At 42.3% G+C, this 71918-nt stretch overlaps 2 protein-coding genes across 7 annotated transcripts; one reads left to right on the top strand and one right to left on the bottom strand.

Moving 5' to 3' along the window:
• Positions 1 to 20890: 20890 nt before the first annotated feature.
• On the bottom strand, positions 20891 to 24227 carry ino80c (INO80 complex subunit C). 2 transcript variants are annotated; one of them, XM_084556479.1, is made up of 5 exons: positions 23899 to 24227; positions 23064 to 23192; positions 22851 to 22962; positions 22303 to 22370; positions 20891 to 21630 (listed from the first exon to the last, which is right to left on the bottom strand). In XM_084556479.1, exons 1-5 carry the CDS (start codon positions 24073 to 24075, stop codon positions 21499 to 21501), a joined length of 618 nt encoding a protein of 205 aa, XP_084412605.1. In that variant the 5' UTR covers positions 24076 to 24227; the 3' UTR covers positions 20891 to 21498. The 2 variants fall into 2 exon arrangements, with proteins under 2 accessions (XP_084412605.1, XP_084412606.1); XM_084556480.1 differs by having other exon boundaries at positions 23064 to 23180.
• Positions 24228 to 31246: 7019 nt separating this feature from the next.
• On the top strand, positions 31247 to 71282 carry galnt1 (UDP-N-acetyl-alpha-D-galactosamine:polypeptide N-acetylgalactosaminyltransferase 1). Of its 5 annotated transcripts, XM_084557949.1 has the most exons (15): positions 31248 to 32279; positions 32379 to 32579; positions 47593 to 47701; positions 56166 to 56311; positions 56398 to 56566; positions 61805 to 61971; positions 62553 to 62680; positions 62796 to 62875; positions 64205 to 64375; positions 66070 to 66187; positions 66507 to 66687; positions 68054 to 68193; positions 68324 to 68422; positions 68582 to 68716; positions 69231 to 71282. In XM_084557949.1, exons 4-15 carry the CDS (start codon positions 56167 to 56169, stop codon positions 69375 to 69377), a joined length of 1680 nt encoding a protein of 559 aa, XP_084414075.1. In that variant the 5' UTR covers positions 31248 to 32279; positions 32379 to 32579; positions 47593 to 47701; position 56166; the 3' UTR covers positions 69378 to 71282. The 5 variants fall into 5 exon arrangements, with proteins under 5 accessions (XP_084414078.1, XP_084414075.1, XP_084414074.1 ...); XM_084557952.1 differs by lacking the exon at positions 32379 to 32579 and having other exon boundaries at positions 31247 to 32279; positions 56166 to 56305; XM_084557948.1 differs by lacking the exon at positions 32379 to 32579 and having other exon boundaries at positions 69231 to 71281.
• Positions 71283 to 71918: the final 636 nt, after the last annotated feature.

Here is a 71918-nt window from a genome sequence, read left to right as displayed (position 1 = left end):
TGTAAAATGATTTCTCATAGGTTGTAAACTACTAATTCCGTTCAGGGTTAAAAGAACTTTAAATTGTGCTTTGCAGTGTGTTTCTTGATGACCCTGATAGAGGCTACGAGCCAAAACGCGTCGGTCTAATGAAGCTGTTCCGTTTACTACAAGTGCTGCCGGAGTCTTGACCTTTCTGCAATTTCTTTTCCCTCCTCCACGCACCTCGTAGCAGGTGAAGTCGTGCCAGAAATAAGAAATAAATAAATCTTAAAGGAGATCCCACCCTAGCATGCACTGAGCAACAGGCAGGATAGGCTCTGAACAGGTCACCAGAGCATACAGTAGCACTTAGATTTTAGTTCAGTCAAAACAAAAGCTTGCCCTTCCTCCTGAAATCGGTTTGGTTAAACGCTTATTTTTACTTATCTCGTCTGATCTCACTTGCCGAGCTGACCTTGCTGTATTGTGACCATTAAATTGCTGTTATACTCCTAAAACCGCCGTCCCAATATTTAGACGGATATCTCGATAGCCAGACGTTCAGGTGGGCAACATACATACTTAGTCTTGTCCTCTTTCTCTTTCTGTTTTCACGGCGTGATAAGAAGGCTGCGTACGGGAAGCTGAGAAGCGTGATAGGAGGCAATGAAGAAAGGGAGGGGAGGACAGCTGAGGGGAGGGAAAGGGGGGGCAAAGATAGACAGGGGAGAGAAGAGAAAGAGGTGAAAGAGGGGCGATAGGGATGAGAGGAGGAGCAGGAGGCAAAAAGAGGGGGTGGGGGGGCAGGAGAAAAGTGGGGAGATAATGTACTGTAGGCTGATTAATGTCAAAGGCGCTGAGTCCTGAATACTTATGAAGCAGATGTCAATGTAGCTTTACCCTGCAAGGTTATACAGAGGGGGGAGGGTTTGATGAGGAGTTGGACTCAGAGGTCCGGAGAAGGGGATGAGGAAATGAGGGCGAGAGTGAAACAGAGGAAAAAGTTGAATGAAACAGAAAATGGAAACAAACAAAGCAGGGATTGTGACAAGCAGGGAGGTGATAGAGGCCATGTTCATAATTTGAAAACGCCACTCCAAAGTTTCCCACCGCAGCACTTTTAGATTTTTAGTTTTCTTCTCTGCGAAAGTTTGGCGCCTACAATGAAACAGCCACACTCAAAGAGAGCAGGAAAACGCTTCTTCTTTTGGCCGTTTACGGGCGACTGTGCCGTACACCAGCTGAATGCAAGCAGCAGTTTTTTGCGGCATTGTTTGCTTTCTGCAAAACATGAAGAGCAGATCGTGCCTGAAGGTGATTTCGCGTGTGCAGCAGGATTCTGGGTCACATGACAATCACACGGTGGAGATCAAACAACGCTAATACGTACGTCAGTGGTTTTTTAAAGGCCCTGTGTCCCTGTCCGTGCATAAAACAGCAAGTCCAGCCTTTTCGGGATCGTTCCTCCCGACCAACATTTATGGAAAGTTTGTATTTAATAGATAGGATGCCAAGGAAACTGAATTTTTTATATAGGTCACGAGGCAGAGGAAGTGAGTGATCGAGTCGGTAAAGATGTGCAGGTATATATACAGCTTGTGTGTGAGCTGTGGAAACCTGTGGACTGAATCAGTGCAGCCGGCCCAAGAAAGCTACCAGTGAACTTCATGAGGTGAACATTTATCTCAAGCGAGCGCGTTCAACACCAAAAGGTCACAGGTAAAGTATTCCGCTTTTTAAAAAAAAATCACACACAAACCAAGTCAAGGAGAGAAGCACTCCTGGTCTCGCTGTGCTGATCGGTCCCTCGGTCTCTGCCTGTCACTACTTGTAGACAACAATAGCCCTTACACCCCGTTTGTTATTGATGACAGGGCAGTGACCTTTCACCTCTGACCTCTAGGAGCAGCCTTGACCTCAGGTTTGACCTCTTGGGACGCTTGTAATGAAACTGGGATACATCTAATGACCCCTGGGCGGTTGAGAGGTCATTGAGGAAAGGTCAAGAGCAGATGTCACACGCCTACGGTGACCTCAGGAAGGGACTGGACCTGATGATTAACTGAGTGGACAGTCAATTGAGGGAAGGGGAACTGTGCAAAGAGGGGGTCTTGTCAAAGATTAGAAACTAGAGCTTTTCAGAGAACAGCTTTGGTAGGATCTTATCCATGGTGTCATGAATGTATTTTTTGTCATTTTTACCATTATTTGGAAGCAGAAGAAGAGAGTGAAGGGAAGGGCTGGATGGACTGATATCTATGATAGTCTAAAAAGGACCAAATTAAAATAGAAAAGTATGACCGTTCATTAAGTACCTGGTGTTGAGATAATAGCATTGACACAGACAACAAACAAATGAATTCATCCTATGTCACACTGCATGATCAAACTTGCAAATGTGTTTTATACATCGATCAGCCACAACATTAAAACCACTGACAGGAAAAGTAAATAACATTGAGCATCTTGTGACAATCCAATGTTCTGCTGGGAAACTTTTGGACCTGGCATTCGTGTGGATGTTACTTAGACATGTAGCACCCACCTAGACCAGACCAGGCACCCCCACCCCATAGCAACAATACTCCTTGAATGCAGTAGCCATCCCCAACAGGATACAGCCTGACACAGGCACACACACAAAAATGTTTAGGAAGAACTCAAAAAAACACGAAGAACAGCACAAGGTTTTGACCTAGATCACTAGATCCCAAACTGATCAAGTATCTGTGGGATGCACTTGAGCAAGCCTGATCCACAGAGGCCCCTCCCCTCAACCCAAGGACAACAACACCCTCAGAAGGCCCATGTCCATCGTCTGATGACGCAGAAATGTTTTGGAGGCACAAGCGAGACCTACACAATATTTGGCATGTGGTCATAATGTTATGACTGATCGGTGTATGTTTTAGGTAGATCCTTCCCACGTAAGCTGTGATCCACCTCCATGCTTTCTGCCTTTAGGCTACCTTACAAGTGCAGCCACAAAAATATCTATAAACAGGTTTACCGTTCATGCTTCTAAAAACTCCAGCATGTTTAACTGTGCTGCTACAGGTGTGACACGGAATGACCTCCTAACATTTTTGGTCATATTCAGAGGTAAAGTGAGCCTCTGCTGACATTACTATTCCTCTCTCATTTCCTCCTTCCTCCTCTCGTTCATATCTCTCCTCTACTGTCCTCTCCTCCACTCCTCTAATCTCTCTCTCCATTAGTAGTCTATTTACAGCATATTCAGTCTGGAGTCTGCCAACACTTACTGCTCTCCAGAGCTTTATCAAGCCACTGATAAACTCCACGCGCGCACATTTACATACAGGCACATGCATGCACTCGATTTTATGGAGCGATTTTACGTGTAAGGGTGCGTTGCGTGTGCCGGCACGCATCTTACAGACATGTAAATGTAAGTAAATTTGTGCAGGTGCAGTATATAAAGTATGAGTTCCCATGTGTTGCCGGTGCAGATACGTGTGCACGCGTGTGTTTGTATGCGTCCTTTTTGAGTGTGCCCGTGCTCATGTGTTTATGTTATCAGCAGTGTCCCAGTGTGCTCGCCGAGGGCCAGTCTATTTAGTGTTCATAACAAAGCCTTTTACTGAGGCTCCAATCAGGATTAAACCCTTATCAGCGCACACAGACCACAGGACACAGCCAGGGAGTGTGTGTGTGTGTGCGTGTGTGTGTATGTGTGAGAGAGAGAGACAGAAAGAGAGAGAGACACAGGGGTAGGGGGGTGGGGGGTTAAGGGGATTATTTGCACGTGTGTGTGTGTGTGTGTGTCTGTATGTACCTCTGTACATGGATGTGCATATGTATTGACCAAACACGCTTACGGTGGAACGTGCTGATTGTGAATGTGTGTGCATGCGTGGCACTGCATGTGTTGATGCGACTCAAGTGTCGCAGTAAATATGAAAATCTGACACCACATTAAATTCAGATTCAAAGTTGACAACCCCCCTGTGGGTTAGATAATTATCATCGGTGTATGTGTGTGTGTGTGAGAGAGAGAGAGACAGTGAACCTATCTCACCCATAAGTGATTATGAGGTGGAGAGACACAAAGAGAAGCAGATGAGGACAAAAAGAAAGAAAGAAAGAAAGAAAGAAAGAGTTGTTGAAAGTACTGCAGACAGGAGGCAAGACTTTAAATTGCGCTGCTCTTTCCCCCATAAAACAACAGTGACACTGTCGTACGCTCACACTGATGTTGGAGGAGCTTGGCTCAAAGATGACTTTTCGTCCCGCGCCCTGAAACAACAAAGTTCTGTGGCCTCGTTGCCCTCGGCTGCGCATCCAAACGGGGGATCTTGGTAACGCAGTCACCTTTGTTCTTTTCTAGGTCAAAGATCTGATCTGAGGTCTAGGATCCTTTTAGAGATACAACACACTGTTGGCCTTTATTATTATGATAACACCGCATCTCATTATGCAGATTTGGCTCATTAATATTCATGAGCCACGCCGCCGCCAGGGAGGAGCCTGCTACAGACACAACAATGAACCGGCAAAATAAACTGAATCCATGAATAAAAAATCCGAGGCCGCAGAGGATTATTTACACCCATCTGTCTGCTGACTGTGCCTACTGTACGAGGAAGATATACGTGACCCACAGTTAAAAGAAATACTGAAAGGTGTTAAATCTCTGTTGCTCTCGGCAAACTGTGTGTTGCGTCTTTTTCGTTTAGTGGAATTTATAAATTAATAAAAGTTCATCTAAATCATTTCATCCTGTTTTAATATATCATTTTATACGTTTAAAGGCACAGCTTAAAAGCTTAAAAAGAATTAATTATATTTGTAAAAAAAACTTTCCACAGAGGATCATTTAATACTGTCTGTCTTCTCTGCTGTGTACCAACAGTGTTAACCTCTAATTAATTTTTGCAAAAGCGCCTGAAGAAGAAATCACTCAATATAAAAGTTTTCCCCAAGGTTTTCTCGTCAAATAAGTTTTACAGTGAACACGGCTGATTAAATGAGCAAGTGCATATTTCTTCTTTCTTGCAGCGTCTAGCGGGTGTTTTAAAAACCCCACTACAGATATCATTAATAACTATTCCATGATCTACGAGCCTGCTCCCGGAAAACATATTATTAGTAAATTGTAAACAGTGAAAGCAAAATGAATATATTTAAATTTGCAGATAATTTAAAAACATTTAATATATCCAAGAGATGAATGATTGACTAATCTATCAGTATCACTCTAAAAGAAATGTTATTTATGTTTCTCTGCACAGTAAAAGCTAGAGCTCTCCACTGTTCAACGATGATGAAGATTAATAATGGCACTCTCTGTCTGCGTCCTGTGCCTCAGATACGGTAAAGATACATCAATGCAGACTGAAAATCGGATGGGCCATCACAGTGCATTTGTATATAGGAAGAAAATTAGGCTGAAGCGAATCCATGAATAAATATCGAAGTCCTCAGAGGATCATTAACACCTGTCTGCCTGCTCATAACCACTACTCTATGCTAATGTGTTGCACTTTTATGGCCTGCTCGTAGCGTTTAAAAGCAGAATAATGAAACTCAGGTGGATCGTGAAGCTGCGTCAACAGGATCAAAAGTCTGAAGATTATTTGTTGTTGAATTCAGCCATGAAACGGTGGCCAAAAAAATCTCTATGCCACGCATTAAACATTGATGAAACGCATCTATGAATAAATATGTCGGCCTCCGTGGAGAATAACGAGGAGAGGAGAACAGGACGGAAGAGAGGAGGCAAGTATATATCTCAGGAGTAAATTTAAATCACAATTAAATCACAGTCAAAGCCAACAGCTCCAGCAGGAGACGTGTCGGTGGTGAATTGTGTGAATCGCGAGTATGAAAGGCAGAATTAACGAAGCGGCAAACAAACAACATGTGTCAGATTATAATCATTCTTCTGGGAGAAATAATTGTGAGTGGAGAGTGTCAAAGACTTGGTTGTGCCGTCAGGTCTCTGTCTGATTTTTATTGCCTGTAAATTCACATTAATGAGTGGAACATTGAGAGGAGAACCCAAATGCATCAAATCCGTTTAAAAAAAAAAAAAACAGCATACTCATTTATTATTTATTGTTATTTTTTAGGGTTTTTCTTAGGTATTTTAGGAAGTATGAATCAGAGATTCTGTGTTTTCAGGTGGCATGATCTGTTTCTAGAGGTCTAAAGCAGAGGGAAGACTGAACTGTTCAAGTGTGAAGAAACTATCAAGTTATCGCTGTGTGTGTGTGTGTGTGTGTGTGTGTGGGTGTGTGTGTGTGTGTGAGAGAGAGAGAGTGAGGCAGCGAGTGTGTGCATGTGAGCTTGTTTGTTCTAATGAGCAATCTGTCAGTACAGACCTGATAACCACGGTGACACCCGGGGTGATTTTCTGCCCATGTTCACAGCTGCTCTGAGGCTTGACAGCGAGGTCAACATCTGGGCTAAAAGAACAACCCTCACACCCTGCAACACTTTTATCACTGCTGTCATTAAAATGTAGCATCAGATGTGCAGTGATTCTACACTAAATAAATAACAGTTTTTAAAAAATCATGGGTTTCCTTTTTAGAAAATAAAGTAGAGCTCCCGTCTGCTTTTGTAGATTAAGCACACCAGAGTTTGTAACTGCTTAATACTTGCAAGTAAAATAAATTTTAACATTTCTCCGGTCATTCTTGAAATGTGATCTCTACTCGGTTTTATAATGTCTGTTTTTAATTGAAACCAACTTAAAGGATAATGCTGCATTCCAGAAAGCTGGGTTGTCGGATTTATCCCACTTGGAGTGTAGCTACTAGATGCGACTTCAAAGCGTTCCAGGAGAACAAAGTTGAACATAAACAACAAACATGGCCGACTGCGATAAGATAATTTGTTTTGTTTCCGAAGTTACTGACAATGATCGAAGTTGAGGTCTCCCAATTTTTTTTTCACCAGCAGTAGGTCATATACTTTCTCTCTGTGCTGAAAGCTAACGGTAGACGCTCAACAAACCTCCTCTTTTTTGTCAGACTCGTTGACAACACGTTGTTGTTGTGTTACGTTACGTTAGGCTACACTTCATCTTCAACTTTATGCAGATTGATTATAGCGACATATCTTCACGCAAAAGTCATGTTGTGTAATAGGACGATATCTAGTATGACCAAAAAAAACAGATAAATGCATTTTGTAGTCTAGTAAATTATGTTTTAACATCCACGGTGTGCATGTCCGTGGGCGCCGCCATTGTTCTGTGACGTCAGGCTGCTTCATCTCATGAAGTCGGGGTAGATTTATTTTCTCCGACTTCACTAGTAGGACCTCCGACTTCAAGTGGCATTCCAGAGCACTTTTCCTCGTAGGAGGTCGGAAATTTCCGACCTCCCAGTTTTCTGGAACGCAGCATAACTTTAAGTTAACTCTAAGATGTTAACTTGTGCCTTAAGCACGGTTTATACCTCTGCTGGACATAGACGACGTAACCTATGCACGTAGCCTACGCCGGAGCGAGCCATTTATACTTGTTTGCTCTTTAGTCTGGCTCGCTCTGTAAAAATGCCACCCAGACACTAGTCGGCGCTGTGTCTTTTCTGCCAGTCAGGTTAATTTTTGTTTCTACTTCCTGCTTCACTTTCAACAATGGCGACTGAAACTTTTGCCGAAAGCGATACTAATGTTTGTACCTCCGAACCTCCTCAGTTAACCCTTCCTCAACGTGTTCCATCTTTATTGATCCAAAACAATCAATTTGAAAATTGTGGAGATGTAGAACCAGCTGGAAATACTACCTACGCTACTGCCAAGTGGTCTGCGACGCCATGATGCCGAGACGATGCTTATATTTCTGGGGAGGTGCAGGTCAGTTCTCACTCAGCAGAGAATGGACATGGACACTTGATCAGTTTGGGATCTAGTGAATTTGGAGGCCAGGTCAACAACTTGTGCTGTTTCTAATTTTTTTGAGTTGTTCCTATGTCGTTTTAGTGTGTGTGCCTGTGTCAGGCTGCATCCTGCTGGGGATGGCTGCTGCCATCAAGGAGTGTCATCGCTATGGGGTGGGGGTGTCTGGTCTGGTCTAGGTGGGTGGTACATGTCACTGGGTCTCCAATACACTTAAAAGGTTAGTTGTGAGAAGCCACTAATTCCTATACTCTGGTCCTTTAAGTTAAGTTCCACTACTGCAGATGCTTCAACCTGATAAAGGAATGTTGTGCAGTGAGTGATGCACATCAGTAGATTAAGCGACGTTGATCTGTATCTTCAGCAGTTGCAGCCTGGTCTGAAAAAGTGAAGCATGTGTGGGTCAAATCGGTTTGAGTTTGTGGATTTGCTGTTGAAAGGTGGTTGTCTTTGTTTGGACACCTGTGTGACCAGCATCAGCTAAAGCCCCTGGAGATGGAAATGGAGGCTATACGTTACGCACCTGCACCCTTCCTCTATGTATGTGTGTCACAGGGGAAGTGTGCGGCGTAGGTCATGTGTGTAAACGTGGTAGTTTGTGTTTCTGTTGGTCCATTAAAGTGAACAACACAGGATGTCTGTCAGTATGAAACATCGCAGGGGACAGTGTGTGTTATCCTGAGGCCCCAAAGGTATGGGTGTGCACGTGTGTGTGTGTGCGTGCATGAGCGTGTGTGGATGTTTGTGTGTGCGCACTTTTTGTGTGTGGTGTACAGAAGCGTGACTGAGCCAGAGGCAAACGAAGGTCACCTCACGTGCACAGCTCAGTGGAACAGCGCCTGGCGACTGTGCGCGAGAAGCCGAGCACCAGCAGTCTCTCAAGGACAACAAAGTGCTTATCCAGGAGAAAAAAAAGAGGAAGGCTTTAGAGCTCTCTGATCTCTCTCTCACACACACACACACACAAGCCTCAGTACCCAGTATATAGGCGCACATGCACAGACATAAACAGAAAACGAGCCTCTTAACTCGTGCGCACACCTTGTTTAAATGTCTCTCTGCCTTTATATCCTTCTTTTTTCTATCGCTCACACACCTTTGCAGTGATGTCTTTATCTCGCTATCTGTACGTCTCTGCTGCAACACCAGCACCACAATTACTTTGTGTCTTTAATAGAGTTAAAGGATGTTTTTTGACATGTAGCAGAATGGGGTTACAGGTGCAAACAGTTTAACCTGAGGTCCATTTAGCTCTTGAACAAAACTGTTGTTAATGTTCTTAGCAACAGTCACTGCAACCATCGCTATGAAGCAATGATTTTAGCGATTGTTGCTAGTTAACGTTCCAGGCTCTGGTTGTCTAGGTCAGTGGTTTTCAAAGTAGGGGCCGTTGCCCCCTGGGGGGCCGCCAGGGGGCGCTAGGGGGGCCTCAGACAATTGGAGGAAAGATAAGAAAAAAAATTAGAAAAATGAAAAAAATATAATCGAATTATTTTATTAATCATTATTATAAAATAGGGTGGCACAGTGGCAAGGTGGTTAGCACTGACGCCTCACAGCGAGAAGGTCCCGGGTTCGAATCCATGCCATGGGCTGACTGGGCCTTTCTGTGTGGAGTTTTCCCTGTGTCTGCGTGGGTTCTCTCCGGGTACTCCGGCTTCCTCCCACCATCCAAAGACATGATGGTTAGGTTCATTGGTGATTCTAAATTGGCTGTAGGTGTGAGTGTGAATGGTTGTCTGTCTCTCTGTGTTAGCCCTGTGATGGACTGGTGACCTGTCCAGGGTGTACCCCGCCTCTCGCCTGATGACAGCTGGGATAGGCTCCAGCAGACCCCCGCGACCCTTAACAGGAATAAGCGGGTACAGGAGATGAATGAATGAATTATTATAAAATATAATCGAATTATTTTATTAATCATTATTATAAAATATAATCGAATTATTTTTTAAATCATTATCATAAAACATAATTATTAATAAAATATATCATATCGAAATGTTATTTGCCATGCTCATCTTTCTGATTCCCTGCCGGTCAAAACATCGTTCATGACCTCATAATCTGTGTAGACCTGGCAGTTTATCAAGCTGCTTTGCTCCTCAAGCTAGCATTAGGACAGGTTTTTGACAAGAAAGAGACTGAAGGAACAGACCAACAGCCCTGTCGTGGAGGATACTGCTGCAAAAAAACCTAAGAACTCCTGGCCAACTAAAATCAGAAAATATGAGGCCGCACTTATGCTAAACAAATGTAATAGTTATTGAATAGTGAATAAAAATAAGAAAAAACATTATAAAAGATGATGTTTCATTACATATTTTATAACATTGTCTGTAGGTTTGCAAATGGGGTCCCCAGCCAGAAGCTAATGCTGTTTGGGGGGCCTTGGCATGGAAAAGTTTGGGAACCCCTGGTCTAGGTAACCCTGTCTGAGTGAAACAAGCAGAACATAAAATATTTCTAGAAGCTGACGGAGCTGGCCCTTCTTGCCGTCGCCGCTCTTTATTGATGGATATGTTTGGGGACCTCTGTGTCTGTACCAGTCACTCGCATGGGTTGTCGCCTCAGTTGCGTTGCCACAGCATTGAGTTAGCTCATATGTGCTTTCAACGCCTTCAGAAGGTGTTTTGCAGAATTTACTTATGCAAAATCTGTTTACCTAAATTGTGAATTGCACCTCAAAGCCTCCAAATAGAAACTTCAGTGGAGAAATAGCGTACTGAATGTTTTTTTTTGTGGACTTCACATCATGCAAAAAATTAAATTAAAAATTAAAAAGATGAACTGGTAACTGATTTCTACTGCCTCAAAATATGAGTGCATCGTGTTTGCCTTCACAGATGACGCCATAGTTTGTTCAAACAATGTATTTGGAATTTCTCGATTTCTGTACTTGTCATATAAAAGGTTGCATGTTTAGTCGGGGATGCATTAAGCCTCTCCACTTATCATACTTACATTTCTGTAAGTATATGTATCATATACCAACTTTCTATTTCTGTGCAGATGCTTGTTTTGTACAGTAAGTGGAGCCATCCATTGCCTGCAACCCTCTTCACTCTCCTCTCTGCCATCGGTGGTTCAGCTGTTGTTTCTCATTATAAAAACCACCTTATTGTGTTTCTTATTATCCCAAGCTGCTCCGAGCAACCAGTATACTCTGTTCATACGTGTGTGTGTGTGTGTGTGTGCAGTAGTTGCCAAATGGAGTCGTTATTTGCCTCCAACCTTCTCTGTCTCTCGTTCTCTACTCAGGTGTTTGTCTCTTCTGTCCCCTCATTATGAAAACCACCTCACCCCCTATCTCACCTCCTCTCTTCTTTCCATGTATTTCTCTCTTTGTTTCTCTCCCCCTCCCTCTCCTTCCCCGTCTCTCAGCCTGCCTTTCCTCTCCCTCCTCCTTTCTCTTTACCTTTCTCTCACTCATTATCCAACAGCTTGAAGCAACCAGTCAGCCATATGTGAGTGAAAACTGCCACCTCTCACTGTTAGTTTGTATTGTATCGAGCCTGCTCCTCGCCTTAAACTTTGCCCTAAACCTTTGGCTATTTCTGTTCTTTTTTAGCGGTAAAACTAATTAACCGAGCAGCTCGCAGCCAGCATCCAGTCGTGTGAATCCATATCACAATTCTAGCTGGTTTTGAACCTGTGTTTGCCTCAAAATCCTTTCTATTATGCTTTTTTTCCCTCTGTATAACCAATTAGCGGGAGCGCTAACCAGCAGCCATGTGTGAAGCTTGTTTGCTAGTCTTGTTTATTGAAACTGTGCTGGAGAAAAGCTACATTATACCTCCACTGTCTCGTTTTAAGCTATGCATTCGAACCATGACGCATTTTCTTGTCCTTAAAAAGCTGCCATTTATTAAAACTTTGTATATCAACAGTGGATGTCAGCCGTAGTGGCACTGCCATGGATCATCAGCTCTTAGCAGTATTTCTTCTCTACCCGCCCAGCACCAAATACAAGTGAACACATGGAGCGTTTAGTGTTTCAAACACCAACTGCTTATTTCAGGATACGTTTGTCCTTCAAGTGAAAGATGACCAACACTACAACATATTCCCTGGGACGCCTGTGTGCAAGTTCGTGACTTCAGCTTGAGTGAAATCCACACTTGCTGGTTCACCATTTCCCCATCGGCACAGGGCTTCGGCACTTATGCAGTCTTGGTGTAAATTGGTTGAAAGTGAAGAGTGCTTGCACCCACTCATCCAGAGACATCAAATTCCAGTGGCAGGCAGTCATTGCCAGAACTGAACAAGAAAACCGCACACTGGACTCCACTCTGTGTTGATAGATGGCGACAAGCTCACAAAGAGCTCATCCAACTTTAGACAGATCTTTTTTTTGTTCTTTGGAGGTGCCTGGCCAGGTGTAGGTGCCAGTTTAGTCACCGGCAACCTGACCCACAGTTTGTACTCGATTACGTGACCCTGTATTCTGGATAAAAGGAAGCACAAGGACCAAGTTGTCAACTGATCATGAATTAATGAATGTTCGAATGAATTCCATGTTGCTTCATATCTGATCATAGTATAGGAAGGTTGTGTTTACAGCTTGATGAGCTCCCCTCAGCTGGCCAGCTAGTCAGTCCATGCTAGTAGCAGTGCTTAGACTACAGTAGCACTTTGTAGCAGTGGGAGGTAATAGATTGTTCTGAAAATCTACCAAGTGTCGTAATTCACTCAAAAAGTCTAAATCTTAGGAATCACAACATTTTAACAAGTGTTCATCTCTGGTCAAGGACATACAGAAGAAAACGCTGATCATCGATGGTATTGGGGTTGATTGTTCTTGTTCAGATTTGGCAGTATAACCTCTGACAGTCACTCAAGTAAAACTGTCATTCAGTTCACTGCTGCTCAGGTTAACAAGATGATTCTATTCCTTAAACAAGCAAGTCAGCAGTCTTTTTAAAAGTCCTCTCCACCACGCTATAATTCACTTCCTGTGTCCCAGGAGGTCGAGCGTGACTCGATCCAATCAGAAATCATGCCAATTAGACGCCTCAACTGGCACTTAATTACCACTCTGAAGAGGCTGATGGGCCATCAATTAGCAGGACATTAACAGGACTGATTGTTCATTAACGGCAGAGCATATTAGAGGAGATAAGGCCCGATTGTAATGTACTCTGGTGGAGGAGGGAAAGGCTGAAGCTGTCTCCAATAGAATTAAGTGACCTGCTGTGACAGTCAACTCTGAGAAAATAATGTTAGCGGCGGCCATTAAAGGGGTATACCACTTACTTTTAATGTTGGGACTATATCGCTTATATAGCTGGGGTCTGTATTAGTGCATGTTATAACCTACATAGACAGCAGAACAACTCAAACATTTGCAATTCATTGAAGGTGTTAAGCCAGCAAAGTTGTATGATACACACAAGAGACAGGGAAAAACATGAATGAGGAAACAATGGAGGGTTAAATGTCCTATCGGAAGGTATTGACCAGGATGTATCTCCATGTTGGCTGTTGTTTGATCAAGACTAGTGTTGGAACGTTTATATTCACTAACTGACATGCACTGCTACTGTATTAACGGTATGTAATACAGTAGGAGGGAAATAATCTGACCCAGAATAATTTGTTTATTCGGTCTCTTTTCAATTTCTTTGCAGACCTCTGTATCACACCCCGCATCCTGTGTGTTTCAGTAATTCAGTAATAGGTTGTGTTCAGCGATTGTTTGCTCAGGAAGTGATCCAATCAGTGTTATGAATAACATTACGAATGGAGACAGGTTCCTATGCCTCAGCCAGGAAAAATTGCTATCACAATGGCAACAAATTTGGATCAGTTACACTGGGTGTTGTAATTCAACCTGCATAAATAAGAACTTGAAAATCTACACGTTTCTTTGATTTGATTTGCTTTGAAAAATGGAAGCTGCGGCTTCTGTGCTGAAACTGAGGGAGGCAGGGGAAAAAACAGATTTTGGAAAAACAGCCGTCCTTCTGTATCTCTCCCTTCGCTGTCCTTGGTCTGGAGTCACCTGTAAAAATCTGAGGGGCCAGTCAAATCATTTAGGTGGGCTTTATATCGAAATGGACAGAAGAGTAACAGCGGCTTACAACGTCATACTGAGCACTGTGGAGGCGAATTTCTTTTCAGCAAAACAGCTGTGATGGTTGTTGGCCTTTTTTTACTCTTGAAACACACCCCATAATGAAATCCAAATGACTTGTCACCACACCCGTATTCTGATAGGAATTGAGTGGCTACACCAGGCTGGCTAGAACTAGCATTTGGCTAAGGATAGCAGAAGGCTTCGCATTGTCTTTTTAATGTTAAATCAACCAATGCAACGTAGACGACCACTACAACATAATAACAATACAGTCGGTATTACTGGAAAATGAAGCCGGGAGATTTACAGAAAGATTGATATCAACACATGTTTTATTGCGTTTATCATGTTTCCAGTTGTTCCCAATTATAGAATAGGACCTGTTCCTGCAGGATTCTTCTCACCTATGAGTCACCGCCATCTGGAGGGTCGTGTTCACAAGTCGCAAAGTGTATTTTGATGCTAGCAAACATGCACATGGCATCAGACTGAATGAAGTGGACTGCAATGAGAATTTGTTATATTTATCAAATGATGTTGCAGTCGTACAAGTAACAAGAAGCCATTAAGACATCGTCCGCCCAGTTGTGCTTAACTGCAGAACCAGAGGAATCAGACATGGTTACGTTACGGAAACATCCTGCTCCACCCACCAGGGGGCGTACTGATGCAGTGACATTAAAGGTTTGATTTTAGCCGTCCTGATCTATCTTGGCCCGGCCTGTGTCAGTCCGCTGTAGAGGTTCCCTGGGGAAGGAATGTTCTAACATCTCTGACTCTTCATTTCACGCTTCATTTACCATCACACTCTCCCAAAACATTAACTGCGCATCGTTGTGTGTGCGTGGGTGTGCGTGTATGGGTGTGTGTATATATATATGTGCGTGTATGGGTGTGTTTGTGGGTGTATGTGTGCATGTATGCGTGTGCGTTCCTTCTCTCCATTTACGTACTCTTTGTTTCACTTTACATATGAACACACAGATCCATATACAGGCAAATATATCCTCTATCTGCTGAAGTCATTATGCACTGAGCTGTTCTCCAAGGGCGAGCAGAGCATAAGACAGAATGAACCAGAACACTTTTGCACAGTGATACGGACGGATGAGAGGTTTAAACGCACAATGCACACAAACTGCAACTGTTGTTTTACTTCTGAAGTCAATGCAATTATCTCTTTCCCCTCCGTGCAGTGTATCCAATGTATGAATATGGTTAGGAGACATGCAGTGAATGTGTGTGTGTGAGAGAGAGAGAGAGAATGGGGAGTAGTTATTGGAGACACTGTATCTCATAAAGCCTCTGCAGTATCAATATAAACTTCTCTGTACAGCTGGGACGTTATAGCCAGGCAGTGCTTTTTATTTCCATTTAGCAAAAGTACTTTTGTTTTTGCAAAGATACAACAAAAAAAAAGCAGTTTAGTGAGGCACTTCATTTGTGTAGAGATCTGTGTGGATGATTTGTGTGTCACCAAGTGGTAACAGAATATTTCCAAGTTCATTCACGAGGCTCACAAGATTATCCATCCTTTGGGCGACTGGAAACCAAACAACAGCCATCAGACAGTAAATTGGCTTTCGGCGGCCGAGCTGGTGATAAAATATCAGGTCTGAGACGCAGGTTTGGAGTTACACACTCGGACACGCACACACAACTGAAAGCTCACAAATCCAGTCCTGACATGTAATAGCTTTTAAGCACAGCGAGGCATTGAGTTGCATCTCAGTGTGAATGAATGGGCGCTATCATTACACACACACACACACACAGGGACACACCATGGTAGGTAGGTAGGTATGAATAGATGGTCTGTCTGGGGTTGGTGAGATTGGTTCCATCTGTCGTGGAGGAGGTTGCAGGGTCACATCCCTCCTATTACCTCTCTCTCTCTGTCCAGTGACACTTTATTCGGCTGAAGTCTGGTAGGGGGCGATGGATGGAGCTAATCTGAGCAACAGGGAGAGAGGGAGGTCCAAGGATAGATAGATAGATAGATAGATAGATAGATAGATAGATAGATAGATAGATAGATAGAGAGCAAAACTGACAGAGGGCCTATCAATCAGAGACCAGCGCATAGAACAAGCCAATGGAGCAAGAAGAAGAGCCGGTTGAGGAAAAAAAAGACAGGAAATGAGCAGAGGCAAGATAGGAGCAGAGAAGGACAGAGAGGAGAGAGGGAATGTGGCCCACTGAAGGACAATCATTGTCTATCAACATGAAGAATTACCTTTCTCTACGTCCCTCATGCCGTCATGTGAGCGCGCGCACACACAAAGAGGAACAAGTTGACCTGTGAGGGAACGCTGATTGAATCTTCAGCGGGATTAACAGGGATTTAGCCCGGTGTAATGATATCTGAATGAGTTGATTAGCTATCTGATGACACTTTGCTGTCTGACCTCTACAGCCCAATAACAACTGGTAGCTGGTTGCGTTTCGCTCGCGCCGCATTCAAAGGGGACGAGAATAACCACCGCGAGCCTCCCCAAGGCAGCGGTCGCCGTTTTATTTTTCGTCGCTAAATGAACCTTGAAACTGGGTCGCCGTGTGGGCAGTCGCGTGGCGTGATCAGTGATGGTTGCAGATCAGTTTCCGTACGGTTTGCACCGGTTAAGACGATGACAAATCACAAAAGCAGTCGTAAAGTACAGAAACGAAGGTGATGCGGGGCAAGGGCTTCCCAACGAGGCAAAGGACAAGAAAATATAGCAAGGGGGCGATTAAGACTACCACATACTGTACATGTAAATAAAGTGTGACACAAACCACACTTCACCGGGAGTGTGATCAGAAGATTGATATCACTTATCTGTATGCTAAATTTGAAACTGAAACTACCATCCAGTTAGCATAGCTTAGCATAAAGACTTAAACTGCTTTAAGACCATAAGAAAAATGTGAAAATGTGCACATACTGCATGTAATACATTTTTGGTAGATTCTCAATTTCAAGTCTGAGGGTTTACAGTTAGTCCTGCAGCTTGGAAAATGTAAATCAACACAAAACAGTGAAATACACATATTAAATGATGTGATAACTATGTTAAAACCTGCCACGGTGAGACGATGTATGGAAAATGACAGCATGATATAAAACCTGAGTATGTCAGGTCAGCACCTTGTAACTCAATCATTAGTTGTAATATGGAAGACTAATTATCAGCTGGCACGTGCACATTTAACAGCTTGAATACATGAGAGATTCAGTCTCCCACACACTGAGTCAGGAGGCGTCTTTGTTGCGTGAAACAAAGATCAAGGCTTTGTGTAATCTCAACAAGTTCAGTAATAAATTGAATCCATAAACGGGAATCAAATATCACATCCACGGGTGTGTCACACTGTCCTCATTTCCCGGTGCGTGTTGAACACCAGCTGAAAGACATGCAGTCTGGGGAGAGTCTGCCCGTCATGTCGAGGCACATCTGTCCCAGCTGTTGTTCAGAGCTCTTGGATTTCAGCAGAGGTTCGCGCGAGGACTGAAACTCGACTCCGGCACCTTTCTTTTTTTCTCGTCTACCTGCACGTCGCCGCCGCTGCGGACAAGTGAATGTGACTGTTGTGACAGCTGGTTTCTGGAAGTCACACAAACGTGAGAGGAGCTTATTTGGGGCTTCTAGTTGTCTGAGGAGCACTTCAGTGGAAGTCTTCTGCTTTAGCTCTACTGGGTGCGGTTGTCCTGAGAGCAACGGCTGTGTTTGTAGACATCATCAAACAGAGTTATAAAACCGATCATAATGCATATTGTCAAAGCACCTCATGTTTTAGCTTAACTGATGCAACTGTGCCTCAACTACTATAGCAAAATAATTGAGATGGAGAAGTGGCGTCAAACTGATTCAGACTGTTGTGTCTTTTCCTGAGAGGACATTCACTGAGCTACTTTTGCTGTTACAATAGGTCAAAACATAAATATGAAAGTTCCCCTGCTGGCTCAGCAGGCAGTGGAGTTGGTCTATTGATCAGCGTACCAGAGCTGGTAGTCCATTTCTCTGACCTGACATTTGAGGGTAGCTCTCATGAATTTATCTCACATACTTTAAGAAGCGAGACACGCCAGATGATTAATGCAGTATGGCTTCTATCAACAGCTTTTCCCCCTATCTGTTGTGAAAAGCTTGTCAATTCACGCGACGTTGCTGAGGTTTCTCCAATGATGATGCCTTTATTCTTGTATGTACTGCACGCTGTCAATAGTTAAAGTTCTGCCTCAGGAAGTGAATATAATTACAGCCTTGCAAGCAATTGTGCAACCCAGCTAAAGTGCCCACAATCACTAATACGTTGCAGGGACAAGAAACGTGAAGGGAAGACTGGACGTGAAAGGCGACATCAGCTCATCGAGTGTGTCTCCACGGTGTAGCAGAGACCTGCAGGAGGAGCAAGCACCGGAGAGCAAAATCGACGGAGGAGTCGCTCATTGATTTCAAGTTGGCGTGTGTGTGCTCTGTGAAAAACACGCATCTTGTGCAGTGCAGTGCAGCAGGTGCCAAATCCTCCCATCAAAGCGAGATGAGCCTTTTCTATGCACGTCACAATCAATTCCTTAATGATGGTGATTATATGACTGAGCTGTAGCCTAAATTGCTTACATCAATTTCCGCGCACATACTAAAATTAGTAATGAATGTCATCAGCCTGTTTAAATCAGCTTGTTCCTGTTTATTGAGGCCTCTGTGTGCATTGCTGTCAGTATAAACTTTTATGAGTGCTTGTCAGCTAAAGTATAACAATGGTATTTATAATTTTATGATATCTAGCCTTGACTTATGACAGCTTCTCACTGGAAAATTTTATCAACCAGCGCAGATGAATGGAAGTCAGACCTGTGACTGAATGAACTCTAGTTTTCCGGCAGCGGATCAAGTTAATATATATCCTGGGCTTTGCTCAGAAATAGACACACGGCTGTGATCTTACTTACTCAGTGTGGGACCCAGACACCAAACGCGCTCATCTTCGGCAGAATGAGCAGGGCTCTGGCGCACCCAGGTGGAGAGAAGGTGCAAATTCAAAGCCAGCTGTATCTGCAGGATTTCTTAGCTGCCTGCATAAGAAGCATTGAGCACAAAAATGGCCAGTTTACTGCACGATACCCTACATTTTCAAATTGTTTGGACACGATAGAAATATAGCAGGAATGTTAAAACGTAGATATTCACATAAGGTATGCATAAGTAACGTCATATCACATGCACGTAATAACAATAATTCCATAAATCACAACCATCACTCTAACCTCACAATTTCCGGGATGGAAACACAGCAAAGATACCCCCCCCCCGAAATGTAGAATCGCACACACACGCACTTACACAGGCACACAGACACACTCCGCTGGGTTGTGTGCTTGGGTAGTAGAAAGCCCTGACGCTGTTCATTAATCACTATGTTGAGGTTTTGATGCCACAGCAGGAATGGAAATGCTGGTCTGACTCTCATAGATATACTATACTGCCTTCATCAGCTTCACTAGGGCCCAGAGCTGGAAGGACTCAGCCGTGGGTTTAGGATGGTCGTTTGCACAAATGCTAATAGATTATGTTTGTATTGCCGGAGCGATCCAGTGCAACAATGTGACTTGCGTGTGTTTTAATTGCTTTAGAGAATACTGCAGGGTCTTATGAGGAATAAAACGAGGTTTTGGCTGCAAAGGCAATTCTTGTTAGTGAAATCAGTTCACTGTTTTAGAGGTGTCATCAGATTTGTTGATAATAAGAATATATACAGAACGGGCGTAACATTATGACCACTAACACAATAGAAGTAAATAACATTGACCATGTTGTGACAATACAATGTTCAGCTGGGAAACTTTTGGACCTGGCATTCATGTGGATGTTACTTAGACATGTAGCACCCACCTAGACCAGACACCCCCACCCCATAGCAATGACACCCAGCAGGATGCAGCCTGACACAGGCACACACACTAAAACAGTTTAGGAAAAACTAAAAAAACATGAAGAACAGCACAGGGTGTTGACCTGGCCTCCAAATTCACTAGATCCTGAACTGATCAAGTATCTGTTGGATGCACTCCACTGGAGCAAGCCTGATCCACAGAGGCCCCTACCCTCAACCCATAGGACCCAAAGGCCCCCACTAACAACATTCAGTTGCCAGACACCACAGGACACCCTCAGTAGGCCCGTGTCCATTCTCTGATGAGTCACAACTGTTTTGGAGGCACAAGGGAGACCTGCACAATATTAGGAAGGTGGTGTTATGTCTGATAGATGTAGACGCTTAAACGCATCACCTTGTTATCCTTTATTGGTAACAACTAGCCTATAGCAAGAGTTGCACTTTAAGATTAGAATTATTTTGTGCAAACAAAGACTACTGTGTGTTCACAAAGGCTGTGCGAATTATTTAATTGATATTGTTGAGCCTGTCGCAACATCTCAACAGGTACAGACTCAGTGGCTGTTAGAGCGCTGCGTCAGTGATTGTGCCGGTTGCCTTTATATTCTCAGTATTTGCATAATAGGGATCGCTCTCACGAGAAATTCTACACCGGACCTCATTCATCAACTTTGTGAAAAACAAGCATGAAATTTATCATGGAAATGATTGTGGATGCCTGCCATGTGTGATTAATGAGACACCCTCACTCTACAAGTTGGAGGATAAATCACTCATAGAATGTAGCCGTGAAATTAAAAACACGTGGAACCGGTGTCACATTTACATACGACACATGTGAAATTAGAGCTGCCTGGTGACTCTTATAAAAAGGCCGACTTAGCTGACCTAGCTGTATTTGAATAGCTTACATACATGCAGACTTCTGCATCTAACAGAAGAGCTGAGACACGGCAGAATACAGTAGCAGGTGTGGATATTTTTGTTGGATCTAATTGTGCGCATCTGAGTCTTTTGTGTGATCACTAACTGTTTTAATAACTGAGACTTTATACAGGAAAGCACACGTACAAGTCCAGGTGAAAAAGAGACAATCAGAAATCCAACTTCAACACCAAATCCAAGCTTTAATGGGCAACTTGTAAAAAGTAAAGACAGTGAATGAAAAATTAACAAACTCTTCCAACAGCTTGGCAACGTTTCTTGTTTATCTTCCACAACCTGACTCAGCGCTGGAAGCAGAGATATTTTACACAAGGGTGGATACAACATCTTAGCACGTTATCGCTTACGTAAAGTATTGAGGAATAACTGTGTCCCCCCCCAAGGAGTTAGCTGGAGTAAAACCATGCCAAGCTCCCAAACTTTCCAGAGGAAGCCGACCTTTGAATAATCTTTCTGCTCCTTTGAGAGATGTGTCGTCATGTTCACTGGACATTTTGTGCCTTAAGCGACATTACAACATACAAACAATGAGAATCTCTTACAAGCATAAGAAGCAAACATTCTTTCTAAATGAAAGAAAATAAGAAACGTCCCGTCCATTTTGTCACACAGTGACAATTATAACTCAGATTGCCTTTTTTACAACAGCAGAGATCAGCCTTTAAGGTCCATCAACTGTCCTTTCAGTGGCTCTCTCCCCTGGCTGAAGGCTTTCTACACCAGCATGAGCTCAGTTCTGGTTTGTTTCAGGTTTTAACCAGTTTCTGATGTCAGGGGACGATGCACGTTGCCTTTCGAAGGGCCAGGTAGCCCGTAACAACGTCAGTGGGGAGGAGGCGAATGTAGGAGAACTCCTCAGAGGACGTGAAGCGCAGCTTCGTCTGAGGGTCTGTGTAGTTTGCCTGAAGAGAGAAGACAGATCATCCTGGTCAGTGTTTGTTCAGAGATTCCAACCTAACCATTTACATGTAGGCTAAATGAAATAACCTGATTAGATATATTCATTTATATTCCCCAAAACATCAATCAGAACAGCTTTTTTGTGCAAAGTGTCGCTGTGGAGCATCAAATAAAACAAAGACCCCCCCCCCAAAAAAAATAACTTTATTGACCCTAAGCACAACAGAAAAATATGACCAAGACAGACCCACTAATTCAACGGACTGCCCACACTGATTCTGGTTTAAATACTTTGAACAAATTCTTGCTTTGACCTCCATGTTTCTGTCCCTCTTGGAAACTGATCCTTACCTCTAGGGCGCAAACATACACAGACAACATGTATTTATTCCAACCAGAGAAATCAAATCAAATCAAATCAAGGATTTACATGGTTATTACAGTTTATACTAATATTTTCATACTGAACAGATTATCAGATGTTCATGTCACTCTCAAACTGACTAAAAATTCCTTCCAACCAGACTGGTCTGCTTCGATTGAAGTGGTTACATGAGGCATGAGGTTGATTGAATAACCAGTGTCTATGTAAACTCACCCAGTGTGTGCTTCATACGATTCATGACTAAAATTGTTTCATGTTCAGTCACATTTTTAGTAAAGGGATTACTCACAGGGAGTCCGGAGATGTCAGAGTATTTCTTGGCTGGCTTCAAAGAGGGCGGAGCATCAATGTTATAGTCTGTAAACACAGAGTCAAGTCAAAAACTGAACTAGGCAGAACAATTTCTTTTAAACATGATGCTGACTTAACATTACATATTTTATGTAATAATAGTAAACAGCTTGGGCATGCAGTGAAAGAGCAAAAGAGCAATATTATACCTGAAACATTACAGCACATTAACCAGCAAATGGATTTAAAAGTGTAGACGAGCTAAATGTGTTGTTTCAGGACTCAACTGGGTATCAGTGAGATTCAGTTTAAAATCAACAAAATAAAGTCACTTAGTAAAATGGTAATATATACCTTTGCTCTAAACACTGTCAAATGTAGGGCTTGTTGCACATCTTAAAATTATTCCTAAATTTCTTATGAATGTTGACGTAATGTTTTGCTTTACTGAGGTAGAATTTTGAATAAAGCAACGGAGCTAACAAAGTGTTTCAAACTAACTAACTATGTACGTGTAGCAGGTAAAAAGAAGCAACACAAACTCACAGCTGGGATCATGGAGCTTCCAGGGCAAAGTCCGCTCCAAAGCCAGAATCTGTTTGAGGTTCTTCCAGGTCCTGTTCTTTTTGCCAGCAGCTGCTCCACCAATCCCTGAATGCTGCCAAGAATAGGAGAGAGAGAGAAAATGATGGAGATTAATGGAGAAGCAGCAGAAGTAGACAAATAAACAGACTGATGCAGGCAGACACAGGCACTTACCATAAATGCATGGTCTTTGAAGGGCGGAGGTTTTGCCGTGGGCTCCGTGGTGGTGGTTGGACCGCCGTCTACAGATCCTACGGCCTTCACCTCGGGCACAGCATCCACTGTTGTAATCTGATGAAACACCTCATTCAGACACACAGCACACTTGATTTAAGCCACATGCTTAACATGTGGTGTATGAGTGTCTACTGTTGGCAATGCACAGCTGAAGTTGAAACTCACATGGCATATATATAAAAAAAAGCACACCATGTATTTGTGCTATTGTGCTTCTTTTTACTTTGTACCTATCATTGTGTGTCTGCTGGATTCCCTTGTGTGATGTTTAGCCTAGTGCATCACAGTATATCAAAGCAGTTCAACATCATAATCATTACTGCTCATTATATACAGCTCATGCAAGCAGCCTGAATTATTAATTAACTAAAATATCAGCAGACAGATTGGACTGATGAGAATAAGCAAAACCAAATCTTTTGAAGGAGATCCTATCAAGAATGTGTTTCAGTTTTTCTGTTTGGAAAACAAATGAAACGTTTGGTTCAATGGCTTGTTAATGGCTGATAAGGGGAAAAGATATGAGCCATTTACTGTACTTACAAACTGATGAATGAATTTTTATCTTTTGCATTATATTTTCATTATGTCGGGCACTAATTGCCAGCAAGGGATTGGCCAAAGCTATTAATTAATTAACAGCTTTACCGTTTACTCTATAGTGCAGCATTGTGTAGACAGTTAAAATGCCATAATGACATTAAAACTCAATCATTTCACAGCAGCAGATCGGAGTGTGGAGCTGTTAGTTTCTACCACTGACTGTATATACCTGTGCCTGTGCTGTTGGTGTCGGCGCCACCTGTTTCTTCTTCTTGCCGCCGCTGCTAGCATTAGCCTGCTGAGCGGCTGACACCGCCGGACTACCGGGACGTTTCTTTCCCCTGGCAGCGACAGCGCTAGCGACTACCGGCTGACTCTTGACTGTTATGGGGATCTGAGAAGCCATTTGTAGTCAAGAAAACTATCATATAAACGATTTAAATGAAGATTTTTCACTCCGTAGTTAGCATTAGCTGTCCATCCTCCTGATAGTAAACAGCAGCGTCTAACCCGGATGTGGAATTGATTCACTTCCGGTTACAGGAAAGCTTAAGAAAATGATAAAGAACATAATTATCAAGTATAAATATATATTATCTTTATGGATTTTTTAAACACTAGTGTATACTTAATGTATGTGATGCAGTAAAACTAATGTATGCGTGTATATTTTTTAGCCTTCAAATCCTTTTCAATCAGCTCTAACATTAAGTACCTTTCCAGTGAAAGAGGTGCAGACAGTAATCCCTTTATCAAACAGCGTGCACGTTGGCACAGGGTTTCAGTGCGTACAGTTGCAGAGGATATGTGTAATTATCCAAACACCTTAAAACCGTGTGAGCTCAAGCAAAAGCACAGAGTTGTTTCAAATCAATCAGTCAGCCTCATTTATTCTGGGTGATGAATTGGCCGGGGACCAGATTCCACCACCGTGTGTAAATAAGCTGTAGGATTTTATTTGACTGTGTACTTTGACAGCATAATAAATTATCCTGGTTTACCCAAGTCAAAACTGCAAAACATTCCTAACCTATTATAAATCTGTCAGACGTGCATTAAAAGCAGAAATACCGTTCGAGAATTGATGATATCATTCATCGACACAGCAGAAGGAGTTAGAGAACATAGTCAGTCATATTGTTTAGAATATTATTTGTGGTGTTATGCTTTGGTTTATTGTGTGATGTCGTGGGTGTTTTAAATCAATAAATTGTTATATCTCTTATTAAATCTTATTTCTAAAATCAGCGCTGATCAATATAGCAGTCGGTACCCAAGGCTCAGCAGTGATGGACAATATCCTGACAGTGGAATAATGCTGCCACCATGTGCTTTTTGTGAGGTTCTGCATGCATGGAGCTGAAGGTGAACTGTGTAGAGTGTTTGTCGGAAGAGGATGATCATATTACTGGCTTAACACTCTGAAGACAAAATGTTTTTTAGCTTCAAAGTAATATAATACACCTGCTAAACTTCCTATAAAGGTTTACAATGTGAACTTGTTCCCCCCTTAAAGACAAAACACCCAAGCAAAAACAACTGAACAATGTAGTTCATACTGTTCAGTGCTGTGAGGAATGTACAGACTGGTACGCTGGGGAAACAAAACAACCCATCCCCAGATGCATGTACCAACACAGGTGAGCCAGCTCTTCGGGAAACGATGCAGTAGTGCACCTACACCTGAAGGACAATGGACACTCCGTTGAAGATAACAGCGTCCTCATTTTAGCCAGAGAAGGCAGGTGGTTTCAAAGAGGAGTAAACGAAGCCATCTGTGTCAGAAAAGATGGACTGAGATATAATCTGCAATCAATTTACAATACGGTCTTAACCTCTGTCCCCAAGAAGTTTCAACCCCACTGACACCTTGAGACTGGAGCCTCGGACTGATAATGGGTTAGAGCACCATTCATAGGAGAAAGAGGACAAGGACAAACAGCCCCGCCCCCAATGACAGGTAAGTATCTAGCCGTTAACAGACACTAATCATGTAAGTATACTAGCCGTTAACAGATGCTAATCATGTATAGCCGATAACAGACACTAATCAAGCAAGTTTCCTATTTAAACCCCAACTCCGCACCAGTCCTTTAGAACTGAAGAAGCTTCTTGGATGAGTGACAAAATGTCTTCAAGGAACTCTACAAGTCCAGTTGCCTTTCTTTAACGTTTTTGGATATTTCCAGTGAGAATTTTACTTAAATTCTTGAGGAGCCTGTTTTCTTTTTCTCTTTCTTTTTGTCTTAAGAAATGTGTAGAATAGTTCCTGATTACTGAAAGTATACTGAAGAGCGTCTTGATATGTCCTGTATAGTAACACAAGATCAGCCACTCTAAATAATTAATGGCGAGCCACTAGCTTACAACCTGAGCTTATTGCTATATTGTTATACTTATATTCCTGTGCAGTATTTTGCTCTCACGCTACAAATGCCACTCAAAAACCCACATACAGGCAAATGTTAGTGAGGGTTACAGACATCCAGGCCATCCAGAGGGGTTTCTTCTGGGGCAGTACATTGTCTTTTGTCTTTCCTGTCTTGATAATTACCAACACGTACACGCTGTAGAAACAAATACTTTTTAGCGCATGTTTGTAGAGTCCTGTGTTTTTCCTTGCTGTCTCTTATTCTGTTTCTGCTGTGTCACTCTGAAATTCCCCTACAGGGTATTAATAACGGTACATCCAATCTTAAATTAATCATTTTAAGAACCCTCACATTTATCTTACAACATGTGAGCAAGGACAAATACAGGGCTCTATGAAGCTGCTTTAGTAAAATTAAGCGAGATCGCCTGTCGGTATATGTCTGCAGGCTGAGGTGGCCTCCGGTAATCTGCTGGCTGATTAGGGTAGAGCGCCTCGAGAGGTACACGGTTATTCTCTTGTCAGTGTTTCACACAAACAACTTTGAGGGAAAAGTGCCTCTAGCAAATCCATCAGTCTACGCTGGCCCACTAGGGAAGGACCTGCTGGCACTAAGCCAACCTACACAACAAAGATCTACCATGTCCTAATTCGACACACCGCCCTCTGAGCTGCTGTGGAGACCCCAGTGAGCTCTGGGATGCTAGTGTTATATTGTACATGTGGAGGTGAATTTGAGACACACACATAAAGCCAGTACTGCTATTTCTTTTACTCATCGTTACGATGGCTAGAGGACCACACTCAGCAGACGATCTTTTCAAGCGTCTCATTCATTTTTCAGGATTGACACGCTGCTGCTGCCAGCTACATGAATAAAGTATATTTAGAGACTCCGCTCAAGCTCAATTGCAAACAGATATGAATGTTTGATGGGTGAGGTGATGACTATGAGCTGTGTCTGTGGGGCAGCGGACCTGCACAACACGTTCCTTATGAACACGTCACCAGGCATGAGCCGTCTGTCTGGAGCGGCGCGCCGGAACCAGTGGCATCAAAGTAAAAGTCTTTGCACCAGCTGTAGTCAAGCTTAGAGTCTAAACACACCTGGGTGCCACACAGAGCTCTCCTAACAAAAAAGAAGGAAAGCTGTTTTGTGTTGTTCTCTTGAAACTGTCCTGTTGGTACAAAAGGCCACAGAAAAGCCTTTTCTCAGCAGCGTGAGTTCTTCTGTTGAATCACCTACTGTCTACATACTGCTAGGGGTGTACCTTCAAAGCACATCATGAAAACCAGTTGGCGGAGTTCTCTGCTCCACTGGCTGTGGACAGATTGAGAGGCAAACACGTAATCCATAGCCTAAAGCTAAACTTACTGATCTGTGTCAACAGGCCATTGACTGGTAAAGGATATGTGTCTGTGTTTGTATAGCTGTCAGGTGTTTGTGCTTGTTTGCATGTAGGCTGCTGGAACTCTGCCTAATCTGAGGATATCATAGTGTACAGTATGCATGCTGTGAATAAGATAATTTTACGTGTGAGAAAATGAGGTTTTAACTTCTCATCTTTTCTGTACTTGGACGCATTAAAATAATCATCTGAAGAATAGTGGAGAGCATGGGCAATATTTAAAACATAAGCAAAATATACTTATCCTCTTTAGAAAATCCAATGCTTTGCTATCTGTGATCAGCCCACCTATGTTAATTTTGCGTTATTTTTTTTTTAAAGCAATGCTGGATTGGATCACCTGGATCCAGATTCAAACTTTCAAAATGACTAAATCCACCAGAGCTGTAAATGGGACAACATACAGTAATACAATGTAGGCCACTATCTATGTAAAGAACAATAGGTACAATAATAATAATACAACAGGTCAAATAAAAAGCTTTTTTTTTTTGTCGCCATTGTTTCTGAGAAATATAAACTTGGCGTTTGTATTCAAACTTCGGGTTCAGAGACTGAATTGTCACCAAGTAATACAAATGTTGTGAGCGGTTTTAAAGTTTTATTTCACTTTATTCTTGAGCACCCTTCTGTTGGGATCAAGAGGATTTCTTTTAAATCACAACTATTAAAAACTTTAAAATGACACACATGGTCTATATACTGCTAGGGATCTGTGTCGCCGGGCCATTGACTGGTACAGGACACGTGTCTGTGTTTGTATAGCTGTCAGGTGTTAGTTTGCGTGTGTGTGTGCAGGCTGCCTCAGAATGGATGATATTTAAAGCATATGCAAACTATACCACTCTAAAAACCTTTCAGAATTACTAAATTACCAGAGATCTATGTGGGTCAACATACAGTAATACAATGTAGGCTACTATCTACGTAAAGAACATTAGGTATGTGTAAATTCTAAAGCATTTTTTATTTGTCACCATTTTTGAGAAATACAAACTTCCCATTCATGTTCAAACTGTCACCAGAGCCCTCATCTCATCCACAACAACATACAAACAAACAAATTCACTGTCTGGCCAAAATAAAAATAAAAAGTCGCTACCAAAAAAAAACAAAAAAAAAACAGTCATACACTGTAATATGTATGCCTTTAGCTTTGATACAAGATAGGATAAATCTGGACTCATCAGACCACGTGACCTTCTTCCATTGCTCCCTAGCAAATTGAAGCCTTTTTTTTCTGGTTAGCCTCACTGATTAGTGGTTTTCTTAAGGCTACACAGCTGTTCAGTCCCTTTGTATTATACGTGTGGAAATGCTCTTACTTTCACTATTAAACATAGCCCTGCGTTCGTCTGTTGTTTTTCTTTGATTTGATTTCACCCAACATTTAAGTGATCACCAATCACGATCAATCACATTTCTTCCGACCACATTTCTTCCTCGAAGACGATGGTTCCCCACTATCCTTCCAGTTTTTAATAATGCGTTGGACAGTTCTTAACCCAATTTTAGTAGTTTCTGCAATCTTCTTAGATGTTTTCTCTGCTTGATGCATGCCAATGATTTGACCTTTCTAAAACAGACTAACATATTTTCTGCGACCACAGGATATTTATTTTTATTATTATTCTATTTTTTAATTTGAGTCAGTCCGATAGCTGAAATCTGGTAGACTGGTTTCAGGTCCTTTTTTTATTTTAACTCTACACCCCAACTGAATAAATGTGTAAGTCTGCAATAAATCTTGTGTTTAGTGCCTTGCTCGGGGGTGCTTGTTTGGTATTGCTCACAGGAGCCCTTCTTTTAGCCTCATTGGTTCGTGTTTAAAAGAATTTTTGACTCACATATGGTGTACCAGATATGAACATTTATTTCTTACAGAATACATAATGTATCAAATAAAAGAAGTGGCAGATTTGTTTGTTGCATCCCAAGCTGCCACCAGGTTGTCTTTTCCAAATGAAACAAATAATTAAAAACAACAATAAAAAAATAAAAAAATAAATAAAAAAGGGTTGTAAGATCCTTTCGCAAATGCATGATGACTAATACAAGACACCAAGTTTGCCCAGGGAGAATGCAAACAGGTTGTAGGTATCACATATTTAATCATTCACGGTGCTGAATCTTATTTCCTGAATACATTCTGCATGACCTGACCTGTGCAGCTGCATCGCTATTCACATCTCATCAAGTTGAGGCAGAGTGTTTTCTGCCTGTGCAGGTAGAACGGTGAGTCATAAAAATGAGACACAGCTCCTCGCTGACTTCATTAAGGCCAACAGAAGTTTGCCAGTGCTGACACAAACCAATTTGCATGCGTAACTCAAGGTGGACCGGCTCTGGATCTTGCACATCATATATTGGCCGCGGTGAATTTTTCACAAAAATTATACCCGGGACCACATTGCAATCAAAAACAGCATTTAGCATCCCTGTGGATGAGCAGTCAATAAATTGGTTTTAGCTGAAGAAAATGAACTCACTGAGTCAGGCTGCTGTAGCTGTGCCTGGCACTGTCAGCGGCCTGAGCACTCCCAAGTGCTTCTTATTCTTGTAATAAATTGTGATGAAACTGGGTTATGCCTGCAGTCAAGACATCTAAACACTCCCCTGATGGAACAGGTAATGGTGAGCAATACCGTTGATGTCTTATTTATGGCTTCTAGTAACTGCGAGTATCCCATTTGCCATAAGCCGTTTCTTCTTGTGGTAGGAAAAAGGAGCCAATTCAGGTTTCTTCACTCTCCCTTTGTTTGCAGCCCGGTTTTCATTCTCATTATATAGCAGTATATGACAAGCCCTTAGCTGCATCTGAAGTCTTATTGGATTGATGGTATGTTTGCAAGCAGTGGCTTATAAAAGCAGGCTGAAGTTATGGGCTGCTGTCATAGTGACCTACAACTTCCCACCAGGTTCAGCAGTGCTTTGTTGTTCATTGTTCATATTTTAATACAAAGGTACATTTTATAGAAGTTGGAAGGCTTTCAGGAACATGCATGCGTTTCGCAGTTTCTTTCTTTTTTTTTTTTTTGTTTTAGGAAATCGATTCACTCCTTATACTCTATCTGATACTACCATGATAAGAATTTAGCAATTTGACTAAATACAGACCGATAAAATCAAGGGACATACAGATCGATCAGTGCTAATGGTTAAATATAGATAGTAAGTCTAATGCTGGAGCCAATTTCCCTCTTTTGCAAGCAGTTTTATATTTCAGAATTTTAGGGAATGAGGGAAAAGGCTTCAGGTGTCTGTATTACATGTTTACATGTGTCGCTTTTGCACGTCTTGTTAACAAAAATGAATAAAATTTTAACAGAAACAGTATTTTACACAACTTAACGTGGTACCGTTTGATAAAGGCATTAAAAACACACAAAACTTTAAGGTGGAAGGGGAAGGCTTCAGTGTGCCAGCATTGCATTGGTGTGGCTTGTTGAATGAAAATAAATGGACATTTAGGAAATTGATATTTTGGAAAGAGTGACTTGAAGAGTCGCTGCTTAAAAAGATATTATAAGATAAGATAAGATACATGTGTAACTCACCCACACACACCTACACAGGACTGTGACTGTAATTAGACTGTGCAATATATTTATCTTTTATTTATCTTTTCATACAAAGGATTTTATATGTATATTTATTCTATTTTTGTATATATTGTTTCTGTCAGTATTCCTGCTGTGCTCTGAGCCATTGCACCGAAATTTAATTTTGACGTAAATCTAAATGGCAAATAAAGTCTAAGTCTAAGTGTACAGTGCTGCATATATGTCTCTGCACACAAGAGACGGAAACGTAAACACTGAAAAGGTTAGCATTGTCGTTTGTCCCTTTAAAACCACTTCCCTATCCTTTTGAATATAAATTATGTCCTGTTTAACTTACAGAGCCAAAATGTGAGGCCTGTAGTCTTGTAGTTTTGGAGCAAACCACATGATCCATCTGGATTGCTACAAGATGTATCACTTTGTGGTTTATAATTATAGTCTTAATACAGTAATTCGTTTGGATTTTATGCGTTTGTCATTATTTTTTATTAGTAATCTGATTAGGGCGTTCTTCTCTGACACACCACTATTACTTACGCAGTTCAACTTAAATCTTCACTATTCACACTTGCGTGTAGCTGTTTTGAGATAGTTCATAAAATCATGCATGAATTGGTGTTTGCATTTTTTTTTGTGTCCCCTACATGCTCGATGAACTCGGTCATTTTATTTTATGACCGCGTAAAAGAGGATGGGATCAGTTATGGTATTTCTTCCGGGTTGAGTTAGTCAAGGGAGGGATGAGCAGTGATGCTGCCTGTGTCGGCTCCGCACATCAGCAGCCTGGCTCCTCTCTCTCTCTCTCAGTCACACACAGACCGAGGCGAGGGTGAGCACGTCCGCCCGGGGAGAGAGAGAGAGAGAGAGCGAGAGAGAGAGCGAGAGAGCCCCGCACCGCATAGCGTTACTGCGACCGAACCGACAGTTAACGGTCTTATCAAATGGATGTCTCCTCCGTTAGCGCCCTTTGACATTGGACTGTGCTGCTGTGGTCGTGTTCAGTGTGAGAAACACATCGTCTCTGCCTTTTTTTTTTTTTTTTTTTTTTTTTTTTCTTCTCTGTTGTAAGGTAACTGGTTTATCTCGACGACACGGAGAGAACCACACTCACCCCCCCCCCCCCTCCATCGTTAGCCCGCTAAGCTAGCTAGCCCGCTAACTTAGCCGTGATACTTTGTACCGTATCGGCGTCAGCAGCTCTCTGCCTCGTAGTTAGCCTGCGGTCTCTTGCGCCACAGCGGCGGATCGAGGTGACCCGTCACTCTAGGTAAGCGAACGAAATATGTGGAAAAACCTCGTGTTGTTGTGCTTTTTTTTTTTTTTTTTTTTTCCATCCACACACTGAACCTTAGACGTGTCTATCCAGTGTACCACTAACGGTTTATAGCAGCAGCAGCGGCGGCGGCGGCGGCGGCGGCGGACTAGCGCCACGGCGGAGCGGCTCTTGTTGACAGAAGCAGCCAAGCAACCGAGGATGTGATGCGACTCCCCGTCTAACACAACGACTGTCCCCGTACTTTCCAGGCTAATTAGCCAGCAGCTGCTTATTGCTCCACAGCCACGCTCAGTGAATACAAAACATTATTATTTTTTTTGTGTGTGTCGATACTCATAAATACTTCTACAGCCATTAACATTTCAGTGTTGACTGTTGGTCCGTGGTGAATGGCCCGGTTAGCGATATTATCTCACAGCTGCCGCATTTGACTGCAGCGACTTTTCCTAACGGTCTAATCAAATGAGTGATGCAGTTGCCTTGATTGAGGAAGAAACGAAGCAGCAGCCCCGTGTTTAAAGTTGACCATCGTGGCTACAATGGTGTGTGTTTGTGTGTTTGTGTGTGCTCTCTTCCTGGTGGTCGTTTCCTCATTTTCCTCTTAACATGTCTGATCTCCAGTGTTGCCTCACAGCCTGGAAAGATGAGTTGTAAGCCCGGAGTTTAACCTCTGTTTGGTGGCTGCTGCTGCTGTCCTGTCCCTCCTGTTTCTAATAGAGGTCAGATGATTTAACTTAGCTTGATTTAAATAGGGAGGACTTAAAAAAAAAAAAAACTAACCCTGGGTTTTCCCTATTTTCTTCCTGCATGCTCTAGTGTAGAGAGATGATCACATTTTTATAGGTCATCGTTGGAAAAAAAAAAACCCCGATTGTGTATGTGTATGAGTGGGGAAAAAGGAAGACTGGCTGAGTGAGTGTAAGAAGAGGGAATGAGTGAGCATACATTCACAACGCCGTAATTATCTCGAGAGATAAGAAAATGGATTCGCTATCAATCCTGCCGGAGTCTGCAGTTGCAGAGAGGAGCAGATGAAGACGTACGATTGACAGGGGGAGCCAATTAAATTAATCTGTCGTGTTTCTTAAAGGGGAGCGAAAAGAAGGAGCATTCATTATTTATCCTCGCTGTGCGTGTGTGGCGTTGCCTGTGGGAGTGCAGGAAGGAGAATAAGCAGCGAGCGATGCCACAGCAAAAGCAGCTGTGTACCTTTTGAGCTACCTGTAGCAGCTGGTCACCGGTGGTGAGCGTGAGCCGAGGGGGCCTTCGTCGTTTTTAGAAATGTACAGCCAAAGAACTCCCGTGACTGTGTAAAGCGGTTGTTGCGGTGAAATGTATGCTGTGTGTGTATAAGTCCTTCACTCGTGGGATTTTCCTGACCGAGGGTTGTGTGTTTGTCTCAGGTTCAGGATCTTGCCTCAGAGTTGTATATCTGAACTCACCCCTTGTGTTGAGGCATGACTGTCCAGCATTGAAAGGAAATGAATCATGTTCCTCATTTCAAGGCCGTGGAGTCGGCATGATCTGTTTCCTGCTTTTTTGTGTGTCGGCCGTGTTTCCAGGCCAGTGCAGATAGATTTTGTTAGGCATGAGAGTTTGAATTTTGCAGAAGTATATGAAATAAATGAATCCACATGAATGAAAATAGAAATGGGTGTGTAGGTGGTTAAGTCATATGTGGTTTTAGCTCATGTGAAGGGTATGTGTTGTGTGTTTTTCCACTGTGTAACGTTTATGCAGGTGGTATTAGTAATTATAATAGCATGTAGTTAATCAAATCTTTACCTAACTCTTAGCTATAAAGTTAAAAATGCTCCTAAAAAGGTTTTCATTCAAGAGCTAAAATTATTAGCTCATACAGACTGACTTTTTCCTCAATACCCGAAGATGAGTTAAAAGTCAAACGCTCTGATATCTACTGTTTGTGTCCGTGTGTGTTGCTGTTTGTCATCAAGCGTGGCTGCGGCGCATTTAGTGCTCCGAGCCGCTCTGGAACAATAGCTCTATTCTGGCCCGTGTCTCCGGAGGGAGGCAGCAGCATTCGGCGTTCCCGGCACTCAGTGTGCCAGCTAGGCTTGGTTTGGGATTGGGTTTCCACAGCCACCTGGAGCTCAGAGCACAGGAATGCCATTGTTCCTTCTTCCAGACTATGGCCGGATCAGACACACATGCAAACACACACGCATGCACATAAACAGACACCATGCAAGAGGAGCTCATACTGGCCTGACTGTCCCCCCCAAAAACTTAGGTCACTCTGCTTTGTTGCGTTGCCATTGCTCGCATGAATAGACAGTGAAACATCAGGCTTCTGTTTTCACAGTGACCGAGACCTAACATTAGCAGCAGAGCTACATGCTGGTTAGTATTTTTTTTTTAGGTACAAAGCAAACTAAGTATCTGTAAGCTGAACTTATTGCAGCTCTAGTCTTTGTTCAGTGTTACTCAGATTTTCCAGCCTATATGCCAATTATTAAATTAATGATAACATAGTTTTTACATAATTTTGCTGTGCTGTGCTGTTCAGACACAGACTCATCTCAAGGACATCTCAAGGAATACTGAAATGGCAAAGAGCCATCTCTGCACTTCTCTAGACCAAGCAATCAATCAGTTAGTGAAATAAATAATGAAACCAATCACTGCTTGCAGACTGAATACAAGTAAGTGAAAAAAAAAAACTGTGGCACTGAAATTAAGATGTTAAATTATTAATATGAAGCATATTTCCACGGAAGGTGTAGCAACACCGCTTATATCTGTTCCAGCTTGTGAAATGTCAGTTTTACTTTTAATCAGATCGTCCTCACACATGAAAACGTTGCGCAAGAATCAGCTGTCAGTGCGACATCTTTCCAACCAGCTATTCCACTAAGGCGGGGTTTGTTTTAAATAATGTCTGGTCATTGCACATCTGACAGATGTTGCAGCAGCTGATTTAGGCAAAGTGAAAGTGGTGGTGGTGCTGCTGAGATCTCAATCTCTTGTTATAGTGTCATCATGTAAATATTACACAAACTGTATTAACATTGACAGCCAAGAGCTTTGTTAACAAACATGTTTGTTTGTTTATGGGATTACAGCAAGTATGTGGTCTCATCTTTAGTTTAAATTTTGCACATTAACAAGATTTAAAGTCGACGAAGGGGCCCTGGTTGAATCAAAACTTGGATATGCTGCCGGTTTAAGTTATTTCCCTTCAAACTGGCAGCCAATATTTTTGTAGACCCTACAGAAACTTACTCCGGACGTTGACAGATCAGATAGCCGAGATCTAAATGGGTGATCTTCAGAGAAAGTGAGTGAAACGGAAAATGGAGTGGGATGAGGAGGAGAGTGTCATTGGCAGCATTTAGCATTTTTTTTCTGCCTCTCTGTCCTCTAGGGTTTGCAGGCAGACAATTTCAGTTGTGTGTGTGTGCTTGTGTGTGTGTGTGTGGGGGGGGGATTGTCCTCTGGCTCTCCAGCAGGTCACATTAGGGATAGAGTTGCATAGAAGTGGGTCAGCCAGTGCCACCAGGGAGTCTTGCCAGCTCCCTGCTCCCTCTCAGGCTGGACCCGACTAAGGCCAGCACATAAACCTTAGTCGTGTGCATCAGTATAGGTGCATACATTGTTTTTGAGTATCCATTGCTAGTGTGATGAGTGTAATCCCATTGTTATTCACTGATTTAACATGTCCCTGCCCTTTTCACTGGACTTTGACTCCTCATAAACAGCTCTGGCATACCTCTAAATGCAAAGAGAGCAGAAAGCCCAGGCTATGGTGCAGTGTGTTTAAACCAAATATAGGCCCTCTACAGATGATTCAGAGCTTGTCACACTCTCTGTCTCAGCTGGATGGACACAGTGTTTCTGCTGGCTTAATGATAAGGAAATAGGATTTAGCTGAGTATTCAGCAGAGGTTTATTTCAACTCTTAGCTGAAGCCTCTTGTTTTCTGCATTGGCTCTCCTCTGACAAGGAATTAATGGTCTATTTCTGTTCTCTGTTCGGCTGCCTATATCTATGTGTTGTTCAATTAAGATGACATCATGAGGTAATGAGACACTAATAGACGCATATTTTAAGACTGGACTATATATTGCAAATGGACATGGAGATCACCCTTTAACTTCCGGGCAAATGCAAATAATAGCTGCTGCTCCAAATCAAGTGATGATTAGAAAGTGTTTTCTGTGTCTGTACTACTCACAATCATGCAGGAAGTGTTTTTTTTCCACTGTATAATTGGTAGTTTGGTTTTTGAAAATCTGATCAAATGACCATGTGCAGTTTAAAATGGGTTTGAGGTAGTGATGATCTGTAGCCAGCCCTGCTTCTGTGAGTTCCCTGCAGCTTTATCACGTCTTTCAGCTCTTTGGTTCTGTTTTATGCGTTGCAATTAGTCAAGTAATTAAAAAGGTCACCCGCAGCAAATTAATTGACAACTATTTTTGTAATATAATAACCACTTTAGCAGTGGCGCGACCAGATTTTTATTTTTATTTTTTTATAAGGGTGGCCAGATGGAGTCACTGAATATCTTTTGCCAAATTCCCACAAGTGGCAAAAAAGCAACAGGCTAAAGGTAATTTTTTTTTTATGGAAGCTGCTGACATGACGCCACAGATTAAAGCCGCACATTTGCCGGGTGTGACATGCTGCATATCAGGGCTGAGCTGACTTCAACTTACTTCTGTACTTCAGTGACACTGTGACGCATCAGCCAGTGATATGTGTCTGTTTCACCATTTATACTTTAAACAGACACTGACGCCGTCAATGAGTGCTTGAGCAACACCTCAGTAGTGACTCACAGACAATGTGGCTGGCCATGCATTGCCGTTTTGTGTAGCTTGTGTAGCTTGCCGGGTGAACGCAGCATTTGGTTGTCAAAACCAAAGCTCAGCTGTTGCTGTACCTATATGACTGTTCTGGTTGCATAATGGCTTTGGTACCAAGGTTCTCACATTGCTGGGTTGTAGTAAACTAATCAGTGTAGATTATGACAAACGATCTATAAACTCTTGGGCGCCCGTTGAGATTTCAGAGGTGGCTTTTTCCCCTTCCCCTGGCTACCTCTTGGGGATGTCCCTACTCTTAAGTCAGTTTTTCATGTGAAAGTGGCCAATGGTTGCTGGTTTAATCTTCAGTGATGTTTCTCTTTATTGTACATGATAATAATTTCTACATGTTTTTGTTGTTTGGGTGTTTGATCAGCTTGGGTTGTGTGAATTGTCAAACAATAATGAAGAATGTCCCCTGGATAGAGAATGATCAGTCAGTTTATACTTTTGAAAGTAGTCAGCAGGTTATTTACTAATTAAGATCATTTAAGAAATAACTGCCCATAGTTTTTTTTTTTTTCTCTCACTAGCCAAATTTCTAGAAGCAGCTGCCAGCTCTTCTCTGGTTTAAAGCTCACTCAGCACAAAATGGTTCACAGAAAAAAACGCATAGCTGGTCAACACTGTGCAGCGTTGAGCATCAAATGAACCAGATATTTCCCGCTGGACTTGGTAGAGAAGTAAATGGGAAAGCAAAAAAGGTGAGCGAATATTGGACTCTCCAAAATCTGCTGAATTCATCTGGACGACTTGAATAACATCCAACTGAAGTTTAGCTGCTGCGGCTTGTCCCACTGCATAGAGAGACCCTGTTTGTGGAAAGAGTCACCTTGAACACCTCAATAGAGGGAAGTAATGTGGACTGCAGCAGCTCGGCCTGTCAGCTTTGAGTAACCCTATATCTTGTGTCCAAGCTTAGCTCCAACAATTGCCTTCTTTGTAAAATGATGCTGCTCATGTGTGCGCTCTTATGTTGCTCACAACATCTGTTTCAGCCTGAGATGCCACTTGACAAAGAAAAAAAAAATAATGTTTCCATGGTGACAGCAGTGCTCCTTGCCCATCCCCCCCCCTCCACATTTTCCATAGGCGGAAGTTGAAGATTTCCAATTTATGCTGACTCATAGAGAAACAACTGTAAGGGACTATGTCTCACACACATGTCTCTCCCTCACACTGGCCAGGGATTATTATTTGCTTTTCATTATTACAAGCTTTCAGGTGTGTTTGTTTGATTTTAATATCGAGGGGAAATTTCAGTGTAGTATTTCTTTCTATGTGTTTCGATAGATTACACTATTTATGCACATATTAGTCAGTTTTCTGTAAATTAGGTTTGAAAATGCAGGGGTCGTACTCTGTAGACAATTACGCGTTCACAGTATATTTAAACAACAGATATAATCTCCTGCGGAGTGTTGAATGGTGTGTGTTGTTTGTAATTTTAATGTTATCAGACTAGCCCTTGTTTTCTGCCCGTTTACAAGATTAGAGCGGGTGCCACCACTCGGCCTCGCTGCGAGTTGTCCCCAGTGCACACTTGAGTTGTTACAAATAAACCGACACGTCCATGAGGCTCTTTGAGCACATACGCTGTGGCAGCATTAGTGATCTTGAAACTAGTTGGACATCCCAGACCACAAAGAAAGTCAGTCTTTACTCTTTTTGTAAAATGATTAAAAGTTGTCTCGTCATTCCACTGTCAAATCTATGGGATAAGAAAGGACATGGGGACAGGGCCGCCAAGGTTTGCCTGGTTTAATCTGCAGCACTTTCTCAACCCTTGTGTAACCGTACTGCTGCCAATCAAAAGACACTGGGACCTGAGTTGATTTCAAGTCCCAATGTCTTTACTGTAGAAATGAACCAGGGAGAAAATCTTTCATACAGTTATGACTGAGCTCAAAAAAGTCCTCCTGAAAACTGCAAAATGTCAAACAAAATATAATTGACTCCTTCCAAGAGGCTGACTGAAGAAAGTGTGAGCAAAGATAGAAGAGATACTGTATTTTATGATTCGCTTAAGCTTGAGAAAGTGCTTCAGTCATGAAGGCATCTTATAATCAGGGTCCTTTATTATATTAGAGTATGTATTCTGGTGTATATTAGTGTAAATATATCAGTCCATTAAACGAAAAGGTAGTTTGTGTGTGAACGGTGTCCTGACAAGTTACTCATTATTGATCTCTGTGGGGATAGATGTTTGCTGCATTAAATCCAGGAGCAGCAGGCAGCTGCAGTGCATTGAACTGAGATTAACCCCAGTTCTGCAGTCTCCATGTTGCCTTGGTCAAGGCCTAACGGCAGTACTGCTGCCTCTGTCGTGTTGCTAGTTGGTACCTGAATGACAGCTTTTAATGGTCTTTTGTTCACAGTGCTTTTATATAGAGCCATTTACTACATAAACAATGCGCAGTAAAGAAAAAACAAACAACCTTGTCACTTGCCTTCATAATCCTGATCTAGAGTTTTTAGTCACATCCATGATCAGCTGACAATAAAAACTGATGAAACAAATATCACTTAGCACACACTAGGTTCGTGAAGATGTAAGAAGATGAACAGCTACATGCATAGGGAGAACAGATGGTAAATGGATTGCCAGTGCGTACAACTGTATGTCATGGTTAGCTAATGTTTCATTTTCACCGTAAGAAATCAAAATGACAAACATGGATTAAAATTGGCTGCCAAATATGCTTGCTATTTCAGTGTGGTACAGTTAATTGCAGTGGATCTTTCTAAAAAGCTGAGGTTTTCACGGCGTACTTCTGGCTAGGAGATATGATAATATGTACCATGAAGCATACAGATTACATTTGTCTATTTAAGCCTGCTTTATCGGAATAAAAACAAACAAAACACCAAATGCTTACATTTTTTAAAATAACCTGTGCGTTTGGTCTCAATTCAACTCATAACTTTTGCGTTCCCCGTTGTTAAAAGGTAACGTATTCATGTCTTTGTGTGAGTGTCCTCATTACAGCTGAAAGTAAATTGTAGTAATTGATGTAAGCAGATCAGTTGTGTTTTAACTCAAGTTAGTTTTCCACGTCTTTCCACAAAGTGAGAAAAGCAGAAGTGTGACCAAACTGTCAACAGTATCAACAGATCAGACAAAATGTGTGTCTCAGTTAGAAAACAAATAGCTTTGGGTTATAGGTGAAAGGAGAGGAAGGCTAGAGCCATTTTTACTTGTACGTCTTGAACGTCAGTCTGGCTCGCCCAAATGCTAGTCGGTGGTCTGTCTGTTTTTGCCAGTTGGGTTCATTTTTGTTTCTACTTCCTGCTTCACTTTCAACAATGGCAAAATTTTGAAGAAATTTAGACGAAGACGAGTCATACAAATGTTTTTACCTCCGAACCTCCTTCCAGGCTTAACCTGACAAGGCTAGAGCGCTCCCCTGGGGGTACGCATACACAAACCATCCATCTCCAACTCTTATCTGCTACCATGCTGCTACTATGAGTGTGTGTGTGTGTGTGTGTGCGCGTGTATGTGTGTGTGAGTTTGTCTGTCTGAGGACTCATTGAACAGAGTTGTTTTTGCCTGGTCACACTGATAGCCATATCAACAGTTACTCCTGGCTGATGAACTGCAGAACAACACATCCATTGTTTTTCAGTGTGTGGGAGTGTATGCTAAGCCATCAGAAATTGCATTTCTACCAGCCTCAAATGTCAGACGCTCTGTGCTCATGTATCCTGGGAATGTGTGTGTGTGTGTTGGATGAGTGTGCGTTGCATGTGCTTCAGTGTAATCTCTCAGGGGCCGGGATGTGGGTCAGTGTGGCTGCAGCTCCGCACGCCAAGGGAGAGACAGCAGCAGGATACTGCCCATGTACTTTCTGTAGTGGACTAGCCTGACTAAAGTTCAGCAGGGACCTGCGTGCAGTTGAGATTTGACCTTTTTTGTGCTTTTCATGTACCTAAAAGCACAACGCTTTGGCTGTTTTAGTCATTTAGCTTTTTTGTTGTGTGTTTGATAGGCAAAAAACCACAGAAGAAGTCAAATATGAGCATCTTTAACTGTGTGGAACTAGTCTTATTAGAACTGGATCTATAGAGTTTAATATCTGTGTGACTTCTTATTAGGGTTAGATTTGAAAAAGGATGGGCAGATTAGTCATGCCTGGATCCCATAGTGGATTTTACCTGCAGTCATTAAAGCCAAAGTTATTGCTGAAGATTTAGACAATGAAAGCTTGTTGGAGGTTATGTAGTGGAACACAGGGTACGTGTGTGGGGCCCACCGGCCCTGTGACGGAGCTGCCTGAATGAAATATTGATGGCGCTGGCTTAGTTAGGAAATGTTTGCATCTGTGTGTGCACATTTTCAGAGTCGTATGTGTATATTTAGGTGTTTGTCCAGTGATTGATTGTGCTTTTTGCAGCATCCAATAGGCTATTGAGTGTCAGTATTTTGAAATATAGTCTCATAGATCAAATCACTTGAAGTGACCCAGTAGTATCAAATTTGTTTAGGATTAATGAGGACTAAGCAAGCAAACCTGTTTGCATGCTTGGCTGCCAGTGATCGATGAGAGCTAATGGAGGACATCTTTATTTGTTGAAAAGTGTCTCTTTATGGCGCCATTTGAACACAGAGATGAAGAAAAATTGCTTTTTCACTCATAAAAGAAACACAGAATTTTTTTCTTGTTGTAGGATGAAACAACCCAGACGTTTACTACGTAAATATTTTGTCAGGCTAAAAGTGGGTTAGCTTTTGTCATAATAGCACTCAGAAATGTTCCTTTGTCTGACTTAGCATTTGCATTTTACACTACAAAGGCAATGATGGCATTCCTTAGAGCGCTTGAAACCAAGCAGGCAAGTACAAATTTATTAAGTTAGTACATGAGCATGCCACAAGCATTTACACCTAACGCAATATAAACGATGTTCTGCCATGACAGTGCTGTATATTGTTGAGCAGTGTGTCTTTTTGCCAGGACATATTTCAAAAAAATCAACATTTATCCACCCCTTTATGAGTGCATTATGTAATTATTAAGAGCTACATGAAAAGGTTTAGGATCATTAATGCTACTGCAGTGTATGCAGCTGAAACCAGAAGTGTGTGTGCCAGGAAAATGTGTTGAATCCACACTGTGCCACTACACCACAAGAGGAGATTGCATGCAGCGTAGAATTGCTAGGAAGTCTGTCCTGGATTGGGAATGTTGCCGGGAGCGTTTGAGCGCACAGCTGGAGGCAGGCATGCACTTAAGCTTGATCCTGTTAACACGGCTGCTGGCCAGAACAGAGACGGCAAGAAGACATGAAACTAAGAACAAATCACAAGTCTTTACGGCGCAGAGATAGGCGGGAATAGATTGGGGAGTTTTAGGCTAAATCTGGCCTGTGTAATCACTTGGGACACAAAAGACACAAGGTACTGCTATGACTGTTAACAGTGGTCTAATGGCCTGCTGCTGTTTCCTGTGCTCTCTGTAAACAGGAAGCAGATCTCTGTCTTTTTGTCTGTTATTCTCTCCTTTCATCTGTCCTTTTTTTTGTCCGTCCTTTGGTCCTTCTTTCTCACTTTCCTCCCTCTGCAACTAAGTCCAGCATAGAGAGGGACAGTTGCCCAGCTCCCAGTGCACTTCATTATTTTAGAAAGCAAAACAGATTGTTGCGTGAGTTGTTTCATCTAGGGTAAATGTGACATAGCGGAGAGTCCAGGGAGGTAGCACAAGCTGCCTCTTACCTATATGCTCCATGCTCTATTCCTGGCAATCCTGTTTTTCCTCCTTATCCTTCCCCTGGAAAGCTGTCAGAATCGTGAGATACAGCTACACTTGCCTGTGATACTGTTGTCATCTTTTGTTGCCTTTCCTCTAGTCCCTATTTAGCATGGGTTTGGTGTTTGTGCGTGCATGGGGTGCAGCAGGTCCTGCAGGGGGCTTTTCCTTTCCCACACCACTGGAAACATGAGGTGTCTGACTGAGCGGGAGGCTGAAGGGACGGCTGTAAGGAGGTGGAGGGGAGGTGGAGGGGAGGTGGAGGGGAGGTGCAGTTGGCCCAGGATTGGCACAGCTCTGTTTGTTGTTGCTAAGACCAAAGATGTCATCTTTGGACTCCCTCTGCTACAACATACGCTACAAACAGAGTCACATAACACATACAGAAACATTGGCTGGGAACCAAACACACACACACATACACATACTCCATGCTCATAGCAAGCTATCACAGTCTTATAAAAGACATTTCTTCCTGTCTTACCCTCTGTTTTCTCTCTGCCTTACTCTGGTAGTCTTTAGAGAGAGTGCAACAGTTAGGTTTAATGCTTGAACATGGCTTGTTGGTCAAAGTTTGTTTGCACTTGGGGATTTGTGACTGACTGATTTGACTGTCAGTTTTAGCTCAACCCATACTACCTACTAAATTGTCCAGACCAAAGACTGTTTCAGAACAGTAACCTCGTTTCACTCTAGCCCTGACTTGAAGCCCCAGAGCCCTCACACTTTGGCATGCCAACTTTAGCTTGCAAGGTGTTAGGTGTGTTCAAACATGCATGAACTTCATGATATTCTTGAAACGCAAGATTTCTGCTTGCATAAATTTCTAAATTAGCCACTTTGCTTTGGATGTCTGCCTCAGTCATTTGTATTTCAGATTTTACGACAGGAATTCTGTCTACTCAGGCTAAAGGGAAATAACCCTATGTGAGAGAAAATACTGTTAGACTTAGGGGCCGTCCACACGGAGACGCGTTTTGGTCTAAACGCAGATGTTTTGCCCGATCGTCCACACGAATCCTGTAAACGCATTGCCCTAAAACGCACTTTTCTGAAACCGGGTCCCAGGGTGGAAAAATTCGCAAACGCACCTCTTGCGTTTTAGTGTGGACAGGGAAAACGGAGAAAACGATGATGTCATCGACACACCCCTCGAGCAGCCTTCCACCTCCCGCGAGACGTCTCATAACAACATCAACAACAATGGCGGACTACATGCTCGTGTTCCTGCTGGAGAAGATAATGAGCCTATTAAGGTTACTAGGGCAAAATATAATTTCTCCTTGAGTTGAGTTTCTTCTAAAGCCGATTTGTAAACAGCGCTCAAGCTTTATGCGCATGCTCCGCCTCTTCCTCTCTGTTTTTGGTGAATTTCTGAAACTGAAACAGCGCCACCTATAGGCCTGGAATATGAAGTAGTGTTTTCAGTCGTGTTGAAACGGATCCGTGTGGACGCAGATATTTCTTGAAACGATGCCAGGGAAAACGGAGAGGGAAAAGATCGTTTTCGTACGTGTGGACGAGGCTTTAATAATAGGGAGTGTTTTTATAGGCAACAGAGGCAAGAGTAGGATGGGGTGATAGGACCCCAACCGTTTGTCAATCATGGTGTATTCATATATGATGTATAGTAACAAGGAAGTAACAAGGTGTACAAAAGAAAGGGATTGTGATCCCTAAAGTCTTGTTATCTGCCAATACAGATTACCAACTTGGCACCAGGGGTTTCTTTTTCTCAATTTTAGGCTTAACATAAAATAGCCGAACTGTATTTAATTCATTATCCCTTTATTGGTTAACATTGTTTAACTGTCTTGTATGTTTTTGTATGTTTTAATGAAATTGTACAGACATTTTATGAGATTTTTATGGAGCTATTATGCATTAGCACCACCACCTTTTTTTATATATATATATCTATATATAAATAGCCTGATCTGTGGATTTAGGATTTAGGGTTATTAAAAATGAGCTGCCAGTCGCATCTGGCCAATACATGATCTGCTTAAAAGTATTGGTGCTGTGGTGCATAAGTTCATGGTGTAGATTTACCTCAGTGTTTGGATCACGCTCCTGAATGTTTTTGGTACAGCAGGAAAGATAAGAAATGTGAAAAGTAAATACTCACTTGCCAGTTCGTATGGTACACTAGTGGAACGAATGCATGCTGGTGCACTCCTGCACTAAATCTCAGACTCACGGAGGTCATTGTATTCAGTGTTCATAATTGAGAGAGTTGTTTATACAATCGCGTGTTTGTAGTACTGTTGAGTTATATTATGTTTTACCAACATATGTCTCTATTATTTCGACAATCCTATTTTAGTCAGTGGGTTAGGCTTAATAACAGAAAGACATTCGTGTTTAATTAAATCCAGTTTAACAGCACCACAAACTGCATATTCCAAAATGATCAGTTGAATTACGACCTTTTACGTTATGTTTTAAAATAAACTAAACATTAGTCATGAAGGAGGATTAAGTGCAGTACTGTTAGAATGCATTTGTTTTCACTAGTGAACCTAATGAACTGACACAACAGCCATATTGTGTGAATGAACTGGGATTGTCTCTGAGGAAACCAGCCGGGGGTTTTGTGCTTTGCTACGTCCTATGTGATCCCTACATCTACCCGCTGATACAGACTGAGCAGAGGAGTCATGGGGTCCGGCCTTTCTGAAAACCCAGTTCAGATATGCAGCATGAGTTAGCGCATCATATGAGATTAACAAAAGTCACATTGTCTGGCCGCCATGATGTCATATACTGCAGATGTTTGTGTTTGTGTAACAGGAGGTTGAAAGTAGAAGTTTTTTGCCCTCACAGCACCAGGTCGCCCAACCTGCCAGTAGCTTTCTGCCTCTGTTCTCTGGGCGCATGTGTCAGTTCAGTGCTGGCCTACATAATGTCATGTTTTACTGGCACGACTCGCTGTTTAGACAGGTTCATGCTTGCTCTGCATTACTGTGTGTATCTGTATTACTGCGGCACACAAGTGCATTCACACTTGGTGAACAAGGTGTGGGCTTCATTGTGTTGAAAGCCAGCGTATTTGGGAAATCACTTCTGCCTTACAGCAGCACTAACTATTACATCAACTGTTGATGTAAAGGTGCATAACGACATATTACATTTTATAAGGTAGTTGCAAACGCTGGAAAACCTACTTAACGCTACTAAAGAGGATCGGTTAGTTGGGTTTAGCAGCCTGACAATAATTAAGTACTGTGTTGCCAAACCGTATTGCACAATGTGTACTGTCTTTGACTATACCTCTGTCTGTTGTCTGTTTGTCTGACTCTTTGTGGTTGCTCACAAGCTTTTTTTTACCAAACATATATCTCTCATGCAGCGACTACAGCATGAGGCAGGTAGGCAGCAGAATGAGGAGAGAGGAAGAGGGTTTTGCACTGCAGACTAAGACAGATTCGAGTTGCAATTTGCACTGCAGTGTTGTGTGTGGTACTCCAGGTTTATTTTGTGATTGTCATGGGAATCTGATGAGTATTTATAGAGGATCTTGCTTGTCCTGCTTCCAATTTGCAGATGGATTACATTCCACTCAAACTTTGTGAAGGTTTCTGTAAGAAAAGAAGAATAGAAAGAGAGACAGCGTATGACTTGTGTGTGAGATTGTGAAAGAGAGAGAGAAAAGTAAGGAGATGAGGAATGGTGACTCACACATGAGGAGACAGACAGACAGACAGACAAGACAGACCAGACAGACAGACACGCACACGCATACGCACACACCTTTGGTGGCCTGAACCCTTCACGTATTGCATACCTGCACTGCAGTACAGCCTCCTCATAGTCACTAAAGCAGGACTGTGTGGGTTGTCAGGAAGAGATTTATGGTGTGGCTCTTCTTGTAATACAAACTCTTAATACACACACATATACAGAGGCTGGCAATATGAAGTCCTAGCGGACCAGAATGATGACTTGGCTTTAAAGTAGGCCAAGGGCCAGATTGAAGGACTCACATACACATGAGTCACATTTCCCTCTCATCTTCATTCTCTGTGGATTTTTCAAAATAGCAGATTAATCCAGCGAAATGAGCAGTTCTGAGAATTTGTCAGTTGTCCATCCCTATCTCCCTCTACCCCTTCATCCCTCTGTCAGCTCGCGAGCAATATGAAAAGAAAGCGAGGCAGTGCCGTTGGTTATGTTTGGCCTTTGGATGGGTGTGGAAGAAGGGAGAATGATTGATTTATAAAACAGTACAAAGAGAACCAGGGTTTTGCTGACGATTTGCAAATGACTGACAACTTTCCAGAGTCTGCCTTTCTGGCATGTTTGACCGGGTGATGATGCATTTGCTCTAATACCAGGAAATGTCGGTGCAACTGGAAGCATGCCGGATGACATTGTGACTCTAACTTTATGATTACGTGAGTGAGATGACATGTGTGGGAAGTGTGTTTGGGGCCCATCATCGGCAGCTTCTCACATGTCTTCCTGTGGTTTCTTTGGAGTTTTGTGGCCCTGAGCTGTGATTCGAACACTTTCGGCCTCTTTTCAGGCCATCTAAAAAAAAACACCACCCCCGCATACTGTAAATAAATGTTAAAGAAATAAATCAAAACGCTTATTCAGAGTTCTTCCTGAGTCTCTGGATCAGGGTCGCACAAGAGTTTCTGCCACCCAGCATGCATGCCGTTTTTTTAACATCCTTAGCCAAACAAATGTTTATTCTGTATCCCTGTCTCTTGTCTCTTCAAGGAGCATGTTTGAGTGACACGCAAAAGAGGAAGTGGGATCTCTGAAGCTCCGCCTCCCTCTGCTGGTGGAGCATCCTGCGCATCTGAGACCCCTTAAGTCACTTGGAAAGGTACAGGTAGAGAAAATTGGTGTGGCTGCATGAAGTGATGCTGCATGTTTAGACAGAACACTGACATTGTGCTTGGATTGCATTGATTTCCCTAGGGCCGTAGGAAACCAAACAAAAACCTGGTCATACACACCCTTCAACTAAACAACTGGTTATGGGGAAAATAACATATATACACTCTATCTGTAGCATATTTTAAGATACATTAAAAACAAATGTTGCTAGCGCACAGACTTCTTGCCCTAACATTATATATGGCAGCAGTAATATATGTAGAGCAGTGATTACAACTTAATTGTGGGTAATGCGTTTTAACAAACAAGGACTATTCCTGTGACATAGTGTCAGTCAGGGTGGAGACAAGTTACCACCTTCTCCGCGTTTTACTGAAAACTATAAACTATGTAGCAGTTTACAGACTTATGGAAATACCACCAGTAGTTTTCCAATATGGCACAATACTTACTTTACTCTGATGTCTTGCGCTGTTTGGAGTCAGCCAGGATTGCATAGTCCAGTACTCTCACAATTCTTTCTACCTCTTCTTTGGAAGATATAAATCGGATAGCTAACTACTGAACTCGCTAGAGTTTTGCATATTGTATTGTATGTCAACCAAATGTCAAATGCCCTAGTGAGGATAGATGATAGATTAACATCTTAAACAGTTTTTGAATGTGATTTACCCCTGGCTTACACTATCTTTATTGAACATACAAAGACCACGTTGTTGCAGTTTAGTCTGAATTTGTCTCATACGCACCACATGAGCAGGACATTAACAAAAATGTTTTTATCCATTTGAGCATTGTTTCTGCAGGCAGCATGAAACATTGTGTTTGAACCATTTCTGAGAAATGTTACATTTCTCAGAAATGTTATATTTCTTAGCCCTCAGCACTTCAGCAATAGCCAAGTGGTGATTCATTGGTTTGCACATTGTTTGTGCACAGCAGTGTAAGTTATAAGGCTCCCTCGTGAGATAAATAAATGACAATAACTTGAGGATTTATGTGAGATTTAAAATGTTCAGAATAGGCTGCGCAGCCAAAACAGTTTGCTGAGTGAAAGGCTCTCCAGTACGAGTGGTAGGGCTACCTTGTTGCCATATTCTCTTTCTCCCTAGTGAATTAGCCAGCTGCCGCACACCTAATCATAAACAGCGCATGTACTCGTTTGTAGGTGTGTGGTAGAGTCCTGTTTGTTGGCCCCAGTCACCTGCGTGTAGAAAGTCTAGGTTGGGTCATGAATATTAAAGAACCATGTGAAATTTTATGTAGATTGTGAGCACAGCTTTTGAATGCATATTGAGGAGCACAGCATCTGAAGTTGTTTCTCTCATGCTCATTGATTTATCTTTGGAACAGCTTCTCAATGTTGCTGTCTTGGCATAATTGAACCTACTAAGATCTGTTGTTATGTACTGTATGTTTTCGGGCTATCTCTGATACCATGGTTAATGAGTTCATATTCTGTGGGATTTCTTATTTTACGTTCTTGAAGGAGCAGTTTTGAATGAAGATGCATATGTTTAAATGAGTTATAACTGTGCACATTAGTATCTTTGGATAATGGTTATTTGGCCAAAGTTGACATATATATGGATGAGTACCGGGGACCATTCTTAAATTCTTTCTGCACCAATTGACCTTTGGCTAAGCCCCGCCCTAGAATGCAGATTGACCAATCACAGCTCCCACAGGGGTCCGACACTTTTCCACAGCGCTCCATTGACTTTAACGCATGCGTCTCATATTTTCGGTCTCGGCAGGCTATACTGTCGGTATATATCCAGGGTATGGATAAGCCCAATGATGTGCGCGCAAAACCCTGTGGAGCTAACCAAAACATCACCGTTACAGCTTAAGTTGCATAGTTGTTGATACGCTAGCACACGCTGAAGAAATACAACGTTATACGTGCGTAACGTTAGTCCGTTTGCTTCGTAATAACGATTATAGAAGTGAATAGAGACGTACCCAGCTTTGCATGAACAGTGTTGCTCCTTGATATTGTCAGTCCCGGCCTCCGTCTCGATTAATAGGATATGCGGTGGTTCATTTTTTGACTGTGACCGGTATGCTTTTGCCTCTGTTTGGATGCCTTGTTGTTCGTTGCGTTTCACTTGTATGTCCTGAATATAGCCTTCGAACGCATATTGCAGCCCCTTTTGCCTACTTCTATCGGACACTTTATTTGCTGCTTTATAAAAGTTTGACAAAAGTTCAGCAGGAAGAGCTGTCACAGCATAAGCCATGTTGATACCAGAGCCTTATAGATAACCAGAAAACCACAGCCCAGAAGAGAATGTCGGACGTAGCAACAGTAACTAAGGGGGGCGGGGCTTAGCCAAAGGTGAATTGTGTGTAATGTTGAAAAGGTTGACAGGTATACTGTCCTGGATTTTTTGGGGGATTTTCTGAAATTTACGAAATCTGCGCTGCTATAGAATAAGATAATTGTAAACACTGCTGTGGTCTCATTCACGTTCTGCTGTCAACATTTAGCAATGCTCTGCTCAGCTTATACGATGTTGTCTTACATGTTATTAATTACCTTATTTGAAACATCTAAGCTTCCTTTTCCCCCTAACAATGGTACATAACATAGACAGTCATTGGTAGATGTCGGACACTAAAGAAATCAACAACAGCCATAAATCAACCTTTAACTTTTGTACTCCTAGGGAACAAGACAAGAAGTTTAAACTGTTTGAAGTTTAAAAAAAATAAAAAATGACAAAAGGATAAAGCACACATCTGTTCCTCCTTTTTATATATAAATTCTGATCTCATTAAATGTAGGAAGACTGTAGATATTTATTTATACCAATCCTTTGTTAAAGTATTGCTAAAATCCTTACAACACCCATTAGTAGGCAGATAAGCTCAGGGCCAGGGGTTAAATTTCCAAAGGATCTTCAATACACAACATACACATATAGTGCTGTAAGAAGATTTTGATACATGGTACTGGAACAAAGACTGGACCAGAAGTAAAAGCCCAGTGTGCTGTTCTTTCATTTTTGCCTTCTGAGAAAAAGTCAAAGTACACTGTTAAAGGAGTTTGTAGCCGGAGCCTTGTAAATCCTGCCGGCTGGCGTGAGTAGTAACAGTTGTAAAGTAGTGGAAGACAAACCTGCCGGGTTAGACGGTACAGACTGTAAGTATTCTGATGTGATCATGGCGTGAATATGTGTTAACACCAATTAACAGTCTCTGATGGTGTGTTGATTGTGCACATTGTTGCATTATTTGTGGTAATCCACTCTGCACCGTCTTGCGTTTGTGAAAGTATATCTCATTAAGAGCAAGGCATAAAGTTGATGAATGGGGAGCAAATGTGGGTTTGTCGTCTAATGTGAGTTGTTAAAAGAGAAATTACGGCATGTTGGCGTCAAACAGACCAACAGGCACGAGACTGTGGGTTGCGCTTTCATACGTCTTGTAATTTATTTACTCCAATATATGCACTGTGTGCGTCTGTGGTTTTGTTCGTGCAGACAGGCAGCCGTGCTCGCTTCAGCCATCAGGGGAGCGCCCCCTGTGACAATAATGTGTATTGATTTTGGCCAAAAGTGCCCCACTGACTGCAGATTGAAGTGTTTAATTCCACTTTGCTCCTGAGCCAAATTTTGCATTGGTAATCAATTTCAGCTGGGACTTTTACGCTGCCATGGGCAGTTCTGCGTTTTACTCGTTGACTTTTTTACACTTCAACAGTTTTAAACTTTGTTCTCCCTCTCTCTTTTTTCTTTTCTCATTCCTTTTCTTTTTTTCTTAGAAACTGGTGTAGACCATTGCAATAAAAGAGAAAAGTGCTGTATTGATCTTTTTTGGACTGTAGTATTTGAAAAGAAATCTTGATGGTGGCGTAGATATCAAACATATTTGCTGCTTATGTGAACATATAACTCTGCTATTGGCTTTACATTTTAGAAAGTTGTTTTGTTTTTCCTAAATATAGCCAGTAAAATGATAAAAATCACTGTCATCTCACTTTTACAGAACAATCAGCTCAAGATACATTAGTAAAGAAATGCTATTCATAGCATCTGTCTTGGTATAGTACAACCTTGTGCATCTGCAGTGCAGCCTCCCCTCTAAATTTTGTGACATCCTATGTGAATCATGTTTAACGTGTTTGGTGCCTTTGGTCAGGTGGTCTATGATGTGAAAATATATTTCCAAAGAGATATAGATTAGATAGAAAAAAGCATACAGTGGTCGGCAGTCGTTCAGCTTGCTTTTCTAGCTTTCAGCTCTGGTATGGAAAGCATCTTGTGCAGTAAACAGGATTGAGGTGAACTGCTCTGCATCACGCTGCAGTTCTCTATTTTCGTTTCATTTCTGCTTCGCTTTGCTGTCAGCAGAGCGTGCGGTATATTTATAACCTAATATGCTCTCATATTGGCAAAATGTTCACTCATGGGGGCTTAACTGCTTATTCAAATCTTTGATGCCTGTGGATTAGCCCTAATATCCACTGTTAAGTCTTGTGATCATTTACTCCTAAATTACAACCAAATCAATGACCACACCAATTTTCACGAGGTTAATGTTTAATTTAATTTAAAGTGTATTGACATTAATAAAGTCTTTATTTTAGGGGAATTGGCCCAACTCTGATGTGAAACCCTTCTGTCGATTGTAAATATATAGGAATATACTCCTATTACAGTAGATATAAAGTAGGCAACACATGCAGAGTATATTCTCTCTTTCTCGCTTTCTATCTCACAAACCAATCACAGGTCTCTCTCTCATGTTCCCTCATCCTGTCTCGGCCCTCGTCTCGTTTTATGTCCTCTACGTTTCTGTGTTCGCAAGTCAAGGTTATGATCTGGATATGAAGTGATCCCAGCCGTTTAGCCAGGAGCACCTGTGTACCTCAGCTCCTCCACGGAGAGCCACAGAGATAAGGCTTCAGGCCACCCTGTTCCATTTCACTCCCCTAATATTAGCCTGTGTCTTGTTCTGCTCCAATTGAGAGGCATTACGGCTGTTCAGAAAATCAGAACTCCCATCAGTGTTGTCTTGGAAACTGTTGAGCTTATCAAGACCATATGACCCAAGGACAGCTCATACATTTGAATAGCACCATGTCTGGTTTTTTCATTTAAGATGCTTCAAACAGCAACTTGCATTTTTATGTGCTTGTTTATGACGGAGAAAGAGGCTAAAATAAAAGCCGTCTGGTTTCGTAAAATAATAAACTATGCTGCATACAGAGCAAGCAGATGAATTGTGTTCATAGTTTATTATATGAATTAGCTGTACAAGCCCTGTGTTGATTAGTAAGACACATATTCTCCTCTCTTATTGGCACGCAATCATACAAACACTATCTCCTTTCCTTCCTTTTAATTTTCTTATGCTCATATAAACATAAAATACCCAGAAGGGAGGTTCCACGCTCTCAGTCATAAATTGCGAAGCGAGCAGAATCTCGATCCTCATGCAGTTTTCGAGTGGTTGTGGGAAATTGTGGTTGTTGTGCAATCTCTAAAGGAGGATTAAGCCTCTGGAGGAGGGGGAGGCTGAAATGAAGAGAGACACAGAGAAGGATGTCAAGGGGGAAATTGTGTTCTTGTAGGGAAGTTGTGATGGCAACGGCTCTTGAAAGACGACATCACTGAGAGCGGAGCAGGGAGAGCAGGAGCTGGGTGGCTAAGAAAGAAAGAGCAAGATGCCCACGGTAGAGATATAAAGGAAAGATGGAGGGAACGTGATATGTTAATGGATTAGGGAGAGTGAGCTGCGATGAAGGGGTAGAGAATTGTGTGTCTGTTTAATGTCATAGGGAGCCCGGCTGTTTAAAAGAGACTTCAAAGAGACCCGAGCCCAACATAAACTAAACTGACACACACCCTCACACATGAAGCGCGCACACACACAGAAGTAGGGCCAGGGGCTGCTGTGAGCACAGAGAGGGCCTGAGGTGCACTCTGCCATGCCTGATCAGAAACACAGTGCGTGGAGAGAGAGACATGGCTAAGAGACGGTGCATGCTTTCATTCAATGTAAATGCATATAAATCCTATCTGCTGCTGCTGCTCGGAGGGATGCTGTCTGCTACTTTCAGATTCGCTGTGATCAGATAGAATTCAGGGAATCTAGTTGACGTCCCCCTTGACTGTGGGTTTGTGAGCAAGAATATCTGTTTTATGCGTGTCCCCGTGATGGAGCGCCTCCACGTTTGTTTGGCGTGTGTGCTTAGCTCGGCCTGTGCACTAGAAAAAGAAGAGAGCGATGTACGCAGTCTTTACTGTGTTATGTGTGTTGTTACTGCATAGAGGTCAAGCGAGGCCAGTGCAGTCCAGCAGTGGGGAGAGGAGAGAGATTAGAGAACAAGACTGAATTTCAGCCGCCCCACTGGTCCTGGAATTTCAAGAATTTTGGAGAGGAGTGATTTAAACAGGGAGACGAGCAACGGATAATTTCTCTCAGGATATCCGGGACGATCGTTTGACCTTTACAGGAATATACCAGAATGGGGTTTATGACTGCCACAATTTCTGATCTTAGTTTTTAGCCGCACACACTCGCACAGAAGTCTTAATTGTGGTGTAAAACTGTCTAGTGTAATGAAGACGCTGTGGAAATCCTGAAAAATTAGAAAACTAAAAAAATGAAAGAAGATATACAGTACAGGAAAGAAGAAACTGTAAGCGACGAGATCTCTGGAGAGATACAGTCACAGCCTATAGTGTGGCAATTAGTCATACCACTCAGCCATCACTGCACATATACCAGATGCCCAGATCACCCATAAAGTTTTTTTTGTCTAGGTACTTGTTTAACAAGAAATTACAGCTTTGCACCAAGTTTTTATTTTCCATATCACGGTTATTAATCTGTGTTGTCTGTATTACAGCTATTACAGATTTTAAGGAAAAATGGCAAGGTTTGTTCATGTTTCTTTTACATTACATTACAAATTACAAATCATTTAGATTTAAAGTAGATGTTGTAAAATGTGTAAAAAGTTGTATTTTCCTTGTCTGAGATTGTTTAAGCTTCAGTATTGATGTGTCTAGATGTTAAATCTTTGAGTACAGTTGTGGGGTTTTTAGTCTCATGTAACATGTTCGTTAAATGACTCATTATCTTCATTCTTGTTGAAACCTGTGGGCCTGTGGTTTCAATTGACTAGAGTATTTGTTCTTCTCGAGGCATCAAAGATCACAGTAGTGCATATCTACTGATGGTTGTTTTGCACCAGTTTCTCCTCTCTGTGAATCCGACAGATAAAGTCTTGCAAAATTGATGAGAATGGCATACCAACCTGACGAGAGCTTTTAAATTATCCAGTCAGGGTCAGATTTGCATCTGATAACAGTTATTTGCCCTTCAAGAACTAAAAATTATACAGTGTAGTCTGTTTGTGTTGGATGTGGATTTTAGGGTACACACATACCGTACAAAGCTCCAAGCTTTTCAAACCGGTCAAGCTACTGCAGGCACAGAAGGCTGAGAAATGACAAACTCACAGAAAGAGAGAGAACACAGAAATCTTCACTGTTGTTTTCTGCTGTGCACGACACTTTGCTTTACCAAAATCCTGTCAGGTGGAATTTAGAAATGCTGCTCTGCAGTTCTCATCCTGCCATAGCTACTAAGCAAAGTTAAGCTAAGCTAAGCTAGCTATGCACAAACACTTTTTTTTCTCCCTGGGGCACGAGAGAAATCACCATGGCCAAATTAATTTTCTCCTCTCTGCTTGTGTCGCTCCAACCTGAGGGATCATTGAGGCAGAGAATAAGCCAAAGAGAGGAGAGATGGTGCTGGAGGAGAGAAGGAAAGGGGAGCAGTGGAATTTTAATGTGGCTGTGTCTTGTCTCTCACTGCCTGCCAAAGAAAAGCAATTACTATCACAGCTTCACTCTCTGCTGTGTGTGTGTGTGTGTGCTTACCTATGAGTGTGTGTCTGACTGCACTTCAGTACACAAGGATTTGGTATGTTAAATGTACAAAAGGTAGATTGCCTCGTAAACTGCAGGATATCTGTGAACACCAATACAGTAGATGTCTGTAACTGGGCCTACAACTCTAAAGTATTACTTACACACCATGAAACATCTTCTCAATGTTCACTGTGTTTAACAGCAACACTAAACAAACTGAAAAACCTTCACAGAAGCCCTCGTAGATTTACTACTTTTCTTCTGGAGGACTGTGTGACAAATTCACAGGGCTCATTTTTAGGCCGAGTGTGGAGGGGACCATTTGGAGAGGCTCGATAAACAGCTGACAGATAAGAGTTAAAGAGTGAGACTGCAAGACAGACAGTGAGGTGGGAAGACAGATAAAGAGCTATGGGAAGGGTGAATGAAGGAGTGAATTTAAAGCTGAGGAGAAATAAATCTTCTCTCAAAACCTGTCATTGTGTGCGGCACCTCACAGCTCACCGTTATCCCTCACCTCAGCAAGAGCTTTAAAATTTCTGTCTCCTTTCTTTTCAGGATGCGGAGATTTGCCTACTGTAAGGTGGTTTTGGCCACCTCTCTGGTCTGGGTGATGCTGGACATGTTCATTCTGCTCTACTTCAGCGAGTGCAACAAATGTGACAACAAGAAGGAGAGAGGACTGCCTGGGAGAGACGGTAGATGTAAATTGCCACACATGCATTTATGATACATATTCGTTTAAATTGTCCCGAGAGTGTCTCTGAAAAACTGTGTGAATCTGTGTCAGACCCCCTGTCCAGACCGCGAGATGGGCCCGGTGAAGGGGGAAAGCCTGTAGTGATCCCTAAAGAGAATCAGGAGAAGATGAAGGAGATGTTTAAGATCAACCAGTTCAACCTCATGGCCTCCGAGATGATCGCCCTCAATCGTTCACTCCCTGACGTCCGCCTCGAAGGGTAAGCAGCCTCCCTACAGCTAACAATGTGTCTCGTTTCTTTCTCTCACTACACTCGAAGCATTGTCCTTGAAATGTCTGTCAGGTGGCATCTGTTGTTGGGATAGTCAGCATTGGGGGATTTATGGTAAACCACAAGCCAGATGTCTAGAATAAAACTAGCATAGTTAGTCACATAGTGAGCCACTGTTTACTACTCAGTAACGGATGTACCATCCCAAATCACATGGTGGGTACAAGTGGCAACCTCAGTGGATAAAAAATGAAACCAAAAAGTGCCAAAAAGTAGAAGTAATGCATTTTCAATGGATGGCCACTAGAGGCTAATTCCAAAAATTAATCTACACCATAAATGCCCAACTTTATAGCCGAAATAAACATGTTTACAATCAGTCAATCAAATGAATGCTTAAAAAAATGCATAATTAAAGGTATGGCTGTTTTGAGTGACAGGTGGGTGCCGTTGTAGGTTGCTAGCTGGGTTTTTAGGTGTCTCCCTCAGCTACCCTCACACTCCACATCTTTGCCCATTTTTGATTTAGCTGGGAAATGGATCTAGGCACTGCCATGATGGCGGCCACCAGGGCCACCCACTACAGAAATCCATGACATCAAGGGTGGTCTGTCCGTCTCTATACACAGTAAATGCAAGTGATTATATTTGAATTATAATGACGTGATTTATTTAGAAGTATGTACGACAGAGAGAACAATTAGGAACAAATGTTTATAGACATTTGTAACATAATACACTGTGTAAGAATATATGCAATATAAAATTATTCTTTAAGAAATGCACTGCATGGGAACATTGAACAGTGTACAATGTACTGATAGTATGCCATATGTGCTTATTACCATGTTTGATACGGGTCTAATAATAGACCATATAAATAGGCATATCTTAATGTAACAGGAAATTGTACAATTGATTTACCAATACATGTTAGTCAAGCTGCAATTTTGAAATGCCATTGTCAGTTAAACTTTGCACAGACACAGCAGAATGTTTTTCAAACATTTAATTGTTATTGTTATTGCTTTCTGGGTGTTCACAAAGCTGTTTCATTCACATTCATTTTAATCTTCTCCAGCTGTGAGCTGTTCTTGTGTTTTCTTTTTGCAATGCATTTCTGGACAATAATGTCAGCTCATTCAAGAATCAAGTGTTTTTTAGAGTGCTTTCAGTCTGGTTAACACAAACTCTGCTGTGGGCTGTCGGGGCTGGTGGAAAAGCTGTCAGTTGAAGTCTGGTGAGGATTAGTAACTGGAGGGAGGCCACCTGAAAAGCAGCAGATATTGCAGACTCTGATTTAGGTACTGAAAACAAGACCACAGGTTTTTTGACAGTTTATACACTGGTTTTAGTGTGAAAGCCTCCGTTACATCCATCTGGTGATTATAAACTAGTTAGGATGCAATCTTCATCAAAATTTCTTTATGAACATTCTGCAACACCCCATAAAGTTCTGCATGACTTGCTGTCAGACGCCAGATTTAGATTTTTCCACAAGGCTCCATGCAGCTCTAATGACGCAGGATAATAGTGACTAAAACTGTGAAATCTCAGTCACTTGTTAGACTGCATAACTTTATGCTTACAGCTCATTAGTTCTGAAACAGAACAAAAAGAAAAGCATTATTTTCTTCTTTAGTCCAGATCAAACGGACAGAACTACAAGTGTGAAAGCTGTCTTTGTATGCTTAGTGCCGGTTTTCTAATGGAAGCACGCCACAGATAAAATTTGCTTAGAATTTGTATGCAGTATGAGACTGGGACACAGATAACTGGGGATTTTGTGTGCTAACTTTGTGCTGCATCAGTGCGTGTTTCTAAAAAGTCCAACCCATAAAGTGATGCCAGATCTTTCTGCCTGTCTGACCTAATGAAACTGCCTTTCTCACATGAGTAATGGCTCATTAGTTAACCCTAAAAACGGATCCCCCACAGTTTCAACTGAAAAAATACATCACTTTAAGAAAGTAATGATACTATTTCATGGGATTTGAAGGTAACAGCCCATTAGCCTTTGGTCTGTGATGCATTAAGCGTACTACCCTGCAAAAATGTATAGAAAATACAATCTTTTTATTTAGCTGTACTAATAATGGATTATTCTTTATGTGCAATTCATCAGTCCTTCTTGTCTGTAAAGAGAATTTTAATGTTATTTAAATGTCTTTTAGTGGCAGTGGCTTGAGGTTGTTCGTCTTCAGACAGGCAGAGAAAGGCTGTCAGAACAGCAGACAGGCGTGCAGTCGGTCAGCAGCTTGGAAGATATGTCAAGGTTAGTTCAGGCAGGTGGAAACCAGCCCGGACTCCCATCCCCCTTTGCCCCTTCTTTGCTTCAGCAGAGGGGCATGCATAGATCAGTAATGAGGATAGAGAGAAAGACGAACTGAGACGCAAGACTGACGGACAGGGGCACATGCACACAAGACGGGCAGGAAAGAGGACATTGATCCGTGAAATGGGTTTTAGTCTTTGAGCGAGAGTTGATTACTAGGTGTGTTTTCACTCAGCCTTCCCTCCGTCTATCTGTTTTTCCAATTAGGAGATAAGACCGAGTCAATATCGAGCAAGGAAATGTGGGACTGTGTGTGTAGGCACACATACATTTGTGTTTATTTTTGTGTGAATATGTCTGTGTGTGTGTGGGGATTAGTAGGTTTAGTGAAACTGTAAATGAATTCATCTTAGCCAAGGAGGTCACCAATAGCTGAAACTTTGAAACAGAAATCTGCCTGTGGTCGGTGTAAAATAAAACATTGGAGGGCAGATCATTGTGACATTACAGGCAAGCCTGTGTGTGTGAACACATGTGGCTGGGTGGATCTGCAATATATGACAACACTTTCCATGACCACACCTTCCAGAAACTTGACATTTTCTCCTTTTTAGATGCTGACTGCAATTACTTTTTTTCACAGTGTATTTATGCATGTATGCTTGTGTGTGTTTGTGTGTGTGTGTAATGCTGCAAGATTGATACTGTGATAATTAGAAGCAGTCTGCCTGCCCATCCTAAATATCCCCACAATCCTCTGGCTGGAAAAACAGCCTGTAACTCATTACCCTGCTTTGCTGTTGCCAAATGTTGCTCCATCATTCTAACCGTTTAGATACACAAGACCCATAACAAGTGCTCAGTTTTTTAAAATCCACGTCATGCGACACAGACCAGTGCCTGCATGTGTCAACACATGCTGTTTTCCTGGACACAAAGAGGTTGCGCTTGCCATCCGACACAAACCTAAAACCACTCCTTGAAAAGCGGAGAGTCTTGGTTGTTTGTGTGTGAAAAACAGGAGAGAGAAATAATAAACTACCTTGAAATAAAGGCTGAAAGACTCCAAGGCTGTGTCTGTTTTCACAATGAATCATCTTGTGTGTTCACCAGCCTCCCTCCTTTAGGACATTACGAGCACACACATACACACACGCACACACTGCAGAGACTAAACATTACCGTGCGCTCTTAAACATGCTCCAGAGGCAGCTACAGAGAGGAGTATACTCTTGACCTCCTCTCCTCTGTCACTGTTACATTCCTTTTGTCAGAATCAGCAGCAGGAACAGAGGAAGCATTCCAGTGCTCAGGATGATCACAAGGAGGCGGAGGGGAGCTGTTAAGATGGAGATCATATTTCATTTAAACTGCTGTGAGAGTTAACAGGAAGGAAGTTGCAGGCTGGTTTCAGTTTTGTTTTCAGCATTTGAGTTGCTTACTGAGGTTGGTGTTCAGAGAACACCTAGCCTGTTTCAAGGTTTAGGTGTCGTGCCACGGAGTACAGTTTCTTGCCCACAGTCTTGCACGCCCACTCTTGTGACTGCTGTGGGAAAAATAGTTCAAAGAATATGTGTGCAGACGTTTAGCATTGGTGACTTATTAAAGTCAACATATCTGTTGTGCAAGTCACTTCATATGTAATATTTAGATTATTCCACTAATTTCCCTGAAAAAAATGTTTATACAAAGACTCCATTTGTCTCAAGAATAGGTTGGATTTGTCAAAACGATCTGTAAAGCCTGTACAGTAACTGCTACTACTACTACTGCAGTGCATTGTTGGAGTATTTGCTATTCTACTACAGTCTGGATAACAGTGACATAAAACTGTCTAAACGTTATCAATCAGTCTGTTGTAGGGATCCATAAATGGAGCGACTATCTGTCTTGTAACCTCTAAATATTTGGTGACTAAATGTTATAAAAGTGTTTATAAGCTGAAATCCGGGGACTGGTGACATTGATACAGCTTTCTGTTAGCGCCGTGTGGTGTTTTCCTAAAGTGATAAATATAAGACACAGCAGTAAATTTAAAGGAAGCTCACTTTATTAAAATAACTGAAGTGTGTGCTGCAATGTCACTGGTGTTACAGACATTTCTGAATAAAGGCAGCTAATTTTGGCAAGCTGATTTCCATACTGAATCAGCTGCTTCCTGGAAGATAGAAAACCAACCTTAGTACCTCAGCAACCGGCGATATCTAATTTAAACTACTTTAACCTAATGGCCTAACTATGCAAACAAGCCAAAATTATCATTTAAAATGGAGTGTTTCTCTGGGAATACTGTGGAGAGCTATTTAAATAAGTCAGTGACCCAGTCTTCTTGTGCCTGTTGTCCTCTCCAAACACCTTCTTCCTCTCTCACTCTATGATGTGTGCACTCTCTGCTGCTATGACAATGACTCACACTAATTAGTATCACTAATCAACCGCCATCATGCTGAGCCACTATTTCTGTGCGTCTTTCTTCTTCTAAACTTGGGGATATACTCTCGCTCATTATTCTCCCTCTGTTTTCTGTTTTAAAGTTAAATGTTTTTTCCCACATAAACGATGGCCTGATTGATTTTGTGACTGCTCGTTTTTATCTCTTGTTCAGATCTCTCTTGTGTAGACTCTTCAGCTGCATCTCTATGTACGACTTAGAGCTGCAGTCTTACATTCAGACAGAAGCTGGATTGTGATGCCTCTGCTTGCATGTTTTCCCGCTCTGTCTCTGTGACACACTTTTTTTTTTTATATGTGGTTGTCTCTGAAACCATTTTTGTTTTTGGCAGCCTTGAGCCAGGTTGTGAAAGCTGCAGTGTATACACTTCTTTTGTTTGATGTTTTTACACTCATGTCTGAGTTTTTGCATCCATTTGACTAATGTTGTCTGAAGTGTTGTTGTATTATTTTCTGGAGTGACAGATTTTTGTTCTGATTGTTTTGTTTCCTTTTTGTAGGTGCAAGAACAAGTTGTACCCTGATAATCTTCCTCGGACCAGCGTGGTGATTGTATTTCATAATGAGGCTTGGAGCACACTGCTCCGAACCGTCCACTCCGTCATCGACCGCTCTCCTCATACGCTGCTGGAGGAGATTGTCCTGGTGGACGATGCCAGCGAGCGAGGTACACTCATACACCCTCCCGCATACCGGCACACACTGCGTATAATTCCTTCAGCGCCTCTTGTTTGAGGCTTAGCCTATTTTTTAGAGCTATTGTATGATTTTTACTGGATTGTGTGTGTGTAGTTATATTTGGGCTTGTGTGTGTCTGTGCTGGTATCCAGCAGCCTCTCGGTGCATACATGTATGCGGGCGGTGTGTGCCACTCCACCCTGTGCAATGCTGTTAATCCCTGTTTGGGGGAGATTAGGTCTTTAATTCGCCAGCCGCAGGGATTACACTCTGTTATTACCCTCAATCCCCCCCACAGCCACCACCACACAGCACTATTTCACCCCGTGGGACTTCAGGTTGGATGGTGCAAGTCAGGGCGTGTATGTGTTTGTGCAAATGCAGGGAGGGGAGCTCTCTGCAGGTAGAAGGAAAGGCAGCAGGCCCTCTAAGACACACTCACAGAAGCAAAAGCACACGCACACACTTACCTTTGATCTCTGTTGCAAGGAGTAGCTTGTAATCCATTGTCGTGTGTGCCTATTTTCTGTCTGTTTTTTTTATTTTCATTTGTGTATTTATGTGTATTAGATTTCCTAAAACGGCCGCTGGAGCAGTACGTCAGGAGGTTGGAGGTCCCTGTCAGAGTCGTGAGGATGGAGCAGCGGTCTGGCCTCATCCGCGCTCGCCTCAAAGGAGCATCACTCTCCACTGGCCAGGTGTGTGTGTGTGTGTGTGCGTGTGCACGTATGTGACATCTACAACCCGGTGACCTGCTCTCCATGTGGTGTTCACACTGGTGGATTTGTCTAATGCTTTCTCTCCATGTCCCAGGTCATAACCTTCCTGGACGCTCACTGTGAATGCACAATAGGCTGGCTGGAGCCTCTGCTCGCCCGCATCAGAAATGACAAGTAAGACACACACCATTGGCAAGCATACAAAAAATCAATAAGCTATTGTTAAGCCTGCAGGGGGCTTGCCCTTGTGTCTATCAGATGTTTAATTACTCATTTTCTGTTTACTGCTTCCCCTTATTAAGGGGACACAATACATGGGCAGGTTTACACAGCTGTAATGAGTGGTTGGGTGGGCGAAAGTCACTCTTAGAGGTTTTCAGCCATCAAAGAATCTGTTTAGTTCACAGCAAGGTTATTATCGTTAACGAAAACGAACGAAATAATGAAAACTAAAATTGAAAAAACTATTTCGTTAACTGAAATAAATAAAAACAAAAATTAAAAGAAAAAAACAATAACTAACTGAAACTGTATTACGTGTTTAGAAAACGAACTGAAATTATAGATATAATTCCCTTCGTTTTCGTCTCTGTCAATTTAATTACAAGCCTCAACTGGTTGGATTCATATGATCGATTTATTCTGCTCTGTCAGTTTTACGCCAGCTGGCAGCAGCAGCAGCACCTTACTGCACCTCACGGTCCTTGACGTCACCTGGCAACACCATGGCGGTTGCAGCAAAAGCTGGGAGGAAGCGGCAAAGTCCTGTATGGGACTTTTTTTTGAATATGACGACAAGAAAGATAAAAGCAAGTGTCTTGTAGTGGAAACAGACTGTGACAAAATATGTGGCTTGCTTCTCAAGGGGAGAAACTCAACGAATCTCAAAGTCCGTTTAAGAAGCTCACACAAGGCGGCTAATGTTGAGTACCAAAACAAGCTAGCCTCTGTGAGCCCGCCGCCGCCACCGCCCCCCCGAAAGAGAAGGATTAAAGGAATAGTTCACCCAAAAATAAAAAGTCAGTCATTATCCTGATCCTGCACCTGACAAATAACCCAAAGTATGAAAAACTAAAACTAAGCATTTTTGGAAATATAAAAACTAAACTAAAATGAAAAATCCAAAACTATTATAACCTTGGTTCACAGTCTAGCAGCAGTTCTCTTTGGGACCCACAGAGAGCCAATCATCCTGAAAGCACACCACAACATTAAGACAGTAACAGTGTTGGGTGTCGTTATCTGTTTACAAATGAACTAGTGAAACCAACATATCAGATTGGTTGAACTGTCGCTGTGTCATTGAAGCACTGAAAATAAATGAAGTCAGCTCAACTTAGATTTTTAGCGCACCTCGTCTGTCACGCAACACCAGCTTCCATTAAAACATGTGGTCCTAGTTATTGGATCTCAAATGCATCTTTAATGCTTCTTGGGTGTTTTTACATGTGTGCTTGAAGCTAGCCAGTTGCAGTGATGAGTTTGTGTTTCTGTTTGTTGTAGGAGAACAGTGGTGTGCCCCATTATCGACGTCATCAGTGATGATACGTTCGAGTACATGGCAGGATCTGATATGACATACGGAGGCTTCAACTGGAAGCTGAACTTCCGTTGGTACCCTGTCCCTCAGAGGGAAATGGACCGCCGCAAAGGAGACCGCACACTGCCTGTCAGGTGGGTGACGCAGCTGCACGAGACAAAGAGAGAGAACTCAATAATGGTAGTAGAACCATAAACACATCATCAAACCAACTCTGTTATTGGGTTTAAAATAACATCAGTGGTCTCGCTTTACCATTCAATTTGCCACAGTTAGTCATAAAATGTTTTCAGGGCAGAAATACAATGAACTTTCCTCTGTTGTTGAAATCAAGATGTTTATGTAAGACTCTCTGCTGCTTCTTGTGTCGTTTCTCATGGCTCAGATCCTCCAACAACAATCACCAGCTTATTTGTGCCTGTCTATCATTTATTCTTCCTGCTCTTGTTTCCGTGACGCCAATATTCAAGGTCACGTACATAATATACCTTATGTAACACTCTGCGACCCTGTTTTCGGTTGTTTCTCATAGTTCTGCTTGACAAAATTTTCCTAAGGGTGTCTCATAAGTGGTCTAAAAAAAACAAAACTGGGTTGTAGTGTCAGGGCAGGAAATTACTTTACACTAATGACATGATTTACATAAAGCAAGAAGACTAAAAGGCTGCATATAGGGAGAGTTTTCAGAACGAGGACTTTCCATGTGGTGTCAGGTCTTTGCTAATGTGACTCCACAATAGGGGGATTTCTCCCCATTAGCCTACGCTTAACAGACTCCAGGTCATTCGCTGTCACGCTCTGTACGGTACAGGAGGACATCTCAACAGCTAAACCGCTTGTTACGGGCCCCTACACCTTGTAATTTACAGTAATGTGCAAAAGTCTGGACTCACTTGAAAGGATTCTCCTTGCTGCTGTTAGACAGAAACACAACAGACAGCAAAGGTCTAAAGAAGACTTTGAAACATCCTTTGAAGATATTAAATGGCATAGTGTCAGTTTGATGTCTTAAATCCTCCAGAAAAGAGCAGAGAATTTACTGTACCGTGGCAATGTTTGTGTCACGATACGTTTAGATAGTAAACACTGCTTTTATGTCTGTCACTGTTTAGATAAATGGCTTTAATTAGGATCAAAGATTTGCTCTAAATTACTGGGTTTTGTTTGTTTTGCTGTGATTTATTTGAGAGTCGGAAAAATAGCGATTTAACTGTAAGCCTAGAGAGTTAAGAGAGCTTTCATGTCCTTACAGTAGAAAGAAAAGCACACATGCTGTACATCCACTATCACTACTGACGTCTTTGTTTTAGTTACAGAGCCACCATCTGAGATTGTTAAACAACATTTGTGTGTTGTTTAACAAGCTGTGTTTGTTTTTGTTGCTTTTTATTTCCAACTCTCGGCCAAAACTCGCAAAGGCACAATAACCCTGTGTGCTCTCAGGATATTTGTCACCAGTGTTTGTCTCTGTGTGTGCGCATTGTTGTGTTTTTGTAAGCGAACTTGAATGTTAAATGAAAGCAAAAAAAAAAAACGGGCAAAAGGGAAAATAAGCCTTTTCTGAAAGAGAGGAAACCATTCTGTGAGGAGAAGAAAAAAAGGAAGAGCCTTAAGGCCTTTAAACACTGACATGGCCAACAACAGAGAAGTGAAAACAGAATGAAAGAGGCAGGAAAACGGCACAGAACAGGGAGCGAGAGCGGTGAAATATAAAACTCCGATGGGATCTGTAGATACTGAGTGACCTTTAGAAAGCAGGCCGCCTGTGAATTAAGTGGCACTAACTGTCCTCGCTATTAATTTACCCTTCTCTGTCGTCCCTCTCCAGGACTCCCACCATGGCAGGTGGCTTGTTCTCCATAGACAGAGATTATTTTCAGGAGATCGGCACATATGACGCAGGCATGGACATCTGGGGTGGAGAGAACCTGGAAATCTCTTTCAGAGTGAGTGGACACACCCACGGCAAATTGACATGACGGTATTCTTCCATACAGTGGCGGGCATTCAGGACTGTTCAGAACACATATACACACATGGATGTTACACTTTGGGGTTGACTTCTCTGAATAAATTGTAGACTTGACTAATTATTTGTCAGGCGTCATTCTGACTGGCCTTCAGTCAAACATGTTCAGACTGTCACGACAAACACGGCGTCATCCACGTCCCTGCAGAGTTCACTGGTCAGCTCATTATAAATCAGGCCTTACAGTCTGTTCTTCAAGGTATAATATTGGTGCTGACAAGACTTACTTCTCACAGATCTGGCAGTGCGGTGGCACTCTGGAGATTGTCACATGCTCTCACGTGGGTCACGTGTTCAGAAAGGCGACGCCCTACACGTTTCCTGGAGGAACGGGTCAGATCATCAACAAAAACAACCGGCGCCTGGCAGAAGTCTGGATGGATGAATTTAAAAATTTCTTCTATATCATCTCTCCTGGTGAGTTGGGCCCTGTGTGCATGTGTGAAGGAGAGAGAGAGTGTGTGTGTTTGTGCTCATACTATTATTCATGTATGTGTTCATGTGTGGAGGTTAATCTCTGTGGCAGGTGTGATCTATCCATTAAGCCAGAGACTGTGTGATATTGCAGCGGTAACCCAACAGTGCAGGACGGGGGGTGACAAGTAATTTCACGCTATGAAGCGACTTTTAACCTGCATAAACACACACACACACACACACACACAACTGTGTGTGCTGCAAATCAAGAGACAACCACACGCACAAAAAAAACTCTTTAAGAATATGTTTAGATGTGAAATATTTTGTGGAGCTCTTAAAGTCACTCCTGTTTAGAAGCGGCGGGTTCTCTACAAGAGGAGCTGTTCTGTCATTTCAGACTTCCAATATCTGGACAGTTTTTATAAGTTCGTACACAGCACACTGACAAACATCTGACCTAATGACCATCTGAATTTATGAATGAATGAACAAGCCTGGAAGCCAAACACACTTCCCTACCCACACATTTTTTTTCTGTTGGGAACTGAATATGCAAAGATCTGCCAGGCAAGTTAAATTGTTTGCGAGGACCTTGTGCGGCGATGGACAGAAGAGTAACAGCGCTGTCGTCTTACAGCTTGTGGAGCTGAAGTTGTTTATCACAAAATATCTCTAATGCATGCTGAGCTGTATTTTTCCTCTGTATGAGTTGTAACACGCCTCATAATAAAAGCCAAGTGGCGTGTTAACCACACTGAACAGTTTCCAACTGTTTTTTTTCTTCTGCAAGTTTCTCACAGATTCTTCTTTTTTTTTAATACATCACATGCGTCATCTTCTCCAAACACAACACGCTACTACAGTCTTCTTGTAAATGTTTTACTTGACTTGTAAAAAAGTCATTTAATATACTACAGCTGATAAATGAGCAGGAAATACGTGTAATATTTACCAAAGAAAGAAAGACATCCTGCCGTTGCTGTGGATGTTTGCGCCATCCACTCTGATATTCTAGATCGAAGTCTTCCTCGTAGCGTGGGGATGGATTTGACAAGTTGTCATTTCCAATCAAGAATGAGCTCCCAAGCAAAGACCTACTCAAAACCTGCCAATTAGAAGGAAGTTGGCCTTCAGAGAGGAGGGAGCCCCAAGCTAATATTAGCCATTTTCAGGCATAACATGATGGATGAAGAAGGATTTTGTTGAACTGTGAATCTAGTAACGTCCTAGAGTAAAAATATAGAGCTGAAGATTAATGTCCCTTTTAAATGAAGCTTACTGTCTATGGAAAATGCAGCTTTTTAACAAACTCATGTCTGTGTGAGCAGTGTGTTAATGTGTTAATGTGTGTGTCTGTGTCCAGGTGTGACTAAAGTTGACTACGGTGACATCACGTCTCGTAATTCCCTGAGACAAAAGCTTCAATGTAAACCCTTCAGCTGGTATTTGGAGAACGTCTACCCTGACTCCCAGATCCCGAGGCACTACTACTCCCTGGGAGAGGTACATACACACACACACACACACACACACACACACACACTCTCACATACACACTGAATCTGTCTGTGTCAGAGGGTTTTATGTCCAGGGAGTGGTGTTGCTTACCGTGATCCCTGTGTATTTGACTCAGATCCGTAACGTTGAGACAAACCAGTGCCTGGACAACATGGCCCGCAAGGAGAACGAGAAGGTCGGCATTTTCAACTGCCACGGCATGGGAGGAAACCAGGTAACCGAGAAACACCACGTAAAGAAATAAATACTGAAACAGAAGAAGAGTTAAACAAGAGCTGACACCATTAGACGCAGCAAGGCCATTCCTGGTAGCAGTCCTGAAGGAAGGAAAAGATTTATTTCGGCATCTGAAATGTGTTTGTGCCACGTGCAGGTTTTCTCCTACACGGCCAACAAGGAGATCAGGACAGACGACTTGTGTCTGGATGTGTCTAAGCTAAATGGACCCGTCATGATGCTCAAGTGCCATCACCTCAAAGGCAACCAGCTCTGGGAGTATGATCCTGTGGTGAGTGGAAGAAGCGATGGAAATGTGCATGAATTTGTGGCAGTTGTTGGTAAATGTCCCAACACTAACATACACACAGAGAGTTCTCCTGCAGGCGCAGACATGTCAAATTAGGTTGTCTTATGTCTTGTCTACATGTCTTAAAAGAAAACAGATTTTTTTTTTTGTTCATGATGAAAGCAGTAAGAAGGGTCTGCAAGGTTGCAATGAGCACGGCTCAGAAAATGCATCCCATAATAGAAAGTGAAGAGACAATAATAAGTACTGTGTGTTCCCAGTGCTCATAAAGTGTGACAGCACATATTTCAGACTGGCTGTCATTTCAGTTATTTACTGTCTTCAGTTTTTAGTTGATATTTCTCAGTTGACACGTTACCTAACCCAGCCACAGCTTACCAGACTGTGAATCAGAAGTATGTGGATACGTGTGTCCTGTTTGAATAAAGACGTCTCTACATGCCACATGTATCCCCTCACTCACGCTCTGTCTCTGTGTCCCCCCCCCACCGTGCAGAAGCTGACTCTGATCCACGTCAACAGCAACCAGTGTCTGGACAAGGCCAGCGAGGAGGACAGCCAGGTCCCCAGTGTCAGAGACTGCACGCACTCGCGCTCCCAACAGTGGCTGCTCCGCAACGTCACACTACCAGAGGTCTTCTGACCTCACTCCGCACACTCACAAACACACACACACAGCGGCCCAGAGTAAGCAATCAGGGGAACGGACGTGTTTATTGGAAAGGAAAGACTTCCCATGGGGGGATTTGGAAAGAGAGGAGGATGGATTGGACGGTACTACCTCTGCAAGAGATCAGAGGGAGGAGTGTGTTCAACCCTCCTGGCAGCGAGAAAGAGAGAAAAGACTCCCTCTAAGAGACGATGGCTGTTGTTTTACATTCATTTTGTTTTTAAGGAGATTTTAACCGCGGAGAGTGACTCGCTCTGGTGCGCGAGTGTGAGACCGGCTGGTGGAGTCGATGTTCTGTACTCACAGCTTCCCTGGACAAAGCAGTCCACCCTTCAACTCATTACTTAACGTTTACTGACTGCCTCTTATGAGCGAGAGTGTGTGCACTTACTTACTGTGTGTGTTCTCTGAGATGAATGTATGTCTTGAGAAGGGGGCTGAAGATTTAGTTGATTTGTTCTTTTTTTATTTAATTTTGTAATGGATTTTGAAAACAAACTGATATGAAGAAGGATGCACGTGTAAATGTGTGTGTGTATGTGTGTGTGTGTCTGTCACGTATGCGTGTGCACGTCAGAGCCCCTCCTACAGTCTTGCGGCAGCGTGTGTCTCCCTCTGGTGTTACTCCTTGGCATTTCATCCGACGGACTGAAGCCTCCACACACTGAGGAGTTTTTAAGGGACGGCACATCACACAAAAAAAAAAGAAAATCAACCGCAAGAATCCGACATCTGCCATCAGCAGAGATCTAGAGATAGAAATATGATGTTTGTGATATCTTGAGATTTCTATGTCCAGTTTTTACATGGCTTGTCTGTTTCTACTGTTTCAGTAACCCTAGTTTGTCTGTCTGTCTCTGTCGTCTCTAAAGATGTTTAACATAGAGCTAACACACGTGCTTATATAACTGATGTTCACTGCCTAATGTAGTGTTCAACCTTAAGGCACTACAGTCACACACACACACACACACACATGCTGTATACATATAGGAAAAAGGCTTTCATGGCCTTGCTTAAATCCATCATCATATCTTCTTCTCAATGACCTCTTCAAAAAAAAAAAAGAAATAACAAAAAAAAAAAAACACTCCAAGGGCTTCTTTCCTCCAGTGGAGTGTGTGTGGATGCGTCTGTGTGGGTGTGAACGTTTCCTCAGTGCTATTCTGAGTCCATCAGCTCCCTCTTTATTAGAACAAACAGCGCTCAGATCCCTCACTGTTGGGAAAACCAAGAGTTTCGTAGCGTAGACCGGCAGCAGATCCTCCCAGCTTCCTCCTGTTCTTTTTCTAAACGGGAGTCTGCACTCTCCTGCAGACGTATCTAAAATAGGAAATCAGTTGTCGAAGGACATTCGGGACATCAAAGCGTGTTAATCAGGGACAGAATCGTACCGAACCGTGGATTACAGAGAGCACAGCAGCAGCAGATGACATATCTTAATCCATCACTGCATATCAAGTTTAGCGAGCTCACCTGCAGTATTTCACAATTCATATCTAAGCGAGATGGACAGACGGCCGAAACGGTGTGTCATTCTCATGTCAGCCATCATGCTTCCTTTATCCTTCTTGTTTAGTACCTCTCCTGTCACTGCGAGTCGGAGCACGAGAGGTCATTTCATAACATTTCAGCTTCCTCCAGTGGAGGAAGGGTTTACACATAGGACACGTCATTGGTTCATCTTTGTTGTGGACACGTTAGCGAGAGCTTGTTTCTCATGTCTGAGCGAGTGACTGTGGTGAAGATGTGAGCGTCTTTAACCGTGAGACAGACGGGAGTGTAACGATTGCTCTGATTTTATTTCATTTTTTTATTTTATTTTTTTTGTTGAGGGGGTGGGGCGGGGGTTGAAAGTAACTGACATGTCCAGGCTTCCACACTGAGCTGATCCAAATGTAGAAAATAAAGGTGAAAAAGTTTACAGAACAACTGAAGGAGAATGTTTATTTCTGCACCGACACCACAAACACTTCATTATCTCCCAGACAGAGAGAGAAACACTTACAGCACGATCTTAATTATTTCACAGTTCAGTTCAGTTTTAGGCAGATGTTCATTTTTAAGAATTAAAATATCTGTTTAAAGTGTATGTCTAACCCTCGTCAACAAATCAGATCACTCAGGGTTTGTCACTCATTGATGGTCTTAAAAACATCTCATTAATGATTAACTTCTTGAAAGGAATCGAGGCTAAAAAATCACTAACTTGTCAGAAGTAGACCATGAGTAGTGTTTTTCTGTGTGTTTTATTTTTTTTTATTGTCACATGGTACAGAAGCTATGTTAAGACATACACTGATCAGCCACATCATTAAAACCACATGCCCAGTTCTTCTTGTCTGGCACCAGGACATTGGTAGTAGGGGTCTTTGGGTCCTGTGGGTTGAGGGGAGGGGCCTCTGTGGAGGAGTTGGGGTTAAATAACACCTGACTATCTTGTTATCATGATACCTGTCAGTAGGTGGGATATATTAGGAAGCTAGTGAACATGTCCTCAAAGTTAATAGAAGC

The sequence above is a fragment of the Chelon labrosus genome, assembly GCF_963514085.1.
Source record: "Chelon labrosus genome assembly, chromosome: 12".
Lineage (NCBI taxonomy): Eukaryota > Metazoa > Chordata > Actinopteri > Mugiliformes > Mugilidae > Chelon > Chelon labrosus.
Note: the sequence above shows the minus strand (reverse complement) of the source record. Positions and strands in the feature narration are given on the sequence as shown.

Excerpts from the sequence above, each read along its gene's own strand:
- ino80c (XM_084556479.1), bottom strand. The coding sequence starts at position 24,075 with ATGGCTTCTCAGATCCCCATAACAGTCAAGAGTCAGCCGGTAGTCGCT. Across the intron at positions 22,371-22,850 it reads GAAGCTCCATGATCCCAGCT|ACTATAACATTGATGCTCCG; the intron begins GTGAGTTTGTGT and ends CTGTGTTTACAG. Across the intron at positions 21,631-22,302 it reads CTGACATCTCCGGACTCCCT|GCAAACTACACAGACCCTCA; the intron begins GTGAGTAATCCC and ends TTCTCTCTTCAG.
- galnt1 (XM_084557949.1), top strand. The coding sequence starts at position 56,167 with ATGCGGAGATTTGCCTACTGTAAGGTGGTTTTGGCCACCTCTCTGGTC. Across the intron at positions 62,681-62,795 it reads CATCACTCTCCACTGGCCAG|GTCATAACCTTCCTGGACGC; the intron begins GTGTGTGTGTGT and ends TCCATGTCCCAG. Across the intron at positions 68,194-68,323 it reads ACTACTACTCCCTGGGAGAG|ATCCGTAACGTTGAGACAAA; the intron begins GTACATACACAC and ends TATTTGACTCAG.